At 43.1% G+C, this 72,089-nt stretch overlaps 1 long non-coding RNA gene across 1 annotated transcript; it reads right to left on the bottom strand.

Moving 5' to 3' along the window:
• Positions 1 to 30,283: 30,283 nt before the first annotated feature.
• On the bottom strand, positions 30,284 to 68,740 carry LOC139080115 (uncharacterized). Its single transcript, XR_011534293.1, has 3 exons — positions 67,566 to 68,740; positions 37,534 to 40,534; positions 30,284 to 37,174 (listed from the first exon to the last, which is right to left on the bottom strand). It is a non-coding gene; the product is annotated as an uncharacterized lncRNA (long non-coding RNA).
• Between the last annotated feature and the right edge of the window lie 3,349 nt (positions 68,741 to 72,089).

Genomic DNA, 72,089 nt, shown 5'->3' with positions numbered 1-72,089 from the left:
GCAGTTATTCTTTTGTATGATGGAGGTAATTATAGATAAGAGTTTGAAAAGTACTCTGATATCCTCAGATAAAAGAGGCTCAAAGAGGATAAAGTATAATTATTATTAGCAGCTCGGTGGTTCTTAGGTTTTTCCATATGCAGCTTCCTCCAGGGAAGCTAAATCCATCAAAATAAAACCAGTTTGAGGGAAAAGGTACAATACAAAACTATTTAAACAAGGAAAATGATTTCAAAAAGATGAGCCAGACAAAACACAAAAGTGAAATAAAAAATTAAAATGATGACATGCTTCTAAAGAAATCTCTGCATTATTGTCAAGAATGAAATTATCACACACAAGTTGTGGTAGTAAAAATGACATCTCGCGTTTGTGTAATGTCTTTCCCATAACCATAAAGCTCTTTAGTAACATAACATGATACTTATTAAATCTTCAAGATGCTAGCAGTCTCATTTTCAGGTGAGATAATTGAAGGCTGATCCACTTCATATACTGATCCATTAGAAAAGTGAGAATTAGAATCAAGTCTTCCCAATTTACAATACAGAAGAAAGGATCCGGAGTATCTACTATCTCATGGCATCCATCAAAACTCTCTCTTTTGAATCTAGTCAGCTAAAAGGTACAGATGGAAATTTTGGTGTTTGTTCTGACTTTTGTCTTACCATTTAGCAGGTATTAAAAACAATTATTTATGAAGGTCCTCCTAGGCAGCTGATTTTTGCTAAGAGAATAGAGGAGAATTTTTTTAAAGTATATCCAGTGTCTAGCCACAAGAATATTATGGTGTAGATGAAGAGATAAAACATATACACAAAGCAATTCGTGAACAAAATGTTATTTTATATTTCAGTATAAAGTATTAAGTATTTAGTATAAAGACAGCATTAAATGCTGCCTTCTCTGAAGAGCTTTCTCTGATCACACTATGGATAAGTAATCTTTTTTTAACTTCTGTGGCACTCCTAGAACTGTGTTTCTTGTAATATTTGTAAAAGGCATATATAATGTCATGCCTTCTCTTCGGTATCAGACTTTAAGCTCATCAAAAGTAGAAACCGTGTTTTATTTTACATTAAATTTCATTTCATGCTTCACATTGTCCAGGACACAAAGTAAGGACTCCACAACATTTGTTGAATAACACAGTGATGTAATCATTGAAAAATATAGACAATTGACTATATCACAAGGACAATATGTGCAACACAATTGTTGAGCATGTTTTCATTCATAATTAAAATCCATTAGGCTCAAAAAAATCGGGAAATCGTCACTCCAGTCCTAATATTCTTTTACTGCCTTGATAGGATTTACAAATTAGTTAAAGTTGAAAAGTTATTTACCATTACTTTTCACTGTTCTTCAAAAGCATATGAACATAACTTAGTCATGCTTTCCTCAATAAACAGATGATATAAAAAATAAAGGGAGAAACTTGCGTTATCATCCTATCTGCAGGATTTCTTTGTTATCTCTGCAGCCCCTACCCCCTTTCTGTAGCAGGGATAAGGAGAGAGAGGAGAAACTAAAAGACAAAAGGACCCAGGAGTTCCAGAATGTATTTGGAAGGACAGCTAGTATTCTGCTTAATTTCTTCCCCACACAGCATGTTAGTAGAAAATGCAGCTGCCTCTGTGTCCCTGGAGTAAGCTCGGTTAGTGGTCTGGGATAGAACTGCAGGATAACTGGTCATTTCCATGTCATCAAATGAAAGGAGGGAAAATAATTGAGTGATAGTTTACTACCCTCTTTCTTCATTTCTTTCCTCCCATACTTTTTCTCTCATAGAAAAACAGGCCATCCTTTGCATGAACATCTGATATTATGTGTTTATGCAGAATTTTCCTAAATTAAACTAAATTTTCCATTCACTCATAGGTTATAAAATAATTTATATTTGCATATTAAATACTGACCGAGTCAGGGAGATATACATACACAGTTAATTATGTAACTCCCTTCCCTTCAAGATGCTCTCAGTCGTGGAAATGATGACTCAACAGGGACACATAGTGGCTTTCCCAGAGAACTACATAAACAATTAAACATTTGTAAATAGATCAGTACATTATTTACATCATGCATAAGCTTTGGACCAAACTTGCCATTTCGCTTATCTCACCACCCTCTTCCATTCTTCTGAGAGATGAAGAAAAGAACAGGAAAAGAAATAGGGAGTTTTGCTCCAAGGGTGATATGAAAATACGTACGCTGAGAGGTTCTTAATTTATTTTGGCTGTCTGGCACCACGACATTTGCAGACTACACTCCTCATTGTTTTCTGAACTGCATGGTTAACTTCCCAAGAGAAGCCATGATGTCCAGGCCACCCAGGGTCAGCCAAGGTCAACTCCTGTTCCCACTATAGGGAGTGAGACACTGGAGTATGCTTTTCCCAAAAATAGCCTGTGTCCATGTGGTGGAATTTGATCGATATCATCAAGCCCTGAACTTGGAGCTGGTCATGATGACCAGGGCAGGTGCCTCAGGAGGATGCCAAAGGGATGAAGGCACCACCTTTGTGAGAATATTTTCTTTCTACCAATCCTGAAGGGAGACCAAGTAACAAGATCTTGCATTTCTACTGGTATAGGGTCATTTGCCCCAAATTCCTATAATTCACCATAGTTTGTTATGGCATTTCCACCTTCCAGATCTTCCAAAAGGCTGATCATCTCAAAAACTTAATGCAAGTGATGACAAATTTGATTGCTAGGCCAAACCTCCACTATACAGATGGACTTTATACTTGTAACCTTCTCTGGCAGTTGAGTACATGCATCGAAATTGGGTAAATGAAATTTTAACTGTAGAAGAGATAAAATTCAGTTGACTACGTGTAGAATGCTTATTTTTATCCTTAACCGGTTCTCAGTAAAAACCCTATTTTTAAAAGACTTTTGCTAAACTCTTAGTCTGCCGTAAATAATCATTTATAAATTTTGCCTAATAAATCAATTCCTGGCTCACAGCTAAATATCAGTATTCCTTTTGTTTTTACAGATAGACAAAATGAAATTCATAGATTAAATTAATGAAAGGAAAGTGAACTACAAACCATGGTTACTTCAACTTTGGCAAAGTGAATTAATCATAAAAACTCTATTGCAGGATAACAGTGCCAAATGTAGCCCTCAGGATGATTTTTCTCAGCCTGTAGGCCCTGGGAGTAATTACAAAGTGGGTAACAATTAGTTTTGGTGTCTTCCCACTCCATATCTAGTGCTCTTCTCCCACCTACTTTTCTGGAACCAAGTATTTAGATGCCCTATCGAAGCTTATGGATTTACAGACTCTTCTCTGAAGAGTCTGTGTATAATTCATCTCTACCCTGCACTGAAGGGCCCCAAGGTCCATAGCTGTCACATTCATATGCATCATGCACACACATACACAGACAATATCAGAAGAAAGCTTTCTTGTTATGGGCTCAAGATCATTCCTACTAAGGTATGAATGATTAATATGTCTATGAATTTTAAGAGAAGTTTAATTGCAATGAACCTTTAAATGGATGTGATATGCTAGGGAGATAGTCTTTAGCTTCCTCATTCCCTTCTTTATGCCTTAATGTACCCATGCCCAACTCCCATCTTCCAAACAATACTGAGAAGAATTAGTTGGCAATTGGTGTTCTGCTTCTGAATGATTTCTTTATCCTTATTCTAGAAAATATAAACCTTGACACAGTCCCTGTAGACCTCAGGCAAACTTAAAACAATTTCCTATCATACAGTTAGAGGAAGTGCCAAGAACCCAACTCCCTGCTCCCTAACATGATGGGTGATGCAGTTTAGGAGTGCAGAAGAACAGCCCTTGGGTTCAGCTTTGGTTGTGTGAATTCTGGCTCTGCCACTTAGTAGCTCTGTGATCCTAGTCAATTTACTTAACCTCTTTGTAAATGGGGATACTAATAGCTATTATCTCATCAGAGGATTTTAAGGATTCATTGATACAATAAGTATATAGTGCAGTACCTGGCGTAAACTAAGTTCTCAGTCAATGTAAGCTATTATTATTACCACAGACACACCATTATTATACACTATAACACCATCTAACAGAGAATCCTCAGGTAGGAAGCTTCAGGGTTACCTGTGGTTACATACCTCTCTGGGCATCTTGGCTTTTAGAATTTCATCTAATTATTCTGCCTTCAGTTATTTATTTTGAAATATTGTGCATCATGCACTGTGCTAGGAGCTGGAAACTGCAGTGAGCTGTACAGATATGTCTGCTATCCTGATGAAGCTTTCATTTCATAACAGGGAGAACTGATTACAGAAGCGATTTTAATGATGATAAGCCCTGTGCAAAAAAAAGTGTTATAAAAGTATGTAAGGTTTGGTGGTGAAGAAGCTAACTACCAGGATCAGGAAAGAATCCATCTTAAAGGATGAGCAGGACTTAGATAGACCCAAGTAGGGGGTAGGGGAGAAGAAAATAAATAATGAGAAAATGGTGTGTTATGTAATAAATGTTTGTGTACCCCCCAAAATTCCTATGTTGAAGCCCTGACTCTCAATGTGATGGTATTAAGAGGCAGGGCCTCTGGGAGATGATTAAGATTAAATGAGATCATGAGAGTGGGGCCCCAGTGATGGCATTAGTGTCCTTAAAAGAAGATGAAGAGAAACCAGTGCTACCTCTGTCTCCAACCTGTGAGGGCACAGTGAGAATGTGACCATCTACAAGCCAGGAAGAAGGCTGTCACCAAGAACTGAATTAACTAGCACCTTGATCTTGGACTTCACAGCCTCTAGAACTGTGATAAATAAATGTCTGTATTGAAACATCCCAGTCTATGCTATTTTGTTATGGCAGCCTCAGCAGACCAAGACATGGTGGAAGAATGCATTTAAAAAGATGTAAGAAATCAGTATGGCTGGGGAAGAGGAGAGTAGTGGTGGTGGTTGGGAGGCATGGAGGGAGTGATACAGAATTAGGATGTACTCAAGGCAGGGTCTGGATAGATCAGTTGTTGCCAGTCAGGGGCAGATATTGGAGATATTTTTGGCTGTCACAACTAGGGGTAGGGAATTCTACTGGCATCTAGTAGGTAGAGGCCAAGAATGCTGCTAAACATCCTACAATGCAGAAGACAGCCCCTCACTAAGGAATTATTCAACTAAAAATATCAACAGAGCCAAGACTGAGAAACCCTGGGACAGATCCATCATCATGTAGGATCTTGAAGGGCAGGTTAAAAGTATTGTGTCTTATTATAAGAATAAGGGGGATAGACTTTAAAACAAAAACTGTAACAAGAGACAAAGAAGGGCACTACATAACCATTAAGGGAACAAGCCAACAAGAGGATATAACACTTGTAAATATCTATGCACCCAACACAGGAGCACCTAAATATATAAAGCAATTATTAACAGGCATAAAAGGAGAAACAGACAGTAACACAATAATAGTAGGGGACTTTAAGGCTCCATTTACACCAATGGATAGATCATCCAAACAGAAGATCAATAAGGAAACGTTGGCCTTAAATGACACATTAGACCACATGGACTTAGTAGATACACACAGAACATTCTATCCAAAACCACAGAATACACATTCTTTTCAAACATACATGGAACATTCTCCAGGATTATCACAGATTGAGCCACAAAATAAGTCTCAGTAAACTTAAGAAGATTGAAATAATGCCAAGCATCTTTTCTGACCACGACAGTATGAAACTAGAAATCAACTAGAGGAAGAAAATCAGAAAAGCCACAAATATGTGCAGATTAAACAAAATGCTACTGAACAACAACTGGGTCAAAGAAGAAATCAAAGGAGGAGTCAAAAAATACCTGGAGACAAATGAAAATGAAAACATGACATGCCAAAATTTATGGGATGCAGTAAAAGCACTACTAATAGGGAAGTTTATAGCATTACAGGCCTACCTCAACAAACAAGAAAAATCTCAAATATACAATCTAACAGTGAACCTAAAGGAACCAGAAAAATAAGAACAAACAAAGCCCCAGATCAGCAAAAGGAAGGAAATAATAAAAATCAAAGCAGAAATAAATGAAATAGAGAGTAAAAAAAAATAGAAAAAACCAATGAAACCAAGAGTTGGTTCTTTGAAAAGATAAACAAAATTGAAAAAAACTTTAGCTAGACTCACCCAGGAAAAAAAGAAAGAAGGCTCAAATAATAATATCAAAACGAAAGAGGAGAAATTACACTGGACACCTCAGAAATACAAAAGATTATAAGAGAATACTATGGAAAGCTATATGTCAAAAAATTGGATAATCTAGAAGAAATGGGCAAATCCTCAGAATCATAAACCTTCCAAAACTGAATCAAGAAGAAATAGAGAATTTGAATAGACCAATCAAACTTGGTCATCAAAAACCTCCCCAAAAATAAAAGTCCAGGACCAGACGGCTTCCCTGGTGAATTCTATCAAGTATTCAACATGACTTAATGCCTATCCTTCTCAAATGCTTCCAAAAAGTTGAAGAGGAGAGGAAGCTTCCCAACTCATTCTATGAAGCCAACATTACTCTGATACCAAAACCAGACAAGGACAGGAATTCTAATCGGGTGACGTCAGCGACATGGCAGTGTGAGCTCACCTGGGACTCTCTCCCCTCCAAACTACAACCAAAAGGGAACAACTGAATTTCAACTAATACAGAGATCATCAGAGACCCACAGCAGCAAAACAACGATGGAGGGTGGAGGCTGGAGCCCCCCTCAGAGGCACTGGAATGGGGTAAGAGAGAACTTCCACTCCCTCCCCTAGAGACTGGGATCACTGCTGCAGGTGAGCGAAGGAGCAGGGGAGGGGCCACATGGCCACGGGATCATCCAGGACTCCCACTGCCCATGCAGCGAAAACCCACTAACAGGGGAAAGCTTTCTCATGCAGGGACCCCATCAAGCCAGGGCCCTGGGGAAACCAGAGAGCGAGAGCTGATCGGAATCCAGGCCGGCATGCGAGAGAAAGTGCCCCTCATCACCCAACCTGCATTGCACGCCACCATCGTGGCTGAAGGCAGAGGGCTCAGAACACATGGCTCTCGGCTCTTGACCCCCCCCATCTAGTGGCGACAGGCTGTAACTGCAACCGAATAATACCATCATGTGCAAAAACCACTCCTCTACCATCCAGCAATTTATGAAAGCTCTAGACCAGAAGGAAAACAATAAAAACACAGAATTAAGTCCTGAGGACTTGGAAATAGGTAAACTAAGTGAAAATGAGTTCAGAGTAGCTATCATCAAAAAACTCAGTGAGGTAAAGGGAAATATGGAGAAACAAGTCAACGAGTTCTGGAGTTACTTCACAAAAGAGATTGAAATTATAAAGAAGAATCAATCAGAAATACTAGAGATGAAAAATACAATGGATCAGATAAAACAGAATATGGATTCCCTGAATGCCCATGTAGACACCATAGAGGAGTAAATTAGCATAATCAAAGACAGACAGGTTGAATGGCCCCAGACAGAGGAAGAAAGAGAATTAAGAATTTAAAAAACTGAAGAAAATCTCCAAGAATTAGCAGATTCAATGAGGAAATCCAATTTAAGATTATCAGAATCCCTGAGAGCGTGGAAAAGGAAAATGGAGCAGAAAGTGTGCTTAACAAAACTATAGAAGAGAACTTCCCAAATCTAGGGATTGAGAGAGAAATGTGTGTGGAGGACGCTTTCAGATCTCCTAGATTTGTCGATGTAAAAAGACCTACTGCAAGGCATATAGTAGTAAAAATGGCAAAAATGAATGACAAAGAAAGAATACTCAGGGCAGTAAGGCAGAAGAAAATAACCTACAAAGGAACTCCTATCAGACTTTCAGTGATTTCTCTACAGAAACCTTACAAGCTAGGAGAGAATGGAATGACATATTCAAAACTTTGAAAGATAAAATTATCTTAAGATAATACTCTATCCAGAAAAAAATCCTTCAGATATGAGGAAGAAATTAAATCTTTTCCATACAAACAAGTTAAGGGAATTTGTAACCAAAAGTCCTCCACTACAAGAAATCCTCAAGAAGGCTTTCATCCCTGAAAAAAGAAAAAAAGGGAGAAAGGGGTCACAAACCACAGAGTAGGGAGACAAATAGACAGAATCAGACTAGGATAGCAAATATTCAACTATAGCATTAGTATAAAAGGAAGGACACCACCAAAGTAAAGAGAATCTTATCACTCTAACCACAAACTCATAATACGAGTTGGAATAAGAGATGAAAATAATAATTTAGGAGGGGAGGAGGAAAGGGACTAAATCAGTCTAGGCCAAGTAAGTAAGAGACCACCAGAAAATGGACTACATTATACATGAGATTCTAAATACAAACTTCAGGGTAGCCACTAAACTAAAAAACAGAACTGAGACACAAAACACAAATAAGGAAAAATGTAAGAAACCCAGCATAAGAAATTGCAGAAGTCAATGGGTAGGCTAAAACCCACAGGATGAGAAACAAAGGTAACACAGGAAAACCAGATAATGAGCAACAGAATGACAGCATTAAGTCCTCATACATCAATAATCACCCCCATGTAAACGGATTGAAGTCTTGAATAAAAAGACACAGAGTGGCAAAATGGATTAAAGAACAAGATCCAACAATTAATTACAACAAATTAATTACAAGAAAAAAGCTGAGAAAGGCACAAGGATGTGGAGACTAAACAATATGCTGTTGAACAAGCAATGGATCATTGAAGAAATTAAAGAAGAAATCAAAAAATACCTGGAGACAAATGAAAAGGATAACATGCCATACCAACTCATATGGGATACAGCAAAAGCTGTATTAAGAGGAAAATTCATCGCAATACAGACACATCTTAACAAACAAGAAAAATCCCAAATAAGCAATCTTAAACTAGACCTAAGTGAATTAGACAAAGAAAAACAAACAAATCTCAGAGTCAGCAGAAGGAGAGAAATAATAAAAATCAGAGCAGAATTAAAGCTATTGAAATGAAAAAGGCAGTGGAAAGGATCAATGAAACAAAGAGCTGGTTCTTTGAGAAGATAAATAAAATTGACAAACCCCTAGGCAGAATTACAAAGAAAAAAATGGAGAAAGCTCAAATAAATAAAATCAGAAATGAAAGAGGAGAAATAACAACAGACTCTGCAGAAGTACAACGGATTATAAGAGAATACTATGAAAAACTATATGCCAACAAAATGGATAACCTAGAGGAAATGGATAAATTCCTGGGCTCCTACAATCTCCCAAAGCTCACTCAAGAAGAATCAGAGAATTTGAACAGACCAATCACAAGGAAAGAGATTGAAACAGCAATCAAATACATCCCAAAGAATAAAACCCCGGGACCAGATGGCTTTCCTGGGGAATTCTACCAAACTTTCAGAGAGGATTTAATACCTATCCTTTTCAAGCTATTCCACAAAATTAGGGAAGACGGAACACTTCCTAACACATTCTATGAGGCCAACATCATGCTGATACCAAAGCCTGACAAGGACAGCATGAAAAAAGAGAACTACAGGCCAATATCGCTGATGAACATAGATGCAAAAATTCTAAACCAAATTTTGGCAACCAGAATTCAGCAATTCATCAAAGGGATCACACACCATGATCAAGCGGGATTCATACCAGGAACACAGGGATGGTTCAACATCTGCAAATCAATCAACATGATACACCACATCAACAAACTGAGGAATAAAAACCACATGATCATCTCAATAGATGCAGAAAAAGCATTTGACAAGATCCAACAGCCATTTATGATAAAAACTCTGAACAAAATGGGCATAGAAGGGAACTACCTTAACATTATAAAGGCCATATATGACAAACCCACAGCCAACATCATACTCCATGGGCAAAAAGTGAGCGTCATCCCCCTGAAAACAGGAATGACACAAGGATACCTTCTATCACCACTCTTATTTAACATAGTACTGGAGGTCCTGGTCAGAGCAATCAGGCAAGAAAAAGGAATCCAAATAGGGAGGGAAGAAGTGAAACTCTTGCTGTTTGCAGATGACATGATCTTGTATATAGAAAACCTCAAAGAATCCATCAGAAAATTTTTAGAAGTAACCAACAACTACAGCAAAGTTGTAGGGTATAAAATCAATTTGCATAAATCAGTAGCATTTCTATATTCTAATAGCAAACTAACAGAAAAAAACTCAAGAACACAATACCATTCACAATCGCTACAAAAAGAATAAAATACCTTGGGGTGAATTTAACCAAGGAAGAGAAAGACCTATACAATGAAAATTACAAGGCCTTTCTGGAAGAAATGGATGATGACATAAAAAGATGGAAAGACATTCCATGTACATGGATTGGAAGAATAAACATAGTTAAAATGTCCATACTATCTAAAGCAATCTACAGATTCAACGCTATCTCAATCAGAATCCCCATGACATTCTTTACAGAATTAGAACAAAGAATCCTAAAATTCACATGGGGCAACAAATGACCCTGAATTGCTAAAGCAATCCTGAGAAAATAGAACAAAACTGGAGGCATCACAATCTCTGATTTCAAAACATACTACAAAGCTACAGTAATCAAAACAGCATGGTACTGGTACAAAACAGGTGCACAGATCAAGGGAACAGAACTGAAAGCCCAGAAATAAAACCACACATCTATGGACAGCTTATCTTTGACAAAGGAGCTGAGGGCATACAATGGAGAAAAGAAAGTCTCTTCAACAAATGGTGCTGGGAAAACTGGACAGCCACATGGAAAAGAATGAAAATTGACCATTCTTTCTCACCATTCACCAAAATAAACTCAAAATGGATCAAAGACCTAAAGGTGAGACCTGAAACCATAAGGCTTCTAGAAGAAAATGTAGGCAGTACATTCTTTGACATCAGTATTAAAAGGATCTTTTCAGACACCATGTCTTCTCAGAGAAGGGAAGCAATAGAAAGAATAAACAAATGGGACTTCATCAGACTAAAGAGCTTCTTCAAGGCAAATGAAAACAGGATTGAAACAAAAAAACAAACAACCCACTAACTGGGAAAAAATAATTGCAAGTCATACATCTGACAAAGGCTTAATATCCATAATATATAAAGAACTCACACAACTCAACAACAAAAAATCAAACAACCTGATCCAAAAATGGGCAGGAGACATGAAAAGACATTTCTCCCAGGAAGATATATGGATGGCCAATAGGCACATGAAAAGATGTTCATCATCGCTGATCATCAGGGAAATGCAAGTCAAAACTACACTAAGATATCACCTTACACCCATTAGAATGACAAAAATATCTAAAACTAATAGTAACAAATGTTGGAGAGGTTGTGGAGAAAAAGGAACCCTCATACACTGCTGGTGGGAATGCAAACTGGTGTAGTCACTATGGAAAACAGTATGGAGATTCCTCAAAAAATTAAAAATAGAGCTACCATACGACCCAGCTACCCTACTACTGGGTATCTATCCAAAGAGCTTGGGGTCAGCAATTCCAAAAGTCCTATGCACCCCAATGTTTCTTGCAGCATTATTTACAACAGCCAAGTTGTGGAAGCAACCTAAGTGCCCATCAACTGATGATTGGATAAAGAAGATGTGGTATATATATACAATGGAATACTACTCAGCTGTAAAAAAGAACAAAATCATCCCATTTGCAACAACATGGATGCACCTTGAGGGAATTATGTTAAGTGAAATAAGCCAGATAGAGAAAGACAATCTCTGTATGACTCCACTCATATGAGGAATTTAAAAATGTAGACAAAGAGAACAGATTAGTGGCTACCAGGGTAAAGGTGGGGTCAGGAGTGGGCACAAAGGGTGAAGGGGTGCACCTACAAGACTGACAAACAATAATGTACAACTGAAATTCCACAAGATTGTAACCTATCGTTAACTCAATAAAAATTAATTTAAACAAGATTTTAAAAATAAATAAATAAAAACAGACGAGGACAACACAAAAAAAAGAAAATTAACTGCCAATATCACTGATGAACATTGATGCAAAAATCCTCAACAAAATACTAGCAAATGGAAAACAACAATACATCAAAAAGATGTACACCATGATCAAGTGGGATTTATTCCAGGGATGCAGGGATGGTTCAACATCCAAAAATCAATCAACGTGATACACCACATTAACAAAATGAAGAATAAAAATCACAGGATAATCTCTATAGATACAGAGAAAGCATTTGACAACATACAGCATCCATTTATGATAAAAATTCTAAATAAAACAGGTATAGAAGGAAAATACCTCAACATGGTAAACGCCATATATGACAAACCCGCAGCAAATATCATTCTAAATGGTTAAAAACTGAGAGCTATCCCTGTAAGAACAGGAACCAGACAAGGATGCCCACTGTCACCAATCTTATTTAACATAGTATTGGAAGTCTTAGCCAGAGCAATCAGGCAAGAAAAAGAAATAAAAGGGATCCAAATGGGAAAGGAAGAAGTGAAACTGTCACTATTTGCAGATGTCATGATTTTATATATAGAAAACCCTAAAGAATCTATCCAAAAACTTTTAGAAATAATAAATGAATATGGCAAGGTTGCAGGATACAAAATCAACATACAAAAATTAGTTGTGTGTCCATACACTAACAACAAAGTAGCATAAAGAGAAATAAAGAATACAATCCCATTTACAATTGTAAGAAAAAGAATAAAATACCTAGGAATAAACTTAACCAAAGAGGTGAAAGATCTGTACACTGAAAACTAGAAAACATTGTTGGAAGAAATTGAAGACATGAGGAAAAGAAAAGATATTCCGTGCTCTTGGATTGGAAGAATTAACATAGTTAAAATGTCTCTACTTCCTAAAGCAATCTACAGATTCAATGTAATCCCTATGGAAGTTCCAACCACATTTTTCACAGAAATAGAACAAAGAATCCTAAAATTTATATGGAACAACAAAAGACCCCAAATAGCCAAAGGAATCCTCAGAAAAAAAAGAACAAAGCTGGAAGTATCACATTTCCCAATTTCAAAATATACTACAAAGCTACAGTAAGCAAAACAGCATAATACTGGCACAAAAACAAACAAACAGATCAAAGGAACAGAATCGAGAGTGCAGAAATAAACCCACACATGTATGGTCAGCTCATTTTCAACACGGGAGCCAAGAACATACCATGGAGAAAGGAGAGTCTCTTCAATAACCAGTGTTGGGAAAACCAGACAGCCACATGCAAAAGAATGAAAGTAGACCATTACCTTACACCATACATAAATATTAACTCAAAATGGAATAAAGACTTGAAAGTATGACCTGAAACCATGAAACTTCTGGAAGAAAACATAGGCAGTACGCTCTTTGACATTGGCCTTAGCAGCATATTTTCAAGTACCATGTCTGACTGGGCAAGGGAAACAATAGAAAAAATAAAAAAATAGGACTACATCATCAGAAACCTTCTGCACAGCAAAGGAAAGCATCAACAAAACGAAAAGACAATCTAACAATTGGGAGAAGATATTTGCAAACCGTATATCAGATAAGGGGTTAATATTCAAATTATATAAAAAATTCATACATCTCAACAACAAAAAACTAACAACCCAAGTAAAAATTGAGCAAAAGATCTGAACAGACATTTTTCCAAAGAAGATATACAGATGGCCAACAGGCACATGAAAAGATGTTCAACATCACTAACTTTCAGGGAAACACAAATCAAAGCTACAATGAGATATCATCTCACTCCCATCAGAATGACTCTAATTAACAAGACAGGAAACAAGTGTTGGAGTGCATGTGGAGAAAAGGGAACTCTCATACACTGCTGGTGTGAGTGCAAACTGGTGCAACCACTATGGAAAACAGTATGGAGATTCCTCAAAAAATTAAGAATAGAATGACCCAGCTATTCCACTGCTGGGTATTTATCCAAAGAACATGAAAACACAAATGCGTAAAGATATATGCACCCACTGCAGCATTGTTCACAATAGCCAAGACTCAGAAGCAACCCAGGTGCCCATGAAGGGATGAATGGATAAAGATGCGGTATATATACACAATGGAATACTACTCAGCCATAAGAAATTATGAAATCAGGCCATTTGTGACAACATGGATGGACCTTGAGGGTATTATGCTAAGCAAAATAAGTCAGAGGGAGAAAGTCAAATACCAAAGGACCTCACTCATAAGTAGAAGATAAAAACACCAACAAACAATCACATAGAAACAGAGATTGGTGGTTACCAGGGGGGAAGAGGGGATGGAGGAGGGCGAAAGGGGTGATTAGGCACATGTGTGTGGTGACAGATTGTAATTAGTCTTTAGGTGGTGGACGTAAACCACACAGAAATCGAAATATAATGATGCACACCTGACATTTATATGTTATTGTCGACGAAAATAATCCATAAGCAATCTATAAATGAAAATTTGGGTGAGTTTATTCTGAGCTTAAATCTGAGGATTATAAGCCGGGGCCTTTCTTCCTGAAGGAAGAAAGGGCACCAAAGAAGTGGGGCGCACAGACTGGTTATATACCCCCAGAGAGGATGTTTCACATAGGATTGAAATGTCCCTTTTACAATAGTCTGGAGACTGCTCTGTCAGCGATTGATGGAAATAGCAGGTAGGTCTTCTGTCTCAGTGAACACAGCAGGGTGGCAGTCTGTTGTCTCCAGCTGAGTGGTCACAGGTGAGCTGGGTGGTCAAAGGTGAGTGCAGCAATCAGTTCCTAGCCAAAGGAAAAATGCTTATCCCTAAGGAAATGCTAATGTGGGGGGAAGTTGCACCTTTATCTCAAGGGCCTTTGTTCTGGCCATAGGAAATGTCTAAGCAGATATGCAGTGCATGCTCAATGGCCACAGTCAGGCCCTTTTGGAAAAACAAAGTCAGGCCAAATTAGGTTTATACCAAATGGCTTCCTCATATACTCTAATATAGCCTATTGCTTGCCATTTTTATTTGTCATTATAAACCAATGTTACTGCAATAAGAAAGGAAGAAATGAAGGAAGGAAAGAAGGAAGAAATGCAGGAGGGAAGGAAGAAAGAAAGAATAAGGGGAATGAATTCATTGGAGGGTTTTACAAAAAGGTGTGATATGATCATGTTTGCTTTCTTAAAAGCTATCTCTGGCTGCTGTCGGGGAAAAGCAGCTGATACACCTTTGCAAAAGTCAGATGGGAGATGATGGTGGTTTGGACCTGGCTTGTCTTAAAATGTATATCCCAACATTTTCTAATCTTTGAACTAGGACGTGAAGTAACTAGATGTGGAGAAGTAGCAGAGAAAACAACTGCGCTCCAGAGAAAAGGAGCCATGCTTTTCTTCAGGGTTTTCTGGCTCTTAAAATAACACCTTCTCTTTTCCTTCCTAGTACACACAAGTCACTATTGATGCGGGGTCGGTGAGCTGAGGAGTCGAAAGAAAGATTTCTTAGACTCTTAAGATCTGGCAGTAGTGCTCTTTTATTTAGAGAATAGTGTGGAATAGCATGGGGACAGGACCCATGGGCAGTCAGAGCTTCTGCTGCCGCTTCTGCTGCCCCCGCTGGCATGGGGACAGGACCCACGGGCAGTCAGAGCTCCTGCTGCTGCCCCGAGTTGAGGGTTAGGGCTAATTTTATAAGGCATGGGTATGTGAGTCATCTCTTTACAAGACAAAGGAAAGAACATGAAAAAAAGTTAAAATGGTATCAGTGCAGGTGGGGTCTGGTCAGTGGGTGATCCCATGACTTTTAGACAAGAATCAAATCGGACTAAGTAAAGGTCAGAAGCCACCACCCTAAACCAGTTACATGAGATTGCCAGACAGCAACCAACTTAAGTTCTTGCCTTCCCCATTAAGAGCTTCTAGAGATAAGACCATTCCCCCTTCTTCCTGGCACAGAGAGGGAGGCATCTTCACAGATAGAGGTTTCCCTTAGAAATGTAAATGTTTCCCAACAAAGGGGCAAACAAATTCCACTCCTTGGAGCCTGAATCTCATCTGTAGTTTTAAAACTAACCAGCCTAAAAATCCTCATCATAAGCCATTTTAAAATTAAGCAGCCTAAAAATCCTCATCAACTATGACTCTGACCGGGTTGATAGTTACCACACAGGCCTCAGCACCTGATCCCTTCTCAACCTGCTTTTCTACTTTCGCTCTGCATGTTCTACTGAGAATTTTCTCTTATGGGCTCCTCTGCCCAGCTGGACTCATTCTAGAAGCAGATGTATGCTGATCATTGCTATATGAATTTCCAGAGTCCCCCACTGGCCCAGTGTGAAATCTTATGTGTATTAATCATGTCAAGTGCTTTGAAAATGGAACATCTGTCTCCTACCTCAAAACTGCATTTCTAACAAATTCCACAAAACAGCAGTCTCTCATACCTGACTTCTGCCTAGCATGCAGTATCAGTATGGCCAGGATTTTCTAAGATTATCCAGATTTTATGCTATTTGATGCTGTTAGAGAAAAACAATTCACCATGGATCTTACAACTGCATCTAATAGCTATTTTAAATCCTTTCTGGAAAAAAAGGCAAGGTGTTAATAAATCTAATTATGATTTGAACTTTAAATTTATAACATTTTTCTACTACCTAAATTCACACATCAGAAGAGACCTTGATTGTAGTGAAAATAAGGTTGCCATATCTATGAACCATATTCTCACTTAATAGGAACAACAGTGTAAAGAGCCTGGCACTCATATATGAAGGCATCCAAAGTTGGATGATCTAAGATGCACATATGAGCCAGATACAGACCAGAACAAGGTCTCTTGCATTGCGGACAGGAAGATCTGGAAAATAAACATGTCAAACAGCCAGATATAAGAGACTAGTTAGTGCTGGAATCTACTGGGAACTAGAGTAGATGTATCCACCTAAAGCTGTTTCTATTAAAAAGAAAATTAAGCAAGGTACTGCCAAACAAAACATGCTTACAATCATCAATTGGCCAATAACTGCTAGTTTGAAAATTCTGGTCAAGGGAAAAATAAAGTCAAAGGCTTCAAGACGTCCACTGGAAACTTCAAATGCAATTAAAGAGAAACTACTGCTAAAATATTGAAAGACAAAACGAAATGGATGTATGCTTGGGACATAGTGGACAATTATTTAAAAGTCTATCCTCTCTTCCACTTTCTGATGTATTATTTATGGTGATCGTATAAATACAAAATTATTTCTTTCACTCTCTCCCTCTCATCATCTCCTCACCACCTATCTCTTTCCTCCTTACACGCAAGACATCACCATAATATTAGCAGTGTGAGGTCAATCAGTGGAAGCAAGGATATTCACAATCTTTGCTGAACTGCTGTCCTTAATGTATACTGCAGCATCTGTAAGCTCAGAATAGTAGGTCATCAAAATATGAAGGGAAATATTAACTGTAACGCCTGGTGCATGATAAGAGCACATTAAAGGTGGACTTCCAGCCTTAACTCTTAATCTCTTTTCCAAATTTGGTAGATTTAAAAATCCGCTATTCTGAGCACAGCGTTATGCTTCCCAGGGCTACAGCAGTGCATTGCTTTGTCTCTTGGGAGGAGATGTTTTTGCACAAGTCTAAGGAAATGCAACACACGGGAAATGCCATTTTAACACATTTCAAGGGAGGGGAGAGAAGCGCTCTTCTTCCTTTTGGCACAATAGAATTTTGCTGGAGTGGCAATGTTGCATAGATTTAAAACAGATAAATAATGAAATTTTCAATGTAAGGAAACTTGAGTATTTTAACATTTATATAGTGTCATTTATTCCTAGTGCCATTTATTCCAGAAACCTTCACACATATTACGCACTATCCTTAACCCAAAGTTTACTTTTTGGGAATGTCCAGACCACTTTCCTTTTTTCTCAGCTTTGCTTTGTTAGACAGATGGAAATAGGGAGAGAGAATCAAAATGGAGGGAAGGAACTGGGGCTTTTTCGGTGGTAACAGATGGCTTTTGCAATGAATAAAAGACGATGAAAGTATATGCGTTGTGGCTCCTTTGTGTATGTCCCAGAAACTTCCTGTAAGATTCAGATCCACTGAACCCTTATTGGGTTCGCAAAATCCTACATTCAACAGACATTGATGAAATCCAGACGCTGTTCTAAATACTGTAAACAAGGTGGTAACCGAGACAGACAAGGTCTCTGTTCTCATGGAGCTGACATTAAAGAGTGGGAGACAGTCAATAAACAAAGAAACCAGAAAAATGACATATATAGCATGCAGAGTATTAGCTGAAGGCCTGGATGTCTCCTTAGATTATATGATCAAAGAAGATGACACACAGGTTAAGACAAGAGTGACCAAGAGGAGCCAGCCCTGGAAAGATTCCAGGGATGGGGCACTCCAGGTACTGGGAACAGCTGGTGGAAAGGCCCTCAGGTGAGTGTATTAGTTTCCTATGGCTGCTGTAACAAATTACCACAAACCTAGTGGCTTAAAACCACACAAGTTTATCGCCTTATAGTTCTAGAGGTCAGAAGCCCAACATGAATTCCACTGGAATAAGATTAAGTTGTCGTCACTTCTGCTTTTCTTTCAGAAGCTATAGGGAAGAACCTCTTCCCTTGCCTTTTCCAGCTTCTAGAGGCCACCCGCATTCCTCAGCTCACGGTTGGTCCCCTCTTCTGTCTTCAAGCCAGCAAAGTAACATCCTCGAATCTCTCTGAAATTGACTCCCCTGCCTCCCTCTTTCACTTCTCAGAACCCTTGTGATTACATATTTGGCCCATCCAGATAATCCAGAATAATCTGCCCATCTAAGATCCTTAAGTTAGTCACATCTGCAAAGGATGTTTTGCCATGTAAGATAACATATTCACAGGTTCTGAGGATGTGGACATCTTTGAGGAGCCATTCCTCTGTCTACTGTGGTGGGAAGGAGCCCTTCTGTGTTCTAGGTACAGACAGAACCAGGCTGGTAGGATTGGAGGAGTGAAATAGAAGTGAGGGAGTGAGGCCCAGTTCTGACCTCCCAGTGGTGGTAAAGATGTCCTTACCATACTCACTAGCTAACTGGACATCCCAAAGATCTGATACTGCTATGGGAGCATGAGGACATTCAGGCTTTGGGGTTTCTGACCTTGGTTGATTAAAAGTAAACCAGGATTGCAATTCCTTACTCTAATGCTCTAGTTTTAACTACCACAAAACTTTAGCATTTATTATATACATCTTATATTCTGCTTCACAAATCATAGAATTTCATATCTCAAGAAAATTTGAAATATTTCCTCATTGGGTTGTTAATTTTTACAAGGAAGGACATTGAGATCTAAAGAAGTTAAATGTCTTTCCTAAGAAGATGGACCTGAGACCAGAAGCTGACTGTGCAGCATCCCCATGCATTTCTCTTGTGCACGACAACAGTTTAGATGTGTCTTACCTTTCTAATTGCAATGGCTTCTGTGGGCACAGGGTGTTACGTTGCTCTGGATGTTCCCCAGGTAACCAAGCATGCACTACTTTGCATGCACAGAACAGTAGGTGGTGAATAATACTTGTTGATTGAAAGGTTGATTCGGTCCATTGCTCTTTCTTTTCACCCATAATAGATATGGTGACACAGAAACCTCCTGATTTAGAGGATGCCTTAGGCACTTATATCATTTGCAAAATACTCTAAATGGACATCATGCCAATCAGACAAGACAAACCAATCATATGAGGGTTTTCTTGAGACTTTCCTAATTACTTAACACTCTTGAATGAGGGTGCTAAACAAAACTTGCTACCCAAACATTAATTATTTGAAATCCACTAGTTATTCAGATTAATTTATTTTGGGGGTTCTCTTATGGCTGCAATAGATTTTTTACATAAATGTCTTTATAGTTCAGAGAAATTTGAGAGTTTCCAACTCTCCCTATCAACCAATCTCCTCCAAATTTTACCTGTGGCAAAGGATATGTAGATAGAACAGTTAGCAAAGGACTTGAGGAAACTCAAAATATCCTGGAAAAAAAAGAAATAGCCTCAATGATTAATAAAAATTTGGGAGTCTGGCCTGGTGGTGCAGTGGTTAAGTTTGCACGTTCAGCTTCAGTGGCCCGGGGTTCGCTGGTTCGGATCCCAGGTGTGGACATGGCACCACTTGGCAAGCCATGGTGTGGTAGGTGTCCCACATATAAAGTGGAGAAAGATGGGTGTGGATGTTAGCTTAGGGCCAGTCTTCGTCAGGAAAAAGAGGAGGAGTGGCAGCAGATGTTAGCTCAGGGTTAATCTTCCTCAAAAAAAAAAAATAGAAATTTGGTTCTATAGATTAGAAAATTGACTGACTTCAGAGGTAAATTTTACACTTTAGCTTTTTACTCTGAGCTTTGTAGATAATTCAGTAACTACCAGCAACTTCCAACTTTCTTACAATTTTTTTTAAAAAATAACCTATTAAAGCAACTTCTGAAAAAAGCCTCTTACAGCCTGTCCTGGGTAAGAAAGCTGGTTTGGGCGGATCACAGAGGCAGGACTTCTTGGGTGTGGAACAAACCGTAAAGTTCAGGGAAGAAGGTTTGCTAATTTCTAAGCAGGTGGGTGGAAGGTGATCTACATTCTGGACTTTATATGTCACTGCCCCTTAACTTTCCCAAGATCTCCACAGTGCAAATGAAGTTTCTAGATCCTTCTTCAAACTGTGTAATGTAGTTATCACTTCAAATTATTCAGCAATATCTTACCGAAGGTAATTTATAATCTTGCATGTGCTGCGTAAATCAGTTTACTGAACCAAAAGCAAACCTCAGGTTATTTATATAGAGGGCCAGCTTCCAGAATGTTCAGTTGATTTATTTCATTTCAGTGACAAGTTAAGAGGAAAACATGTATAAGGAATATTTTCTATGTTAATCACAGGGCTTTTGGCTTTGTTAAAACAAACACTGAAGTGTGTTTCCAGCACACTTTAATTCCAGGTCTAGAAAGTTCTTAGAACATGTGAACCCATATATCAGGTATTTTAAAAAGTAGTTTATTAGAGCCATTATATTGCAATGTTATATTTTCTATGGTAACTGTATTAGAGAATTTTAACTTATTCAAAATTAAGAGCTTGTAGCATGCTGACTGACTGAAAATTATAAAATATGGTCCTAGAGCCTAAGAAGCTCAAGAAGTGCAAACTCTCTGAACAGGTTCAAATTCAACAAATATTTACTGCTCGTTTATTGAAGGCTAACACCTACAGAAACCCATAAGGTTTGGCTTTTTTATTCAAGGAATTTAAGATCATGTTTGTGCCATGCAAAATAGTATATGATCACATATGAAAAACATGAAGAAAATAAATCTACAGATTTGAACTGGGAGTGAAAAGTTTTCAAAGCAAACTTGAGTACGAAACTGTTGATTGATGAGTAAGATTTAAAAGATGATGAGAGTGGAGAAGACATTGAATACTAATTATAAAGATGACATAATAACAGATTATTGAGCGTCTCCTGCATGCCAGCTAGAAGGCCAAGTTCTTCATGTATGTTTTCAAGCCTCAACGTTGCATTACATTAAACATGCAAAGAATCATTATCCCCACTTTAAAGATGAAGCACCCGATTAGCACAGCTAGCTAATGACAGAACCAGGACTCAAACACAGATCCAGTCAGCTCCAAAGACTATATTTTCCACCATAAAAGAGCATAAGCACAGAAATAAATATGTTGTGATGAGGTGGCTTGAGGGGAAGGTACATTATGCATGATAATGGGCCATAAATTTGGATGGGTCTTATGGAGGTAAATTGTGAAGGGATTTGAATGCCAGGATAAAAAGTTTAGACAGGCTCCATGATGCAGTAGGGAGCAACTCTTGGTTCTTGGCTAAATCTCTAATTCTAATAAACACTATATGTTCTCTTTAGATTTCTGGTTCAGCTTTCTGTCCCCAGGTAGAAATATACATATAACCTCTTAGCCTAACACAGTGCCTGCCATATTGTATGTGCTTAATAAATAGCAAGTTTCCTTTGTTTCTGGGACTCTGGACTCCTTCTTTATTCTCTCCCTTTAAAAGAGGCCTCTGCAGATTAGGTAGATCAACAGCCCAGCTTTTTCTCTTCACTCCTCTCCCCACCAGAACAACAACCCAAAACTCAGATTTTTGTTGCCTTCTTTGCATCTTTATGGAGTATGGATATCCTTATAAGATGAAGCCTGAACTAAAGGACTGTTGCTGCTACAACATGGATGGACAGATCACAGGTAAAGCACTGTCTATCAGCAATGAAGGGGAAACTTAATCCTACATTTTAAAAGATGAAAAACTATTTCAAGAGCTATGCCAGTAAAATAAGTGCTTCAAGTACTTGAAGTCAGGAAAGGATGAACTAAAAGGAAACAGAGCCATCATATACCTTTACATAGACCTCGGAAATGGAAGAAATAACTGGGAAAGGGAGCCGATAGTTTAAAAGTAAGGATAGGAGAAGCTGCTTGAAGGAGATAAGGGATGAAGTAGCTAGAGATGAGGAAACATACATGAGGTTTGGAACTTTCATATCAAATAGTTTTGGAGTGCTATTTAGGAACAGGGCAAGAAAATAAAAGGTGATAACCAGTAACTAGGCATTCATGCATGCACTGGTATTGAGAACCAGCAACTGGATGAACATCATAAAAGATATGTTATTCTTTTCTCCATGCAGAGCAACTCTCCTTAGATAATCAAAGGCAGTTAACCTTAATTTATGCCAAAGAAATGCAAAATTAGCACCAAGAAGAAATTGTGGGTGGAAATTAGGGAGCTGTGGAGTTGATTGATTATGTCAAGCAATAACTAATTGATCTAACTTTGTACTCTAACTAAATAGTTTAATACTAGGCAAAATTTACCACTACTTTTTTGTTTTTTCTTATAGTATCAGTATATTTTCCTATAAAGAAGAAATCAGAACATGATGAGAGGAAAGGGGATTTTTCAGGAAATTACAGGAGAGATTGGTGTGATGGCTCAGAGAAAGCAAAACAGAAGCATCCTTCTTGGAGAAAGTTCTCTCCCTCTTTTCATCCCCTTCCTGCTCTCAGTGTGGCCATGCCTTTGTCCTTGCCAATTTTCTTTTCTTCACTTCTTTCCTTCAACTTTCAGTCTAGAAACCAGTGAATCATTTTACAGATGAAAATATTGATGACAGAAAGTGAAAGTGAATGTGCCTATCACTCAGGCAGTTGGTAACGATCCTGGTACAGAGGCTTGTCCTCATGGGCCAATCCTGTCCAGTGCTCCTTCTAATCTACAGCAAAATTACTGCCTGCCCTCATCTCTTCTCTCCTGTTTCCATGTATGTAAGTGTATGCACATGTGTGCACGCATGTGTGTGCATGGGGAGAAGAAATGAAGAATATAGGCAGAAAGAGTTGCCATTATATAGAAGTTTCATAAAATATTGAACTCTTTAGTTCATAAATTCTCAATTATTGGTCAGGAACTAGGAACTAAATGGGGTAATTATGTTTGCTTCACTGAATTCATCTTTACCTACAAAGAGGAAAAAACAAATTCAATAAACTCTCATCGTTAAACTTGGACTACTATAGTGGGCATAAAATCAGACTGATTTTGTCTTGTATCTTATAGCTGTCAGCTATGTAAGCTACACTAACTTTTGCTTGTACCTTGTTAAGCCTTCCTTCCTGGAGAAGGTGGTAAGATTCTGGGATTGAGAGGCAGGTAGAGTTGTGCGGAGAGGATATAAAGCAAGGTTCAATTACCATGTTCTGCTTGGGGTGATTGGTGTTTTGTTTTTGGTAATTGGGATTGAATTTGAAGGCCATGTCTGGAGCCCAGGCTGTCCTCAGTGGGCTGCCAAAGCATCCAACTTCATTGCTTTCAGGGCAAAGGTAATTAGGTGTTCTTGAGGAGTGCTACTATTTTTCAGATTGAGTAAATCCCAAACAGACGCAGCCCTAACCCAGAGCCTTGGGAAGAGCAGTTGGAGGGCCAGGCACAGTGTTGGCTTGCTCCAAGAGGAAAGCACTGAGCAAAGAGAAAGCTGCAGGAGGGAGCAAGCCCAGGAGTCCAAAGTGCAGTGTTTCAGTAACAAAAATATGCTGACATGGGAACAGTGAAATTCCTCCCACCCTGCTGTAAAGGGGGGTGGCCCATGGAAAGCCAAGTCCAGAAAATGAGATATATATGTGTTGCCCGCAGCCAGCCGCAAAGGGCAAGGAATGACAGGTACCGCCAAGGCTACTTGGTGGTTTAAGCAATCAAAGTTTATTGATAGAGGGAAACAGAACAAGGAGCAGGGATAAAAGGGGAACAGCAAATCGGTAGAACAACAAACCGGGGAAGTCCCAATGGTTTGTGTGGCAGGTGGGAGTGCCAATTGTCCGGGTCTGAGGCAAAGCGTCCTTTCCTCAGCGAGACTTCCCGGGCTGATTGTGGTGTGGATGTTGTAAGTACCGATTTGTTGTTCCCCCTTTATCCCTGCTCCTTGTTCTGTTTCCCTTTATCAATAAACTGTGATTGCTTAAACCACCAAGTAGCCTTGGTGGTACCTGTCATTCCTTGCCCTTTGCGGCTGCGGGCAACAATTTTGGTCCTGTGAGCAGGATAAAGCCCACACTTGATTTGCCCCATTGTGGGATGGGGAATTGCTTGCTTATTCAAAATTTGGCAAATTGATTTGAGACACTCTGGAGCTGATCACGCGTTACAGGTAACCCACGCTGCTGTGCCCACCTGGAAGTGATTTTGGCTCCCAAGTGACTGCTTTTCTGGTGAACCCATCGGGCTAGTTCTGAAGAAGCAGCTGTTGTAAGTACTGATGCAGTCTTAGCCAGATGATCCACGTGCTAATTATATAGGTGTTCTGTAGAGGTAGGCAACACATGAGCATCAACATGGAATACAGTAATAATCATCGAGGAACTCCACAGCCAGATGTCTTGCCATAATGGCTTTCCCGAAATTTCTCGGTTACCAAGCATCCATTCATGTTTAGCCCATTTTGGCATCCAGACTGCTAACCCATTAGCTACTGACCATGAGTCAGTGTATAGATAACATTGTCCTCCTAACTGTTTGATGGCCTGATAAACCACATACAATTCTTCATACTGGCTACTCATTCCTTTCCCCTGGGTCTCCAAGGTTTTTTGAGATATAGGGTTATAGGTGACCGCCTTCCTGCAACGGGCTCTGGCTATCACCCCAGCTGAGCCATCTGTGAACCAAGCAGGCTGTTTTTGTTCTGCCATTAGCTGCTAAAAAGGCAGTCCCCACCGTATGGGAGATTTTTGCTCATGCTGGTTTTCTTTATTAATTTCTAAAGAACCTGGAAGTGTGGGATCAAATACTTGTTCATGCAACAATGCTTGCCCTTTGGACCCTGGCTTCATTCTGTCCTGAATATACTATTTCCATTTAATTATACTGGCTTCTTGAGCATGTCCAATTCCGTGAGACACAGGTGTCCCCTGTACCCAGGTTAAAATAGGTATATGGGGATGTAGTATAACCTCGTGCCCCACACTTGAAGCCTCACTTTCTAAGAGAGCCCAATAACACGATAATAACTGTTGTTCAAAGGGAGTGTAATTACCGGCAGCCTCTGGGAGCTTCCACCAGAGAGGCACTTTCTTCCCATCCTGTTTTTGCCAAGTGCTCCAATTTGCATATCCATTTGCCACACGAATCTGCAACTCAATTGGCCCATCCCTTAGGGGCCACAGGTGCAGGGCTGTTTGTATAGCCTGTTTAGCATTTTCAAAAGCATTTTTCTCTGGTTTACCCCACTGAAACTGATACTTTTTCTGAGTGGCTCGATATAAGGGGGCCAGGATTTGACTTAAATGTGGAATGTGTTGCCGCAAGAATCCAAAGACAATAAATTTTTGTGCCTCCTTTTTATTTCGAGGAGGGGCAAAACTCAAAATCTTTTGTTTTGCTTTTGGCAAGATTTCTCATTGTCCTTTATTCCAAATTACGCCTAATAATGTGACAGTTTGTGCTGGCTCCTGGATTTTGGTGGGATTTATTTTTATCCTTCATCCTGTAAGGTTTCTAAAACTGCTTGTAAAGCACAATTTACCTCTTCCTGATTTAATCCCTGAATTAAGATGTCATCCATGTAATGGATTGGCTGTGTACTAGAACTCACAAAAGCATGAGATAACATTTCCACCACCTCTCTATGACAGATAGTTGGACTATGTATATATCTATGTGGCAATCTAATGAAAGTATACTGTCTCCCAGCCAGGTGAAAGCAAATTGGGATTGAACTGTTTGTTTTTTTTAAAGATCTTATTTTATTTCCTTTTTCTCCCCAAAGCCCCCCCATACATGGTTGTATATTCTTCGTTGTGGGTCCTTCTAGTTGTGGCATGTGGGACGCTGCCTCAGCGTGGTTTAGACGAGCAGTGCCATGTCCACGCTCAAGATTCGAACCAACGAAACACTGGGCCGCCTGCAGCGGAGCGCGCGAACTTAACCACTCGGCCACGGGGCCAGCCCCGGGATTGAACTGTTTTAACAATGGGTATAGAGAAGAAAGCATTAGCCACATCAATCACAGCATACCAAACACCAGTGTATCAGGATCCCAATCAGGACCAGTCTATGCAATTGCCATATGAACCTTTATACATTCACCTGCCCCCAGTGGTGGCGGTATTTATATTTTGCCACACACACAGCCGCCTTTTCAGCAACATGCTGGTAGGTCCTAGCCTGATCTCCCAACACATAATTCTGGCACTGCACCATAGCTAGCGGAGACTGGCAATCAGACAGTTCCTTCTCTAATAACACCTTCTCCTTTAACATGTGATCCCGGTCTTCTATGGCCTTCTGGTAAGCATGTAACAAACACCATCCTCTTCTAGCCAAGAAGGCAACATCATCTTTTCCTTTTACTGTCTGCAATGCATTCATTACATGAATGGGCTCCCACATAGGGAGCTTATTATTCCATGCCTCACACAATCCTGATCTACAACTCCATTCCTGGGCCAACACAGAAAACTGAGGGTGCTCCCATCCTGGGATCTCAATAGGAGCTTCAGTGGTCTTTGATTTCTTAAACAAGAAGGCCATAGATGCAGATCCTGCTCAGAGTGCCAAAATTGGTGCCCGCAGCCACAAGGGCAAGGAATGACAGGTACCACCAAGGCTACTTTATGGTTTAAGCAATCACAGTTTATTGATAAAGGGAAACAGAACAAGGAGCAGGGATAAAGGGGGAACAACAAATCGGTACTTAGAATATCCACACCACAATCAGCCCGGGAAGTCTCGCTGAGGAAAGGACGCTTTGCCTCAGACCCGGACAATTGGCACTCCCACCTGCCACACAAACCATTGGGACTTCCCCGGTTTGTTGTTCTACCGATTTGCTGTTCGCCTTTTATCCCTGCTCCTTGTTCTGTTTCCCTCTATCAATAAACTTTGATTGCTTAAACCACCAAGTAGCCTTGGCGGTACCTGTCATTCCTTGCCCTTTGCCGTTGCGGGCAACAATAGGGTCTGTGGATGATCCAGGAATGACACAGACCATAAAAGCTGGGGACTCAATGTGTCTGAAGGATTTATCTTTGTTTTTAATTTCCCTTCTCTTCTTATAAATATTCCAAATCCAGATACCAGGAAACATGTCTAGGCTGCATCTTGTGGTGATGGCAGGCTTGCCAAAATACAGTAGGCATGAGGGAGGGCAATGTGCACAGAGAAGCCCAGATCTGCTCCAGTGATGAGTTTGCAAACTATGCGTTTGAGCAAGTTAAGGGATATTTTTCTTATCGTTAAATGTATGGGTCCTTTGTACATTTTAATACAAGCCCTTCCTCAGATATGTGTCTTGCAAGTATTTCTCACAGTCTTGGGTTGGTCTCTTCCTTCTCTTAGTAATTTTCAAAGAGTAGAAATTTACTATCCACTACCTCATTTTATTCAGTTTATAACCATTATGAGATAAGCAACATTTCCAGTTTGAACATAAGCTCATATTTAGCTTTTAAATAGACATCTGTATGAAATTCTGTGACTCCAGTGAAGAAAGCAGTAGTGAAGAGATACATACCTTTGGGGACTGGGTGGGAGGCAGACAGCTAAGTTTCCACATCCCAGCCTTGCTCTCCTCCTAGTGCTTCCCCTGCTTCTCCTCCTCCCACTTTCTCTCCCCTTCAGTATTGCTGGAGCTTAATGGCTTGTCTTGCTGAACACATGCTTACACTGTTGCACATCTTACCCCTCACTGTGCAGTTGGGAAACTGTGGTCCAGAAAGAGGCAGGCAGTGGCCCAGACCACAGGAGGTAGTCAGAGTCCAGAAGATTAGAGAGAGCTCCAGCTTCCTCGGCCAAGGCTCTGCCCCTTCCCTTCAGGTTTCTTCTGGAAATGAGAGGCCTTCAGATTCTAGGGGAGCCCTGCCCACCCCCTCCCCATATGGGGTCATTTTCCTCTCTGCATCCTCACATGTTCACAGGCACACCCACTCACACTGACTTCTCATGTGGGGATCACGGAGGAACAGTCAAGAAAGAGCAGAGACCGGGGAAGTGACAAGGCAGGAGAGAGGGAGGCTGGAGACAGCTCTCCCACGGGGCAGTGGAATCCGTTCTCCTAGATATGTGCACTGGGGCCCAGAGATGGGCAGAGGGATCCCCAACATTCCCAGGTCTCTACCTGTTGCAGATCCATCCCTGGCCTAGCCTGGAGAGGACAGGACTGGAGTCCTGCAGTCCGTCACCGTGGACACCTGGGACAGTGATGAGCCCACCCATCCTCCCCTTGTGGATGAGAATTTGGGATAGGGAAGAACACGCCAGAGCACTGGACACTAACTTAGAGTCCAGGGACAAGAACAATCCTTGTTGGACCCTCGGGGTCCTTATGTTGACGAAAATAATCCATAACCAATCTGTAAATGAAAATTTGGGTGAGTTTATTCTGAGCTGAAATCTGAGGATTATAACCCGGAAGAGTCTTTCCACAAAGGAACAGAGCACTCCAAAGAAGTGGGGGTACATAGGGCAGTTATATACCCTCAAAGAGGGTGTTTCACATATGATTGAAATGTCCCTCCCACAATAGTCACAAGATTGCCCTGTCGGCACAGCACTTGATGGACACAGCAGGTAGTGGGTCTGCTATCTTGGTGGGCGTAGCAGGAGGCAAGTCTATTGTCTCCAGCTGGGCGGTCACAGGTGAGCACAGCAATCAGCTTCTAGCCTAAGGAAAGATACTTAATCCTTAAGGAGACGCCAACATTGGGACGCCAACGTTGGGAGGGGGAGGGAAGTTGCACCTTTACCTGAAGGGCCTTTGTTCTTGCCATAGGGAAAATCTAAAGCAGATATACAATGCATGCTCAAGGGCCCCAGTCAGGCCCTTTTGGAAAGACAAGGTCAGGCTGAATTAGGTTTATATCAAATGGCTTCCTCATATTCTCCAATATATCCTATTGCTTGCCATTTTTATTTGACACTTATCTGGAAGTAATGGGGAATTACTGTCCCGGCTGAGCTTAGGATGCCTAATGAGTGAAGAGGAACCCTCGGGGGTGGAGATAAAAAGGGGGTAAATGTATGCTCCTGAGGTTCCTTACACGCCCTGAAGCCTGTGGGTCTGGCTCCTTTACCCCTGGGACTCCGGAGAGCCTCTACCTTGAGGACACCCAAAGAAAGGCTCCTTTCTGCTTGGTGCACTTCCTGCCTGGGCTGCAGCCCTAGTGCTGGCAACCAGGGGGCAGACAGCCTCCGTGTCAGTGGTGCCCACTGAGATTGTTTTGGTTTTTGTTTTGTTTTATTGAAATATAATTGATATACAGCACAGTATATAAATAAACAATGAAAAATTATATTTGAAAGTTGCTTAGAGAGTAGATTCTAACACTTCATCACAAGGAAAAAACTTTTTTTTTTCTTTTTGGTGATGGATGTTAACTAAACTTATTGTAATCACTGATGCGGGGTGGGTGAGCCGAGGAGTCGAAAGAAAGATTTCTTAGACTCTCAAGATCTGGCAGTAGTGCTCTTTTATTTAGAGAATAGTATAGAATAGCATGGGGACAGGACCCATGGGCAGTCAGAGCTTCTGCTGCCACTGCTTCTGCTGCCCCCGCTGGCATAGGGACAGGTCCCATGGGCAGGCAGAGCTGGTGCGTGGGGACAGGACCCACGGGCAGTCAGAGCTCCTGCTGCTGCCCCGAGTTGAGGGTTAGGGCTAAATTTAAGGCATGGGTATGTGAGTCATCTCTTTACAAGACAAAGGAAAAAAAGTTAAAATGGTACCAGTGCTGGTAGGGTCCCATTGGGCGGTCCCACAACTTTTAGATAAGAATCAAACCGGATTGAGTAAATGGCAGAAGTCGCCGCTCAAATATTATCTTCAGCTAAAGACAAAGGAGGATTTTGGGGTGGGGGGTCAGTTACATGAGGTTGCCAGACAGTAAACAACTTAAGTTCTTGCCTTCCCCATTAAGAGTTTCCAGAGATAAGGCCATCCCCCCTTCCTCCTGGCGCAGAGAGGGAGGCATGGAGATTTCCTTCACAAATGCAACTGTCTCTGATCAAAGGGCAAACAAATTCCACTCCTCGGAGCCTGCTTCTTATCTGTAGTTTTAAAAGTAACCAGCCTAAAAATCCTCGTCATAAACCATTTTAAAATTAAGCAGCCTAAAAATCCTCATCAATCATTACGTAATTTATGTATATCAAATCATCATGCTGTAAACCTAAAATTTCCACAGTGCCCACTGAACTTTGCTTGGGCTCCTGGGGCAGCAAAGAGTTATGCAACAGTCTTTCTGCCTCAGAAACAACTTGCACCTCCGATTACTAGCGCTCATCTCCACAATCAAAGTGGGTCAGAAGCAGGATGAGGGGTGCAAGATCTTCCCATTGCTTCACTCAGCAGCTGTGTACCGAGCACTCCCCCTGTGTCAGGTGCCCAGGGGGCCTCAGTGTGGGCAGAAAATGGCCAAGTGGTCCCTGCCTGCCAGGAGCTCTGCAGGGAAAATGGACAACAGCAAAGACATGAGAAAGAAAAGAGCAGGTGCTGCAGTAAACACAGCAGGGGACTGTGCGGGAGGGCTGGGTGTCACTGGGAGGGAGGGTCTGCAAGGCCTCACTGGAGTGACATTTGCTGGGACCAGGATGACAAGAGGGAGCCAGCCCTGCACGAGTCAGGAGCAGTGTGTCAGGGAGAAGGCACCACAGGGGCAGGGTCTCGCAGGCAGAAGTGAGTTTGGCCGCGGGAGGTTACAAAGGTGGTGGTGTGGCTGGAGGAAGCCTGGGAGGAGAGAACGGGAGATGGGGTCGAATGCAGGGCCAGGGCCTGCGGCCTGGTAGGCTGTGTTAGTTATCTTTTCCTCTCTAACTACATTGCCCCAAAACTTTGCATTTTAAACTATAAACATTTAATATCTCAAGTTGTGTGGATGAGCAATCAGGCACATTTTTGCTGGGTGCCTCTTCCTCAATGTGTTTAACAGGTTGGGGCTGAGGCCTCAACTGAGGCTCAACTCGCAGAGGATTTGCTCCAAGTTCACTCCCAGCTTTCAGGATTCAGTCTGGACTGAAAGCCTGATTCCCACTCCATCTGTTGGCCTGGGGACTGCCTCCACTCTCTGCTATCTGGGCCTCTACATAGGGCAGCTCCTAGCATCTGCACTTGATTCCCCAGTTCAAGGAATATGACCTAGAGAGACAGAGACAGAGACAGGGACAGAGAGAGAGACACAGAGAGGTAGAATACCAGAGAAGGAATAAGAAGGAAGTAGACGACTTTTTGTAATTAAAATTTAGACAATGCATCCCATCACTTTAGCTGTATTCTGGTCAGAAGCTAGTTTCTAACCACTTAGTGGTTACACGGAGATGTATGTATGATGAGTGGGGACCACTGGGGACCACTATGGAGGCTTCCCATATCATAGACTGAGAGGATGTACTTGAGTCTCATTCTAAATATAACAGTAAACAATTGAATGGTTTTAGGGCAGAGGATGATAACATCTGAATTTCCATTAATTTCAACCCCCTCGTGATGCTGACATGAAAATGAGGCCAAGTTGGAAGTGACTCTTTCAATATCACATTGCTGGAACCCAAGCCCTTTTCGAGTGATGTCCCATGATACATCCCACCTCTTCTTGTAATTCTTCCATCTCTAAGTTTGTGCCTTAGATACACATGACATCATCCCTCTGGTATTATAGATATTATTTCATATACACCTGGTGGTGTCCTTAGAAAGTAGATTCTAGCCTGATCCCCATTGTGTAGGTTTGGAGACTGAGAAGGACCTGAGAGGCGTAATGACATTCCCAGGACACACAACTGGTAAGAGAAAGCAGATCTGAATTCAACTCCGTCTCCTCAAAGCTAGGACCCTAGTTGCATTTCCAGGGAGCTGTAGCTAGGGTTGTGTTTTCTCATTGTGTACAGTTAAGAAGATGACATGGGAGAGGACGGTGAGCTGTAACAGCCAGCGGGACAGGAGACCTCTAGATAAGTCTGACTGAAGGAAGCTGCCCAATCTTAAAAATATGACTTCACTTCCTTGGTGCTAGGCCACAATGGGTCTTAGAACTCTGGTCACCAGGTACCCACAGTCCCGTCCAGCTCACTTCACTGGAGATGCTGAAAAGAACGAGATGCTTTCCTGCTGCATCCTGACTTTCAGAGGCTCTGGGTTCAGGAACGCCCAGAGAGAGAATCTTTTCTATTGCTGTAGACATTAGCTCAGCCTTCATCCCAGATGCCTAAGGCCATTTGGCAGAAGGAACCCAAAGGCAACATGGGGCAGTTCAGAGCAGACCAGTGCAGGCCAGGACACAGCTGTGATTCCACCTGAGCAGCCCCACCCGTTCCCCTCCTCGTGTGTGTGTGTGTGTGTATGTATTGAGAGGGGAAGGCAGGGGATGAGGGGCATGCTCTTCTTGGACAGGAGCAGGTTGTTAGGTGTCAGAAGCCTGGTGGGCCTGTCATGTTCATACCCCAGGTCATGGCTGGCAGCATGAGAAGGTGAGCTCCTCTACTCATATGTTGCCTGAGCCCTAGGGTTTTCTTCTTCCCTCCCTGACTAGAGTTCTTTGCAGATGCCCCTCTGTGCCTGAACTGAGGACAGAATTTCTCACGGGAGTGTCCCCTTATGATAATGTCCAGGCAGGCCCCTGATGCCTCCTGGACTGGTTCCTGAGTATATCTTTGCAGAACTCCATTCAAGAGATCACTGAGGAGCTGGCCGATGGGTTCAGCTACTCCACTTCTCTAGACAAGAGGCAAGTGCACCAGGCCGTGCACGCCATCCAGTGCTGGTCTGAGGTGAGAGCAGGGTCTTCGCACTTAGGACGTCTAGATAACTGGGGTGGGACTAGAACCCAGATTCAAATCTGGGGATGCCCCTGGGGCCCTCCCAGGACTTTCCCACGTGAGTGTCCCACAGGCGGGTTCCCAAAGAAATCTGGGCGTCCACATGTAACCCACCTGTTGTGTGGTAGGGTAGAAAGACATTCTTCACATATTTGTTGCAATAGTAGAGAAATGTTTAATGTCATTTTCACTTTTCATGAGGCCATGTGTATCTTAGCATTTTGTCACTGTTTCAATTGTTTTAACGGACCCACCCCAGGTATCCCATGGAGCAGTCAGTTCAACTGTCCTTGCAGACTTTCTCCAAGCCTTATACATCATTGCACTTAATAGGGTGATTTATACATAAAGGAGGGGTGTGGGATTACTTGAGTCTATGCGCTTCTCTGCAACTTGTCATCTCACAGAACCCATCAAATCATTGTAGGCCTGCCAAGTCAGGAGCTGTGGCCTTATGTGACTTCTTAATATCCCATAAAGGAAGTCATTTGCCACAGCAATTCAGCCTTTCAATGTTGTTGGACCTTGATGTGATTCAACTCTGTTGCCACTTCAGCAGTGCTGCAGGGAACATCGTGTGTCCTCATAGACTGTGTTTGTTTGCTGGGTCTGCCATAACATAGGACCACCAATTGGGTGGATGGCCCCTGATGCTTACTGGCCCAGTACCGGTCTCTGCATTTGTAGAGCTCCACCCAGGACATCACTGAGCTGGCTGACGGGTTCAACTGCTCCATCTCCCTAGACAAGGGGCAGATGCATCTGACTACCAACAATGGCCAACACTGGTCTGGGGTAAGGGTGGGCACATCTTGGTCTCCACACCCAGAACCCCAAGATGACTAGAGCAGACCCAGAACCCAGATTGGAATCTGGTGACTTCCCTTGGGTGTTCCCAGGAATATAGTTTCCTCAGAGCCTTCCCCTCCACGTCAGGAGCGGAACAAGCCTCAGGTACTTTAGCAGGAATGTCATACAGCCCATGCTATGGACAGTTCTCAGTTCTGACCTGTGTGATCTTGAGCAAGCACTTGAAATCCCTAACCCTCTATTTCCCAATATCTACAGTGAGGGAGTTTGTTGATGACTCACTGGAATAATGCTCTTAACACAGGCTATTAATACAGGAAGTGCTATTGTTTCTTAGCTAACAAAATGCCTTGAAGGTACTAGTTGCTTATCATTCCCGCCAAAATTAAATTATACTTTCAAAACCTAGAACCTTTTTCTGTGTAGGCACACACGTCCCTTCTCTTGCCCAAGTTCCTGAGGTGATGGGAGTCTTTAGTCTGAGCTCCAGACCTTTATCCTCCTGGTGGCTCATGTGATGCCTCTGACTATATGTCCCTCCTTGTCCACCCAGTGTGAAAAGAAGTCAACCCTGTCCCTGGATGAGGACTGCACAATCCTGACTCCCAACACAGGCACAACAGAGAAGCTGGTAAATAGAGTCCCTGGCACCAGCCTTCACAGGTAGAAGCATCTTCTTTATCACCAACATCATCAACTTTCTGTAGAGCATGTAGGTCTTCAATACCACCCAACAGATTTGGGACCACCTGTTCCATAGGTGAGTGCTGCCCCCTTCACAGCACAGTGGTGAGTCTCTGGCCTACCAGCTGTGTGTCTAGGGAATGTCAACTCACCTCTTTGAGCTTCACTTTGCTGTCCTGAGAAGTGGAGTGGTAAGAGAATGAACTTCATAGGACTATTGCAGGAAATCATGGGATCAGCCATGGCAAGTGCTCGTGTGGAGCCTGGTTCTGCAGAAAGGGCTGCTGGACATGCTGTATGTCTTCATGTTTATTAATTCTCTCTTCCCCAGGAAGAAGTTCTGTCTCACCTCAAACTAGCCTGTTACCTTTCTTACTTTGAAAAAGCACATGAAAAGCAACCTGTTTTCCCTTTTGAAAAGGAGTTTTGAGATTCCATTCATCTGGTCCTGTCCTTGTCCTTTGTGTAGCCAAATCAGGGATCTCTGGGGGCAGGAGAGAAGCCCCAGCCCGACTCAGGTAACTGAAGGATCTTATTAGGGTTCATTCATTCAAAAATATATATTAAACACCTACTCCATGCAGGCACTTTTCTACACTCTAAGATAATTGAAGAAATGAAGCAGACTCATTATTGTTGGGGGTTTTTTTGTTGTTGTTGTTGTTTTTTGCATTAAGAACTGGTAAGTAAAGAAAAGGAGAAAAATCTCTTTGTGCACACATTCTTTTGAATCCTATATTTGACTTTCTTTGTTTTGTCAAAGGTTGCAAAACTCCCTCAAGTTTCCAATAGCAAACGGCTGTGGCCAGCATCCAGCAGGTCACCTCTGCTTCCCAACAGCTAGGACCTGTAGACATGCCACCATCTGGGAAGTTCCCACATAGACTTTTCAGTGAACTTCACATTTCCCAGGTTGAGTGCTCTTGGTTTTCATCTTGAGAAAGTAGAATTTTAATTACTAGAGAATCTCTTTTGATTTTCATAATCCAGAAAATAATTAACTTTGGGGAAAAGCTTTGATATCCTTAGACTAGCAGGAAAAAGACTTCTTCAATCTCCGTGTCAAATACACTGAAGGAGCTCATTTCTAGCATCATTCCTTTAGCCAATAATCTTAGGTGTGTCCTACAAGCTGAAGCCACCACACTGTGGATATGTGGTGGGAAATGCAGACATAAAACAGAATCCACTTGTAGTGACCTTGGGTCCAGCGGTGTAAGTCCTCCTGGGGACAGCGATGACTGACCTTCCTAACAGAGGAAACATCAGGCTCTTACCATTTTATTTACCACTACAAAATGTGGCCATATAAAAGCAGCGCTTTAAAATATTTTATTTTGTTCAAAATCACACTGGCATGTAGATTTCAAGAAACCAAATAGTATCAAAAGCTGAACACTGCCACCACCACCAGTCCCTAGTTGTCAACCCTGGCCTTTTTCCCAGAGACATCCAGTTTTAGCCTAAAAGCAACAATGGTTTAGTTTTCTACTTTTGTTTGGTTAGAAACCAGAAGTTATATTTTGATACGTCATATTTTCACAAAAGCATTCCTGCTAATTAAGTTTCTAAACCCCCCTCCTTATCCCCAAGGATGTTTAATTTGCCATGTCACTTGATCTGTGTTTTCTAGGCAATGTGTATTTTCTAGCTGTTTTGGTTCAGGCTTCTCCACAGCCTGTGACCCTCACTCAGGTGACAGCAGCCAGGTAGCTCGTCCAGATGATCCCCACAGGGACCATGACAGTGTGGGTGGTCCAGCAGAAGCTCATGCAGCAGCAACTTGTGATGACAACAGTGGCCCAGCTGCAGACCCCTGCTGTTCCCAACCAGCGCAGGTGCCAGCCAGCTCTGATAGTCCAAACCAGCAGCCTAACTTACAAATGAGAGTCCCTGATGTCAGGTTAACGATGCCCACTAAACCTCCCTGTGCCTAGTCAGGGAAGTGGGATGGCCTCAGCATGGGCCATCCATTCATTCCACCATCTAGCCAAAATCGGGTAGATTTTATTTATTGTTGAACCTTGGTACAGAGTTATGTGAGATGTTCATCACTTGGAAAGCTATAATTGAAACAAAGTAGTATAAGTGTAACTGCCAAAGGGGGTCTTCTACTGACCACAAGACAAGCCAATAGTCAGGAGGCAAGGTGGTAGACAGAAAGGGTCTTTTTATTACAGCTTGCCAGCAAGGGGGAGGATGGTGGACTCATGTCGTAAAGAACCATCTTAAAACTCCAAAATTTTGAAGCAGTTATGTAAGGCAAATGGGCTAAAAAGGGGGGTCTTGGGATGTTGACCATCTGGAGTTGTAGTCCTTGAGACTACAGTGTCCCTTTCTCTCTTCACTGGCAACAGTTATCAGCAGAGGTTTATTCCTGAAGGTTGTTACATCCCTGGAAATGCTGAAAGAACAACGTTATTGCCTTATCGGAATAATAAGGTCTAGGTACAAGCCGAGGCTACAAAAATAGCAGAGCAAGCAGATGTGTACTTCTCTACGCTGCGCAATCTAGAGCATTACTAACAAGGGAAAGGGGGTGTCTTGTTATAGTCCCAACATAATTCCCTTCTATAAGATGGCTTACCTTATGCTAACCTGTATTAACCATTGGCTGTACTTAGCTATTTAGGCGGCGTGAACATAATCATCCTATTACAATGCATCCTACACTGTGGGAGCAGTGATTCTCATTGAACACCCCCTTTTCTGACTGACTGACTGAAAAATTGACAGTGGCAATTGTTTTCTCAATAACGTTACCTTTTAATTTCTCTTCCAGAGCAACAGTGCTGGGTCTTGAAAGCCATGTCGAATCCCGCTGTTAGTGTACAGTGTGTTGCACTTCACAGGAGCCCTCTGGAAGGTGCAGTGAGTCATAAAACAGGCTTTGTGAAGCTAGAACATAAGAGGCCTTTGACGGAGCCTGCGTCTGCTTGGCTCTTTATACCTGACTGGAAAGGCATCACGGCCCTGAGAGGGGAGAGAGACTGACTAAGGTGGGTCATTTCAGATCAGAGGAAGCCAATGTGTTTTTTCTTTCCCTCCTAAAATGTGACTTGTTTGAACTGTGAAAGAGAATGTTTAGTACTGACTCCCATTGAAGCACATTTGTGACACGTTCCAGCTTGTGCTGTAGGGAAACGATCTCTGATTGAATTTTCATCCCAAAGAGCAGCCAGGGCGTGTGACTTGCTTCCATGCAAACACAGCCTTCGGGACTGCTCCTCATCCCAGCACACCCGCGGTATTTCCCAGCTTTTGGATGAAGCTCGTGTTTGGACTCAGCGTACTGAAGCAGCTCCGGTGAACTTGTGAGGCTCCCGTCTCGGGTGGTGTGGGGCCCAGAGCACCACACAAATGTTGTTCTGTTGTAGACGTCACTGCTGAGTGCAGGGTGAGGGAAGGAATTAGGGCAGAGGCTTGTCATTCCTCCCTTGTTCTCATGCCCTCCCCAGGGTGATCTGTAGAGATGAGAGACCTCCTTGTACAGGGTGGTTTATTTATGAACCTACAAGTATTACCCACAGAAATGGGCATGGTGAACTCTTCATTGCAGACCTGTAATGCCGAATTTCTGAGCCGGGGTCTCATACATGAGCAGAAGCGCTCACTCATGATTCTGCCTAAAGCCGGGAACTCTCCAAGCTGTTTGGGGAGGCACAGTTGAGTGGCAAAGAGGAGGCTGCATGTTTGCTAGTTTTTATTTTTTCACTGCAGCAAAATAATAGAGTGACTGCAGTGAGCTTGATTGGCTGATGATGTCTCCTTACCCAGAAGTTTTCCCCCAAGCAAGAGGTACATGCCCCATGACACCCTCTCCACTCTGGCTCCATGCCGCTCTTACATTACTCAGTTCAGGAAATCAGGTTGAATTAGGTCTGTGTGTACTAAGGATCAGTTAGGGCCTACTGAGAGATTTTTAATTTTATTTTTATTTAACCTGTTCCCTCTCCATGGTATCAGTTTCACACAAAGGAAAGCCTTCTGTCATGTAGTTTTTTGTTTCCCATCAACTTACGTGGACAACAAGATGGTGACAGTTAGTGCAGCCAACTGGGCAGCTCATTGCTGACCTCTTGATTGGAAATTTGGAAAAAGTAGAAATCAAATGTTGAAAAAAGGGGAGAGATTTAACATTTTAGTTAATTGAACATATCAAAACAGAGCCCTATAATCTATTTTCTTATAACCAAACTTGCTCATTCTGGCTTGGCACGTGCTGCCGTGAACACGCACGGCGGGTGTGCAGCACAGCTCTCTGTGCACGCCTGGTGTCTGGTTCCTGAGGAAAGTGCCTGCTCTGTTTATCCTGAAGCATGCAGAACCAGCAGAGATAGGAATCCCTTTGTTCAGCTTATTTTAATTTCTGCATCCTGTTCATTTTCCACTTGTCCTTCAAGGGGGGTTGGCGGCCTCTTTTTAGATGATGATAAAATGTTGAGTGCACATACTTTAGAGTATCCCAGACATAGCTGCCAGAATAGAAGTTCCCATTAATCTAGAGACTGGAAGAGAATTTAGAAACATCTCTCAGAAGCTTTCTAGGGGAACAGAACTGGGGTTCTGAATATTTGCTGTGTGGAAATCCTGCCCTATCTTATTATGTGAGTGACAGTGTCTCTCATCCCTGAAGTGCGTTTTCTTCAGCGAGTCCCTAATGCACAATATGGAACAGAAAAGAGTTTTACTTGTATCACTCGATTTAGCAACATCTAGTTGTCACCAGACCTACAGTCTTTAAAAGTCATTTAAGTAAAAATTCTCCTTCAGGGATAGTGTTTTTCAGCCTTCTGTTTTAAAGGTTAAACTTTCCATATTTGAGAATTAAAATGTGTGTAGGTAATTGTCAGCTAGGCTTTCTCAGATTGTCATTGTTAGCAGAATCCTGCATGACTTTGTGAACCAGGGGTCCTACCAGCACAATATGTAATGACTGAAGGAAATCTTAGAACATAAGTGATAGAGACAGCAGCCAGAACACTGTTAAACTCCAATTGGCCACCACGGAAAGCAGTTGTCCTTTCAATCTGTTCTGTTAAGGCCAGGCTCTTTCTCAAGCCTCCCCCAGGAAGCAGGAGGTCAGATCTGAGCCCTCCTTCAGATTTGCTGCCTAGTGAGGCAGAGGCTTTCCTCTTTGCAGTGTTTGTGATTTTTTGTTAACTGTTGTAACCAAAGAGCTGTTGTGTTTTAAAACATAAAGGAAGAAGATTGGAATTGTAAATACTTTGTAAACATAACCGTTTGTACTTGAATAGTAGTGTTTTAAAGGGCACTGATATCTCACCAAACAAAAAGTATAATAAATGATCTTTTTATATGCTTGTTTTGTCTTTTATAGAAAACTAGTATTCAAGTTAAATAAGATGCTAATTGTGTTTATTTCACTTGTATGAAGAAAAAAACTAAACAAAACAAAAGAGGAACAAGCGGTGATGGAGGCAGAGTTTTCTTCTCTCCCTCTCCCCCAGGCTGTGGGAGGAACTAGAAGGAACGGAGCCTGCGCAGAGGTCATGAGTGAAAATCACCGTTTACCTCTGCAGGGGCCGCTGCACCCCAAAGCCACAAGTGGAGGGAAGGCTGCTGCCCTGTCTCTGGTGACCTGCTGCACACAGCACCTGGTCTCCTGGAGGCTGGGTCGACCCAGGGCAGTTTCAGACCTGGAACCTTCCTGCTCTCAGACGCTCCACCCGACACTCCACTAACCAGGCGGCCCACAGGTGCTTCTTCCTTTATCTTCTCTTTCACTTTCAGACTCCTTTTCCTTTTGTAAAACAAAAGTTTCTGATTACAGAGAAAATTACCTACTTTTTATTAAAAATGTATACTTTATACAAAGTTAAGAAGTGCTCTAAAAAAATCTGTGGTTAGTTTTGGTATCTTCTCTTTCACCACAGAAATGGAGGCACAGGGGCCACATGGGCCTGCAGCTTCAGGCTCCCCTTTCATATCCTCCCCACCCTGAGCCAAGTGCTCGGGCTCTTGTGAGCACCAGCTGCACCTGGAGACCTGGCTGGGGGCAGGTGCAGGGGCCTCACTTAGGACCCTTTGCCAAGCGCCCACCAGGCGCTTTGTGTTGGGAAGACAGGGTGCTTGGGACCCCGGTGCTCCACGGATCAGTGGGTCAGGACTCAGGAGCCTGCCTAGCCACGTAATGGGGGCCAGTGACTTCACCCCTCAGTGCCTCAGTTTCCTCCTATGTATCCCCCCCCCCAAGGCAGTTGTGACATTCAGAAAGCACTCAACCTCTGGCGCCTGCGTGCAGTCATTGATTCTTTTGCTGTGATTATTTTCAGTGGAAAAAACTGTGTGCTTTCAGAGCCATCACTCCATCACTGTGACCCTACAATGTCATCTCAGCCAATGGTACAGATCGCAGCAGGCCCAGGGTGGGCTGATCTGGACATGAGGCTGTCTTTCTGTGTGTATCTAGTGGGGGCTGGGCTCACTCAGGTGAAGTGATTCTGCATCTAGCCACAGTGGGTAGTGATGTGGATTAAGGCTGCCCCAGCTAGAGAAGCCCAAGGCGACCTGGCCTACATGTCAAACTATATGACCCAGTGAGTTATTTTATGGTATGAATTAGGGCTGCCCCAGGGAGAGAAGCCGAGGGCATCCTCACCTACATGCCGATCTATATGGCCAGGTTCGTATCTAAAAGTTATATGACCGCACAATAACCAGACCCCATCTGCACTGAAATCATTTAATGACTTTTTACATCATTTTTTCTTTTTCCAGTAAAAATAAGTCACGTACCCATGCCTTATAAAATTAGCCCTAACCCTCAACTCAGGGCAGCAGCAGGAGCTCTGACTGCCCATGGGTCCTGTCCCCATGCTATTCCATACTATTCGCTAAATAAAAGAGCACTACTGCCAGACCTTGAGAGTCCAAGAAATCTTTCTTTCGACTCCTCAGCTCACCGACCCCGCATCAGGTAGCACCTCTGAACCCATGAGTCTTTTGCCACCACCTCCAATACGTACGAGTACCTAAATTCAGGTTAACATAAAACACACCCTGTAGGCTACCCCACAGGCCACCCAACTATGCCAGCTGTAGAGGTCTCACTTAGGTCTTTCTCTTGACTCTAACCTATCTTCCTCTCAGATGTTCAGATCCCGTGTCAGCGCCCTCTCCACTCTGGCAGCTATGATTCAGGGGCCCTCGGGAGAGATGGGGGAGCCCCTGCCACAGACTCTGGGCAGCAATTCTCCCCTGCTCTGCCCTCGGCCCCCATCACCCAGGGGCCCTCGGGAGAGAAGGGGGACCCCCTGCCACAGGCTCAGGCAGTTCTTCCCTGCTCTGACCTTGGCCCGCATCATCCACACCCTAAGGTAAACTAATCTTTCAAAGTTTCCATTTTACTGGATAAATTTTGTACGTACATTCAGTGGAACAGACTGCAGCTATTAAGAACAAAGTTAGAGTTACATATTCTGGAATGGAAAGGTCTCTCTAAGGTGTAGTAAGTAAAAATGTGCAGAATTGTGCACGGAGTGTGCTACCAGAGAGGAACTACTTGTATGCCTGCACGTAGAGTAACCTGGAAACATGCTGTGTTAACAGCGGCTGCCTCTTGGAGGGAGATGAGGGCATGCTCAGGGATAAAGGGTGCTTACCTCGTACTATTTGGCATAGTCTCTTATTGTTTGAATAATTTTGCCGTGTGCATGAATTATTTATTTTTTAAATACAACCCTAAAAATAGCCTGTTCATCAGAGGCTCCCCAGCTCAGGAAACTTAATTGTTTATGGGGGCAGGTTCCAGCTTCCTTTACTGATCCCTTGTAGCTACCTTGACTCTCAAGAGCTTTCAGCCTATCATTCTGCTCCCTGGATAGCCTTCATTCTCTCCCCGACTTTCAATGCTGTGTTTTTTTCTGTTCTTCTCTGTTGCAAACTATTTCTCCTTTCCTCCTTCTCTGAGGACCAGCCCACATAGCAAAGCGTGCACTCATTCATCCATTCTCTCCATAATGTTGTTTTCCAGTAGTATCTTATATTAGACAGTAGCATTTCTCATTTCCCCAGCTGCAATGCCGTTTTAGTTTATCCCTATTTAATGAGCATTTATTAAAGCATATTCTATGCCAACTTTTATCACTAGTGGCAGAAATTTAAAAAAAATCAACACCAGGCTCTTTCCTTCAAGAGATTCAAAGCTAATGAGAGAGATATAAATTATTGGTTTGTTCAGTTGATGTTCATGGAGTGCATAGTATGTAGCAGTTCATTGTTTAGGCCCTGGAGCTATCGTTGTGAGCAAAATGGAAGGGAAGTTACATTCCAGCAGGCCAGAGGGATGATAAAATAATTCAAAAGGGGATAAGCACTATGAAGAAACAGAAGTAAGATCATGACGGCCGTCTGCGCCCAGAGCCGAGTCCCGTCCTTCCTCACGGAGAGCTGGCCCGCCGCGTGAGCGGGCCTGGGAGCGCTCCGAGGTCGAGCGTGTCACTGCCTTGAATCTCAAGGTACTCTGGGAAACCTTGATTTCCCAAAGTAGTTTTTTTTGTTTCTTGGAATGAGGAGTAAAGTTATTTAAATATAACAAAATCCACCTTCATAAGAATTCGAACAATGTAGAAAAAGAATTCTTCTGTCCTCTGCCCTCCTTAGTCCTATTGACGCCCCTCCCCCTTTTTCTTCACTTAGCAATATGTCTCCAACATCTATTCAAGTCCGGAAATAGATAATTATTCCTTTCATGGCTGCGTAATTGTCCGTAATGAGGACGTGCCATACTTGCTCAGTCGTTCCCCATCGATGGGTTTTCCCACAAGTCGTACTGAGAAGAGCGCTCTGGTACATGGGTTCTGCTCCTTCACCTCCACTGTCTTGATTCCCATTGGTGGAAACTAAATTGGGATAGTGGGCCAAAGGATACGCGTATCTAAAATCTTAATTTTCATCGGTATTCACACAGTATTGCATAGAATATTATGGCAGTTTACACTCCATAAGGGCAAGGGAGGCCCTTGACTTCCTGTCTGAAGTTACTGCCGGTTGAACGGGTGCAGCGGCATCCTGCCATGAATTTATGCTGCTTTTCCGCGCTTGGCTGTTGCCGGTGGGGTGGCCTCTTCCGTAAAGGGCTCTTGTATTCTTCGCCATCTCTTTGGTGAATTTTTTTTTTTTTTTTTACTAATTTATAGGAACTGTGTGTATATTAGGGATATTTATCCTTTGCAGCCATAAACAAAATGTTGCATATATTTCCCCCTTGATTATTTATTGTCTTTTTGTTAGAACATCTTTATGTAGTTATTTTTTCATTTAAGACATCTGGGTTTCCTGCCATGTTTATTAAGAGAGTTTTCACCTTCTCAGGATTGTAGAAATATTCTCAATTTTATTCTAATAAAGTTTCTCTAACCCTCCTCTCCTTCTTTTTCTTTCTTTTGAGGAAGATAACGTTGAACTCTTCCATCTGAAGTGGTGTGGGTAAGGAACTAGTGTTTCCTTTTTCTAGATGCCACTACCATTTCTTCACTAAAGGATTCTTTTTCATTCAAAGTAAACACCACTGTCTTTACATTTTTGGTTAGGACTCTGTATTCTTTCCCTTTCCTCTATTTTTTTTGGGGGGGGGGGGTCGGTCTATTTCTGTGCCAGGACAACACTGATTTTTTATTATGGAAGCTCTAGAATAAATATTAATATTTTGTAAGTCAAGAACCGCTTCTTTATTCTTTATTCTTCTCAAAAGAGTGTTGCCTCTTTTCAGGCATGTGCTTTTTCATATGAGATTTAAACTCTTTTTTTCTATTTCTAAAGCAAAACAAAAGCAAACTCATTGTAATTTGTAATTCTCCTTGGAATTGCATTATATGTATATGTTTTCTTCTGTGTTTTCTTCTGGGAATTTTTAGTTTTAGGTTTTATATTTATGTCTATGATCCACTGAAAATTTTTGTGTCTACCGTACAACGAATAGATCAAAGTTCGTTTTTTTGCATATGGATATCCAGTTGTTTCAGCATCATTTTTTAAAACACTATCCTTTTCAAATTGTCTTTGCACCTTTGTTAAAAACTGATTAACCGTAAATGTATGAATCTATTCTGGTCTCTCTATTCTGCACCGTTGATCTATTTCCATGCTGTCTTGATTGCTGTAGCTTTATATTAAGTGCTAAAGTCGGGTAATCTAAGTTTTCCAGTGTCTTTTTCAAAATTTTGGCTCTTCCCGGTCCTTTGCATTTCCTTGGAGATTTTAGAATCTGCTTCTCAGTTTCTATAAGGAGCCTACTGGGATTTTGATTGACATTGCTTTAAATTTTTAGATCAGTTTTGGGAGAATTAGCAATATTGAGTCTTCTGATCCATGAACATTTATTTACATCTTTTAAAATATCTCTTGGCAATGTCTTGTCATTTTAGTGTACAGGTCTTACACATCTGTTATCAGGTTTATTACTGATTATTTAATATGTTTTGATGTTATCATAACTTTTAAAATTTTAATTTCTGATTCTTGTCAATTTATAGAAATATAACTTTTGTATATTGAGCTTACATCTTGCTAAATTCACTTATTAGTTCTAGGAGTCTTTTTGTGGATTCATAGGATTTTCTATATAGATAGTTATTTTGCCTGAGTATGAAGGATTTTAATTCTTCCTTTACAATCTATATGCCTTTTATCTATTTTTCTTGACTGATGGCACTGGCTAGTGGTGAGAGTGGACATCCTTGCCTTCTTTCTGAGTTTAGAGGGAAAGCATTCAGTCTTTTACCATTGAGTATGAGTTAGCTGTAGGTTATCCGTAGATGCCCTTTATCAGGTTGAGGGAGTTTTCTTCTAGTCCTAGATTTCTGTGTAGAACCAGATTTCCATCTTAAATCTGGTAGGAAAAGTCTCTAGCTTTCACCAGATTCTAAGAAGCATCAACAGGGTTAAGAATCACAGGTCTAATCTGGCTGTTGTAGGGCTTTCCCATGATCCCACATGTGCTTATGTGTGCTGGTGACAGTTGGGGCGGGAGGGGCAAGTCCTGTGGTAGAAATGGTTTAGATGGTTGCAGCAGGGGTGAACACCAAGGGCCTCTTGATCTATGTCAGGGGTTCTCAACCCTATGAACCTATCTGGTTCACATTTGGGGCCAGATGATTCTGTATTGTGAGGCTGTCCTATGCATTGTAGGGTGGTTAGCACCAGCCAGGCCTCTACCCACCAGATGCCAATAGCAGCCCATCCCCTCTGCAGACAACCAATTGTCACTAAACATTGCCTAATGTCCCCTAGGGACGTACTCACCCGCAGTTGAGAACCGCTGATCTATTTATCTTAGGAAGAGACTATACTTGTCATATTTCCACAGGGAAAGGTGTTCTGAGTTAGAAATAACATACAAATAAAATTTTGAATTTTATCTTCTTTGCATCTTTTAAGAAGTTATTTTACCAAGTTCAGAGTAGTGCAAAATTTTGCCTATGTGGTAGTTTACTTACTAAGAAAAAGAAAGTTTTAAAAAGAAACATTTTCTTTCCTGAATATTAAAAAAATACCAATTATAGAACATTTAGAAAGTGCATAAAAGTGTAAAAAGAATCATTATAATCCACCTAACACAGCAACAACCACCTGTTGACACATTTGAATCTTTTTATTAAATCTTTAAAAATTCCATAATTTTGTGTCTTGAATTTTTCCGTTTGAAATATAACATAAAATTTTTATTTCTTGGGGCCAGCCCTGTTGCCGAGTGGTTAAGTTCGCATGCTCCACTTCAGCGGCCCGGGGTTTCTCCAGTTTGGATCCCGGGTGCAGACATGGCACCACTCATCAGGCCATACTGAGGTGGCATCCCACATGCCACAACTAGAAGGACTCACAAATAAAATATGCAACTATGTACTGGGGGGCTTTGGGGAGAAAAAGGAAAAATAAAATCTTTAAAAAATTTTTATTTCTTAAACTTTCTTTATAGTAATTTTATTAACTATGTACTGTGTCATCCTATGACTGACCCAACATTCCCTTCTATTTGGTGTTTAGTTTACATCCATTTTTTATATGAAATGCTGTCATAAACATCTTAGAGCATCAAGCCTTGGGAAAGGCAGCTGCAAAAGTTGGTGGTATTATTGCAACTTTTAAATGTTTCCCCTGAAATTATGTTGTATTATGATGGGAAAAAATGAGATCTGAGCTGTCTTATAAAATGTATTTGTCTATAATACATATACTTTATTCAAAAATATTCGGCAGTGGGGAATCTCCCGTGTCCTGGGCTTTAGTCCCAGGTCATGACAGTGCAGGACCTGGAGGTCGGCCCACAAGGAGCTTCAGGTCCCCTCTGTGCCATGTGTCCAGCCTGTCTCAGGAATGGCTACTTTGGAAACTGTCTGTCTACTTCCATTCACTGTTTTCCACCAAGATAGCTAGTCACTAAGCAGTAATCACTGAGTCCCCCTAGGACTTAGTTTCTATAGGGTAGATGTGAAAAACTGTCAGCTGAGTGTTCAGTCTTCACACAGGCTCAAATCCAAAGACCTGGTGCTCCAGCACTGGGGTTAATGAGCAATATCCAAATCCAGATTCAGGCCAAGGCCAAGTTTGGGTCGGACCTATCCAAGTGCTCGGCTCAGTGGTGGGCACGTGGCCTCCAGCTGGAGAGCCTGGGGCTGAAGACGCCTACTGCCTCTCAGCTTGGGCAGGTGTTCCCCTTTCGTGGCCTCAGTTTCCTCTGTGTAAAATGGGATGATGGTGGAATTAGCCTGGTGGCTTTCTCGTGAGCAGTCAGTGAGGTGAGGGATGGAAAGCCTTTAGCACCTGCCTGGAGCACAGAGGGCTTCTCTCAGTAAGTGTTGACCACTGCCCTTAGTCTCCTCTCGCTCCTCCGTGTCACTGTCCTCAGGACCATCAGCTCAGAAGCCACTAGCTGGTAGAACTGAATTAAGTAGACCCTTTGGTTCCTGAAAAATGGGATGTAAGAAAGTGTTAACATCTCCTGCTGAGCAGCTCTTTTAGTCTGAAATTACGCCACTGTAAGGGGTTTTCCCACCTAAAGTAATCAGTTTGTGCCTGTTATTAACCATGGCAGCCGGCCCACGTATTCTTAAAGCAGGTAATAAGGGTATGTGTTTTGATGCAGTAATCAGACTTTCTAAATGCCTATGTGCAGCACTCAGAGGACTAGAAATAAAATTTGCCTCACTGAATCTCATCTTTTCTGCATTTGTTTAGGAGTTATTTCACAAAGAAGTGATAATGCACCATGCCAGCAGCCCTCAGGATGTCCAGCACCAGCTGCAGAGGTTGAGAGCCTTCACAGGCAGCGAAGGAGGGGAGCAGCAGGCCCATGCAAATCCACCCCAGTCTCCCACCACGTCCTTCACGTCATCAGTGAGCCCATTCACACCCTAGTCACCCAGTTCCCAAGTTCAGCAGCTGGTGAACAGGAGTCCCGCGGCTGGGCAGAATGTGAGCACCACCCTTCAGAACGTTGGACCAGGGGTGGGAGGAAGCCCATGGATCACTCTCACCGCTATGTCACTCCCCAGCCCCACTTCTCCAGGTTTTCAGTTCAGTGCCCAGCAAAGGCAGTTTGAGCTTGGATCTGTGTCATACATCCAGGTTATTACCTCATCGCTGTCCCAACAAGTGCAGATCCAGAGCCCCACCCAGCCCAGCCCTGGGCTGGAGCTGGGCCTGCGGAGCATGCGGGCGGGTGACCCTGACCCTGGCCTGGGCCTTTGCAGCAGCAGCAGTCCCACCTGGTGAGGCAGATCAGCTGGAGCCCATCCAGTGGGGATAATCTGTTTCAGGAAGGCTACAGCCTTGCCCAGATGGCTTGGGGGCCCTGGTTCAGCTGCAGCACACAGGGACTCCCACCGCGGCCAGAAAATGGAGACTGTACAGCCCGACACATGGTCCAGGAAGACTATCCAGCACCTGAGACCCCAGAGCCCTGAGGCCATACACAGGGCATCCTGTAGCCCCTGGCCAGCCCTGCCACATCACCACCATGAGTTCACCACCGCAGATCAACAGCATCCAGGGGCTGGCGATCCAGCAGAAGCAGGCGCTGCAGGGGCCACTGCTGACTAGACTTCTGTAACCTGGGGTCAGGGTCAAGGTTGGGGGGACTTCAGCTTTTTGGATGACATGCCCATCCCCCCACCAGCCCTTTCAGGACCATGGTGCCCCTGGGCCTCTCCAGTCTTCCTCTCATGTCTGCAGGGAGTGTGGAGGTGAGAAAGGCTCCCAAGAAGTTGGAGGAGATCCTCCGGCCTCCCAGGAGCTGGCTGGAATGAGCAGGTAGTGCCTGGACCATCACTAAGAGAGATGGAGGCACTGAAGGAGACCTTCAAGGAGTGTTTCATTAAACTGGTTTTCTTGCAACAACTTCAGGGGAACATGATGGGTTTCTTAGCTTCTAAGAAGGAACATTATGTCCTATCACAAGCTCATCTTAGAATGATTTGGACCTTAAGGAAGAGGAGGAGGAGGAGCACTCTTAAGTTATTAACAATGAGCTAAAAACGCTCATGTTTAATTACTTGTCATGGAAATGGATATCATGGCTTATACCACCACAAGTCAAATTCAGAGCTACAGCATCTTAGAGCAGGTGTTCTAGACATTTTACTTTTACACCAAAACACTGTTATAGTGACTTGACAGCTGTCTCAGAGATGTGCTGAGGCCTCCCCGTTCATGAAGGATGGTTTGGGGACCCTGCACATAGCTGAGTCTGCTAGCACCTGCCTGTCAGCCGCTTACCCCTGCAAGAGTCCCTCCAGGCCTTCCCATCGCTGTTCCAGGCTGTGCTGCTCAGAGTGGTGGTGCCCGCAGCCCCCCTGCCGTGCCCAGCCAGCAGGACTGGCCAGTATCTGAAGCTGAGAATCCTGAACATGCACGTCTTGGTGTTAGAGTCTCTGTGTAAGTTATAGGTCTAACTTAGATCAAAATATGTAAGGCACAATTGACAGAATTTAAGGGAGAAATTCTGAAATCCACAATTATATGATGAGATTTTAACATTTCTCTCAGGAAATAATCAGGAAATAAAATAATTATAAGGATATAGAACATGTGATGCACACAAATTAACATAAATTATCCTGTTTGACTACATATATGTGTACATATATAACATACGTACACATGTATGGGTGTGTGTAAAAAACTTTCACTCAACAAAGAGATCTGGTGTTTTCTAGCAGAATCCAGATATTTTCTAAAAGTCCATCCTTTGTAGTTAAAAGATACATATTGTGACTTTATGAAGAATCAAAGTTTTAATGCATGAATTACATTATTTTTTCCTCCTGTTGTTGAAATGAAGAAGTGTTTGTCTCTGGTTCACTGGCTTACATCTATTAACTTTACAGCTTGAAACTTTTTTATTTTTATTTGCTTTTCTGATACATCTGCTTTTTTATGCTTTTTGTATGTTTGTGGCCTCTTTGTGATAGATTTTTCTCCTCTCTCTTCACCCTTTCTTTGTCTGCTTTTTACAAAAGAAGTAAAATTTCCAAATTACTTCTTTCCTAGGGTAAGTTTATTTTGTTCTTTAGACATATTTCAGGTGATGAGTAGCAAAGAACAATGATTCTAGATTTCTCAATATAACAAAGTGCCTGGAAACTACAACTCCATTACTATGTTCCTGTATACTTAAATTTTTTTTAACTGTGGTAAAAACACATAACCTAAAACTTACCATCTTATCGATTTTTAAGCATACATTCAGAGGTATTAAGTACATTCACATTGTTGTAAATCCATCACCACCATCCATCTCCAGGACTTTTTCATCTTCCCCAAACTGAAACTCTGTCTCCATTAAACACTAACTCCCCATTCCCCACTTCCCCCAGCTCCTGGCACCCACCGTTCTCCAGGGACCACCCAGAAGTGAAATCATACAGTATTTGTTTTTTGTGACTGGCTGATTTCACTCAGCACAATGTCCTCAAGCTTCATCCATACTGTAGTATGTGTGAGAATTTCCTTCCTTGCACAGGCTGAATAATATTCCACCCATGCATATCTCACATCTTGGTAATCCATTTATCTGTCAGTAGACACTTGGGATGCTTCCACATTTTAGCTATTGTGACTAATGCTGCTGTGAACATGAGTGTACAAATATCTCTTCTAGATCCTGTTTTCAGTTCTTTGGGATACATATGCAGAAGTGGAATTATTGGATCATATGGTGATTCTTTGTTTAATTTTGTGAGTAACCACCATACTATCTTCCAGAGTGGCTATACCATTTTTCATTCCCACCAACAATTACAGGGGTTCCAATTTCTCCACATCTTTGCCAACACTTTCTTTTCTTTTTTTTTAAATAGTAACCATCTTAATGGGTGTGCTGTATACTTTTATAGTGTAATAGAAAAATATGTACATAAAGCTGAAGACATTCACAGTTTTAATATTCCATCAGCTAGCACCATTGAAGATACAGAACTGACTAGTGAGGGAGGGCACATTTACAACACAGCTTTACTTTAAAGTGACAGATGTGGTAGTGGCAGCACAGGCAGAATCCCAGAGGAAGGGTCCCCCTGGAGGAATCAGAAGGACAGGGGGCTCTTGTGAGCAGAGGTGGGGCTATCTGGATGGAAAGGTGCTCTCCATCTGTGCCTGGGGGCGCTGGGACCACACATGGACTGAGAGTTGCTCAGCTCCCTTCTCACACCCATGTTCTTAACAACTGAAACTGAGTTCAGTGTGTCTCAAACCCACTGCCTGTGGAGAATGTGAATTTTCTTTAATTTTTGTAAATCAGTAATTATCTCTGGAAGCATTTAGGAAGCCCCAGTTTTCGCCTTAACAAATATTTTGTCACCACCTCTTTAGGGATCTACATTGTAGCATACAAAAGAACTAAGATTCCAAAGTTTCTGCCCTTGAGTCTTCTTGGAATATAATTTAGAAAATACTGGAAACAGTACAGGACATTGCATAGTGATGCGTGAAACTGCTTTCAGCAAAGTGCCAAAATGTGTGGAATATTCATTAGGTGCTGACATTGGCCAGGAGTATGAAATATAACTCATGTTTGTGATGATCTCTTTATGGACTGTAGCTAAAATATTATAGGCTTGTGTGAAACAATTTGACTTATTTACATATATCTACATGTATACACAATTTTTGTAGACAGCACTTCTAAAATTTTTATTTCAACTTTAAATTGATATTATTGTGTAGTCAAACTTTCTATAACTGTTTCATTTCATATGCTAGAGCGCTATGAACATTTTCCCCAAATTATTTTGAAAAATTTCAAACACAGAAAATGTAGAAAGAATGTACTATTCGTTCAATGAATACTAATAGACCTTTCACCTGGACTCACATTTGCCACATTTATGTGTTCTCTGTGTGTCTGTCTGCTTGACTCTTTCTATCCATTATCTCTCTTTCCATCTATCTATCATCTATGTATCTATTATCTATCCATCATCTATTTATCATGTCTTTCTATTATCTATCAATTGTCTATTATCTATCTATCATCAACTGTTTATTTTCTATCTATAATAACATATTTTTTCCAAATCGTCTTAAAGTTAGATCATAGTGGTTCTTTCCTGAATACTTTATCATGTATCTCCTAATAAGGTCGTTTTCCTGCATAACCATAATGCTATGTCACACCCATTAACTCTGATGCAACTATAGTCAAAACTTCCCCTTTGTCTGAGAATATCCTCTGTAGCCAGGTTGTTTTTGGCCCAGGATTCAGATGAGGGCCGTGTGATGCCTTTAGCTGCCATGTCTGCCTAGTCTACCCTCATCTAGAACGGTGTTTGTTTTTTCCTTCTTTCTCACAACACTTACAATTTTGAAGAGCCCAGGGCAGTCACTCTTAGAGTTGCCACAAGTTGGATTTTTCTGAGTTTCCTCAATATTAGGTTAAGGTTAAACACTTTTGCCAAGACTATTGTATACACGATGGTTGCACAAACATTACTTTAAAATCTAGGCTGGTGGATTGTCAAGGAGAGGCAGACTTGCGGGCCCCTGGAGATGCAGATGCCGGCTGGCTGGGTGGTGCTGGAACGCTGCTGGATTGGTGCTCCAGCTGGCCAGTGCTGGCATGTGGCTCATGTCCTTGCACTGTCTGCTGGGATCCCTTGAGGAGGCGTGCTCTCTTTTACTAGCTGGGGCTTGGCCTCAAACCCACGGCTTAGCAGTTGTCCATTTCTTTATAACTCCTTGCTCCTTCTATTCAGAATTCCTCTTCCTAAGGTCCTCTGTCTTGCTGTCGACCCCCATCAGAGCCCTTTCCTGGACGAAAGCCAGCAGTAGGAACTCGACATCAAGCATTGAGCTTTCTCAAGAGGCTGCCTGAGCAGGGGGAAGACTCGGTGGGCTGGGATGCCTGCCCCGGCACCTGAGGGCTACAGGGGTGGCTGTGGTTTGTCCTTCCGTTCTTTGCTGGGGTGAATTTGGCCCCTCCAGCTTGCCTTACACAGCATAGTATATATTGACACATTTTCGAATTCTCTTTGGACTCACACGAGAACAATTTTTTTAACACTTTAACTGAGTCCAAAAAGCACAAGTATTTAATTTTACAGGCAAAGTATTTTTTAAAGTATCTTTTTGAGCTTTGTTAGCATTTCTAAAGCTCAGCTGGTTGCAGCATTCTGGGGTATATGTGACATGGTCCTGCACGCTGGTTTTCATCATAAACCTGCATAAATCTCCATTCTAGATTGCTCTCCGAAACTGAACTTTCTGCTTGAGGAAGGATCTCAATTGGGAGATTAAAACAAATTTTTTTTTTTAAACATTGGCGCCTGAGCTAACATCTGTTGCCAATCTTTTTTTTCTTCTTCCCAAAGCCCCCCACTATCTAGTTGTGTATTCTAGTTGTAGGTCCTTTTGGTTGTGGCATGTGGGACGCCACCTAACATGGCTTGATGAGCGGCACCACATCCACGCCCAGGATCTGAACCGGCGAAACCCTGGGCGGCCGAAGCAGAGTGCGCAAACTTACCCATTCGGCCACGGGGCCAGCCCCAAATGTTATTTTATATTACAATAATGCCCTAGGATCAATACATATACACTTCATATCTCAGAAATAGTCACCTATATATTTATGAAGGTGCCCTAGATCACTTTGATGCAGTTGAAGATGAAGAAGTCTCTGTGTAGGGAGTCAGGGAGAAGTGCGCCAGGAGTGACTGTGGGAGCATACAGAATGCAGCCCGCCCTCAAAGGAGGCAAAGACTGAGGGTGTGCACTTGGAAGACAAAGGTTCATTGTGCCTTATCCCAAGTATAAAAATATAAAAATAAAGCCAAATACTTTTAGTACATTTCAGATTCTCCTATGCTGTACCCCCTTGTAGTGTTCTACATGATTTTGTCCTTATTTTAGTTGAGTTGGTCTTACAAAAGATATTTTTATATATGGTAGATTTATAAAACCCAAATCTCTGTACTTTCTACTCAGTAAATGTTTAGACTCATGATTTTCCTTCTTGTATTATTCACTGATTATTATGATTTTGTTTGCATGTGAAGTTCTTGCTTTGCCATAAGATCCACCCACACTTTAAGTTTTTTGTTAAAGCATGTTAAAGACTACAGATTTTTTCCAAAAACATTATTAACATTATCATTTTTTACTTTAGTTTACGCAACTGTTTTTCTAAGCACTAGACTTTGTTATTTTTTGTTGTTGCTGTTGTTGGTTTTTTTGAGGAAGACTAGCCCTGAGCTAACATCTGTTGCCAATCCTCCTATTTTTGCTGAGGAAGACTGGCCCTGAGCTATATCCGTGCCCATCTTTCTCTATCTTATATGTGGGACGCCTGCCACAGCATGGCTTCCCAAGCAGTGCCATGTCGCACCCTGGATTCGAACCAGCCAACCCTGGGCAGCTGAAGTGGAACGTGTGCACTTAACTGCTGCGCCACTGGGCCGGCCCCTAGACTTTAACATTAACATCTTTGATATTTTTATTCTAACTTACACTTTTTGTTAATGTGCTAAGTGCATTTCTTACCCAGATGCTGCTTCTGAAGCCTAGTTCTATTGCACTATCTTTAGCTTGTGATAAACAGAAAAGTATGAAGCAAATGATAATAGTTTTTTTTTTCCTTTTTGTCAAGTTCAAAGGCTAGTCTGGAGTTTTTAGTTGTTGTTGTTGTTGTTTGGTGAGGAAGATTGTCCCTGAGCTAACATCTGTGACAGTCGTCTTCTATTTTGTATGTGGGACACTGCCACAGCATGGCTTGATGAGTGGTGCATAAATCTGCACCCAGGATCTGAACCCAAACCCCAGGCTGCTGAAGCGGAGTGTGCAAATTTAACCACTACACCACCGGGCCGGCCCCTAATCTGAGTTTTTTGGAATTTATAATCATTGGCTGACAGAGCTAAGCTGTGAAATTTTGTTCTTTTTTTGTTGTAGAAACTCAAGAGACAGTGGGGAGATATTTCTTTGAAAATCAATATAATATGTTAATGCACATTTACCTTCTGAAATGTTTGACTTTTAATAGTACATACACACAGGGACTCCACTACCTAGAAATATAAATTCCATAAAAATGGAAGCATGTAAGAGACTGCAAACACTGAAGCCAGGAGATATGCAGCAATTAATCAGCATTAAGCAAACAAACAAAATGAAAATTGCCAGGCACCTTTAGCCCATTATTTCATAACTTTTTATCATTTTAATCAATCAACAAGTTTGTAATCAATGGATTCTATGGGCTCAGTAAAGTGACTGTACCTTATTTCAGTGATCATCAGACCTGTTTGTTCTTATTTAGAAGGAACTAATTTAACATGCTGTTGGCCATTTTGGCCAGTTAGTGCACTGCAGTGGGACGTGTGGTGAGGATGTCCTCTCACGTGGGAGGTCATATCAGCACACAGGGAGTGGCGGTACCTGGGTCAGCCAGGGGCTCCGGGACAAGGCTCGCAGCTCAGGGTTTGTCAGTGCACTCACTAACCACACATGAAAGACTAGGTCACCCCGTTTAACATCAGGATCCTTGGGGAGTTGAATTATTCAACAGCAGGTTTGGAATCAGAACAAAGTGAGATGGATGATCTCAAAAGATGTAGTTTACCCAGTCCTTGAAAGGTCTAGCTTAACTGAGGTTACCTCTCTAGTGACTGTCATATAAATGTATGTGTTCTGCTCCCTTGAGCTATAACTCTGTGACATCACGGTAGCCTGCATTTCTGATGAAAGCAGGTATAGTGCAGCATGAACTCTGAAGACGGAGCCTGGCTCACTGTCCTGTGCTGTGATTGGAGTTTGATGTCACAGATTCTCCTAAGAGCCCTCGACTGGAGGTGGGCCACACTAGGATGGCTTCCAGCACCCAGGGGTGATCAGGAGTCCCTCACCAGCTGCTGCTGCTGACAGCACAAGGCATCTGTGTCGAGACACCTGGCAGGTGCTGGTCCTGGAGCGCGGGCAGTGGCACTGGGGATCCACCTGGCATTTGGGGACCACTGCAGACTCTGCCATATGTAAATAGTTTTTTGGCCGATTGTGCCTTTGTGCCTATTTTGTTTCCTCAGCCATTTGTACAAGCTAATGGTGTTTGCACAGGCTTAGAAATCATCCTCAAATGTGCTGAACACTTACTGCACTTGCATGTAGTCAGAAGGATGTTTAAATTTTACTTTCAATTCCAGAGCCATCTGTTATCTTTCAGGCTTTGCAGGACTTGTAGCCGTAGACAATGGATAAATGAGCAGGTGGGCTGTGTCCCAACAAAACTATTTATCAAAGCAGGCAGCAAGCTGGATTTGGCCACAGGCTGTAGCTTGTCCATCCTTGCAATGGAGAAAAAGAGGAGAGATTGATTCTGGAAAGAGGAACAAGGAAAGCTTCTTGGAGGAGGTGGCGATTGAGCTAGGCTTTAGAAGAGTGGGGTTTGGGCAATGGGAGGCAGAGGGGGCACCTTCCAGGGCTGGGGATCCTGTAGGCAAAGGCAGAGATGGGAAGAGACAGGCAGGTGTAGACAGGTTTGAGCCTCTGGTTTGAGTAGCACCTGAAGTGGGACTAAAGAAGGACAGCATGATGGTGGAGAAAAGAAATGCGAAGCGAACGGTTTCTGTGGATCCTTAACAGTGCAAGTGGGTCCCTGCGTGTGAGGAAGACTGCCCTTTAGAGGGTGAGGGACTGACAGGGGAGGGAGGGAGGTGGCTGGGGAATGGGCAGACATGGCAGAGCTTTGGGGCAGACCCCATGGGAAGCGACGGGGGCTGGGTTCCTGGCCATGGGCAGAGAATAGCCACCTCTGGATTCTAGAAATTACCTTTTTGTTGTTGTTGTTCTAAAAGGTAAAAGAAAACTTTTAAATTGGCTACTTTGAGAACTTTTAGAACACGCACAACTGCTGTAATCGTGATTTAAAAAAAAAACTGTGATCATGTGTTATAACACAAAACAATTCGAGGTGTTTCTTTTTTTTACCATTTGTAAATGTAGAGATCAGTGGCATTAAGCACATTCTCCTTGTTGTGCAACCATCAGCACCATCCATCTCCAGACCTTTCATCTTCCCAAACTGAAACTCTGCACCCTCAAAACACTAACTCCCCATTCCTCCCTCCAGCCCTTGGCTCCCGCCATTCTGCTTTCTGTCTCTATGAGTTGGACGACTCTAGGGACCTCATGTAAGTGGAATCCTACAATATTTGTCCTTTTGTGTCTGGCTTATTTCATTTAGCACAGTGTCCTCAAGGTTCACCCTGTTGTAGCATGTGTCAGAATTTCCTTCCTTTTTAAAGCTGAATAATATTCCAGTTTTTGTATATACTATATTTGGTTCATCTGTTCATCCACCTGTGGACATTTGGGGAGTAACGAAGCTTGGGGAGCAGAAAAGTCCTTCAGTGTCTCCAGGTCAGTTTCCATCATGCTTTGAAATGTTGAGGGTTTGGGTTTGGTTTCTCATGCTTACAAGAGTAATGCCTCCACTGCTGAGGCCACTCAGCTTGCTGGACAGAAGCAAAGCTAGCAGCAGTAAGACCCCTCCACGGGGTCTGGGTGCAGAGCCACCAGCTTGCACACTCCTCCTGCAGCTCCCCAGCAGGCTGCTCCTGCCCCTCCCCACTGCCATGTCTCTGCAGCTCCCACAGCAGCTCATGCCAGGGCTGCTGGCACAGTGCCAAGGTCCAGGAAAGACCCAACCACTGGCCATGCCCCTTGAGTCCCTGCTGCCGGGCCAGCTCTCAGGGCCCCAGCAACCTGTGCAGCCAGCACTCCATGTCCAGGCCCAGGGCAGGCTGTGTCCCAGGTATTCAGTGGGAGCTCTCCCTACATCCCTGGGCAGACCAGTCCTTGCCAGGCCCCACATGCCATCAGGCCAGAGTGTCCTCTGGTTGTGCTATTAAAGATTTGTGTTTATGTGCATTCCCAGTAAATTCAAAGGGGTAGTTCTCATTTGTGAAATGTTTTTCACTATTAAGCACTTAAAATTAAATGGTTAGGGTCATAGGACAACATCTTGCTAAAGGTTCTAGTGGAATAGAAAATGTAATGAGCTATCTGAGCTGCAGAGTCTGCTGGCCTTGTGAGTAACTAGCTGTTTCCTGGACAGACTGTGGCACCAACACGGCCATCATCAGACGCTGCCCAGTGGCATCTGGTGGCACACTGCCTGCTTGGTCTCCTCCAGCCGTGGCGCCCCATCCATCTGTCCTGTGCAGACAGACAGCACCCCCCACCTCCCAGCAAGCAACAAATTGATGTCTCTGTAGTATCCAGACCTGCAGGCCTAGCTGTGGCCTCAGTCCCCAGGGCTCAGGACACAGCCTACACTGCAGTGGTCCATCCACTGGACAGCCTCCAGGACAAAATTGCAGAGCAGATACAGCTAGTAAGAGAGTTTAGTTCTCAGTGGGATGAGTAGTTTTTTACTAAGCCACTTAGAGAAATGCGGAAATTGAAGTGTCTGCATATACTTTTCAATATGGCAGACTTCAATGGAAGAGTTCTTTTGAAAATTAGTCCTCTCCGTGTATCTCGTGCTGCTTTGGCTAGCCCGCTCAGAGTTAAGAGCCAGGCAGGATCAAAGATCTAAACAGTGCGTGAAGCACTGCAGAGCTCCCTCAAGCACCCTGCCTGCGTGGTCTACATCTGTCCCTCTTCCCGACCTTGCCAGCATCCCCCTTGTTCTGTTAGCCCACCTTTCCTCTCCTTTCCTGCTCCTTTCCTTGTCATTCTTTATTTCTGCTTGGTGCCGGGCCGCACTGCTTGTGTCGTCATGTTTAAGCCCGGGCGCAGGGGTGAGACGGGAGGGGACACAGAGGCTTCAGGTGCTCGGGGTGATTTTGGTGCCCGGCCAGCAAAGATGGTATGAGTTTTACCTTTGAGGTTTATTTCTTCAATATTGCCCTATGTTTAGAATAAATACTAATTGTAGAGGTAACTCTGGTTGGTTAGGAAACAGCTGATCCCAAACTTGGAGTACTTACTTAGTATACTTTAGTTGGGGTAGCATGCTGATGATTAGAAGATAGGTAATAAAAATTAACTTAGTCCTTAAGGAAAATAATATAAAAATGCAGCAGACACAAGCACATTGTTCTGTAAAATAAATGGGTAACCCAGGTGCTGCCTGCAAACGGAGAGCCCAGCAGCAGTTCTACAAGCGCAGACAGGGCAGAATCACTTAAGAGGTTTAATCAGAGAATAAATTTAGGTGGTTAGAATCTTCAAATTTTCGAAATAATGCTTAAAATTAAGATTGTCTTATGATCCCTTTATTGAACAAATTGAAAACCACATACAGAGTTTTGACTGATTTGTCAAGGTCACATGGATAGTTGGAGCAAAAGCCAGAATTTAAACCTAAATATCACCCCAGTCAGGGTGTGAACCACAATATCACCTGAGTCCAAATCTGAACCTACTATCACTCCAGTCAGAAGGTGACCCTAAGTATTGTTACTAGCAAGAGCCTGCTGCCCGATGCACATAAAACCCGTACTGTGGCACTGGCTTTTGAGAAAAGAAAGAGCTTTATTGTGAGGTCAACCAGCAAGGAAATAGGAGGCAAGGCTCTCAAATCTGTCTCCTTGATCCATGGTTCGGGGTGAAATTGAAGGAGTTAGGGACTGCTAAACTGCATTTGACCCATTTAAGTGGATTGGCTCATCTCGAATCAGTCCCTAAATGGTAATCAAGCCACTTGGGGGGCTAGAAGCCAGATGTGCCTTACTGAAGGACTTCTCACTCTGTAAAGGGCTCAGGTGGCAACATTTCCAAAGACTTTTGCTTCTGGGGTCATCCTGGGGCTGTGGGTTCTCACCTGGCACATGCACAATGCTGTCTCTGCTGTTGAACACCAGGTCTGATTAATCGACAGCCTGTGTTAAGCAAGCAAAACTAGTTTAAGCTGGTCAATGTTTTATGTGCTGTTTCAATATCACCCCAGTCAAGGTACGACCCTAAATGTCACCCCAGTCAGGAGGTGACGCTAAACATCACCCCAGTCAGGAGGTGACGCTAAACATCACCCCAGTCAGGAGGTGATGCTAAATATCACCCCAGTCAAGGTGTGACCCTAAATACCACCACAGTCAGGAGGTGACGCTAAATATCACCGCAGTCAGGAGCTGACCCTAAATATCACCCCAGTCAGGAGGTGACCCTAAACATCACCCCCGTCAGGTGGTGACCCTAAATACCACCGCAGTCAGGAGGTGATGCTAAATATCACCCCAGTCAGGAGCTGACCCTAAACATCACCCCCGTCAGGAGGTGACCCTAAATATCAGCCCTGTCAGAGTGTGACTCTAAATATCACCCACCATCTGGTCATCTGCTGGTGTGAAATAATCTTATTGTCCTTTGGCAGCTAAGGAAGCTAGTTATGCGAGAGAGAGAGACAGAGAGAGAGAGACAGAGAGAGAGACAGAGAGAGAGACAGAGAGAGGCAGAGAGAGATAGAGACAGAGAGAGACAGAGAGAGAGACAGAGAGAGAGCGTGAGAAAGCAAGGGAGGGCGGGCGGGGGAGAGGGGGAGAGGGGGAGAGAGAGAAAGAGTGTGTAATGAATTCTATGCTCAACAAGTTTAAATCTTATTATCTGAATAAATTTACATGTCCTTTTATATGTTTTTTAAAGTTGAAATATCCACACATCAATTTTATAGTATTCTAAACACAGCTAAAGAAAAGATTTTATAGTCCTTCCAATGGAATATTGCAGCACTACTGTTACATATGCACAATATAAGCTTATATTGATTAGCTTGGTGGAATACTACTGAATAGAAGTTTCTTTTATTAACATTTCAATCTAAGAAAAAATATATTTGGCAGGATAATCTGGGATTTTACATTCTAAGAGGCTTTGTACATCTCTTGAACATGTTGAAGTATAATTCTGTCAATATGTTTATAATGATATTTTACATATGATCTCATCATTTTTATATAGAGAAAATGTTTAATATGTCAGTTTTGTCAAAAGTTTTGCATGCTTTAAATGTTTTATTTAATATTTATTTTCAAACATTTAGAGAGTTTTCCAGATATCTATCCTTTATTCCATTATGATCAAAACATACTTTGTATGAGTTCAATTTTTAAAAATTTGCGGGCCCAGCCCCAAGGTGTAGTAGTTGAGTTTGGTGCACTCCACTTCGGCAGCCTGAGTTCACAGGTTCGTATCCTGGGTGTGGACCTACACCACTCATCAGTCATACTGTGGTGGCAACCCACATACAAAGTGGAAGAAGATTGGCACAAATGTTAGCACAGGGCTAATCTTCCTCAGCAAAAAAAAAAAAAATTTAAGTATTTTGCTAAAGGTTTTCTTTTGCCGAGGAATATTGTCTGTCATAGTGAGTATTCCATATGTGCTTTAAAAGAATGTGTATTCCCTTGCAGGACATTTAGTCCTGTCCAAATGTCCATAACACAGTTGGTCCATAAGATATTTGGTTCATGTCAGAACGGCCTTGGCATTTGATCTTGTCCAAAACATCCATGAGCATATTTAGTCCACACCTAAAGGTCCTTGATATCTGGGCATATTTGGTCCGGTCCAAAATGTCCATGGAGACATTGGGTCCAACTAATATTGGCAGGACCGTTTGGTCCTGTCCAAAACGTCCATCAGACATTTGGTCCTGTTCAAAACCATTTGGCATGGACCAAATATACTCATGGATGTTTTGGACAGGACCAAGTGTCTGCTAATCCTTTAATCCATTTTGAGTTGAGTTTTGTGTATAATGTAAGATAGGGGTCCAGTTTCATTCTTTTGCATGTGACTGTCCCGCACCGTTTATTGAAGAGGCTATCCTTTCTTCATTATACATTCTTGGCTCTTTTGTCATAAATTAACTGACCATACATGCATGGGTTTACTTCTGGGCTCTTGATTCTGTTCTATTGATCTATGTATCAGTTTTCATGTCTAAACCACACTATTTTGTTTACAACAGATTTGTAATGTAGTTTGAAGTCAGGAAGTAGGATGCCTCCAGCTTTGTTCTTTCTCAAGGTTGCTTTGACTATTCACCATCTTTCGTGGTTCTTTACAAAATTTAGGATTGTTTTTTCTATTTCTTTGAAAAAAAACAGCCATGGGAATTTTGATAGGGATTGCACTGAATCTGGAGATTGCATTGGATGGTATGGACATTTTACCAATATTAATTATTTTAATCCATAAGGACACAATATCTTTCCATTTATTTTGTGAACATTTGGTACATAAATCTTTGCCAGCAACTCCTATTATTTTCTTCATGTAAATTCCGAGAAGTAGAATTACTAGGTCAAATGCGATAAACATTTTACAGTTTCTTAGTGCATATTACCAAACCATGCTGCAGAAGAATGGTACCATCTACATGTTCCCAAGAGTACCATGAAAGAGTGCCGGTCTCACTGCATCCTCACTACCTTGACTACTGCAATTCTTCTAACTCCTTGCTAATTAGATATACAGAGCATAATATGTTACTTTTGAATCTGGATGCAGTGCCCATGGAGATTCTGACTAATGGGGAATAAAGGAGGAGAATTCTAAGGGTTTAGATGGGATTTTACTCAGTTGCAGATGTTTTCTTCCCCACAGTATTATCTTGGGGGTTGAATACAAGTATCTGCCTGTATTGACTTTCCTCCTGCAGTTTGAAGCCTCCACCTGACTCCCTCTTGCTTCCATTCAGTACTTTATTACTGTTCTCCCATTCCCTGCCCTGTTACCATCTGTCTCCAGAGAGCCTCAGAATTAGTCATGGATTTCCACCAGCAATTTGCCAGCAAGTCTAATGAAAAGCACCAATTGGCCCATAATTTTCAGCTGGTCCCTGAATTATAAATTACTTAATACAATTTGTCTGATGGACAAACTCTTATAAAAACATGAACTCAGGGTTCACTGCTTATCAAGCCATGCTGTGGCAGGCGTCCCACATGTAAAATAGAGGAAGATGGGCACAGATGTTAGCTCAGGGCCAATCTTCCTCAGACAAAAAAGAGGAAGCTTGGCGGCAGATGTTACCTCAGGTCTAATCTTCCTCAAGTAAAAAAAAAAAGTGTGGAATGCAGTGAAAGCAGTACCTAGAGGAAAACCTGGGGCAGTGAATGCACAGATCTGAGAAAAGAAAGATCCGAAACAATAATCCAAGATAGAAAAAGAACAATGTAAGCCTAAAACAAACAGAAGAAAGAAAATAATATAAACTACAGCAGAAATTAATGACATTAAAAATGGGAAGTCAATAGAGAAATCAATAAAACCAAAACTAGTTTTGGTCTTTGAAAAGACCAAAAAAATAAAATGGATAAACCTCTAGCCAGGCTAAGGAAAAGAGAGAGAAACACAAATTACTAATATCAGAAATAAGAGAATGGCTATGACTACTGATTGCACGAACATTCAAAAGATAATCAAGATATCTGAACAGGGGAATGACGTTCCCTGATGGGTTCTTGTGGATCTACAGCAAATCTTGAAATAAACTAATTCAACTCTTTCGCTAACCCTTTCACATCTGGCTTTTAATTTCTATAGGCAAAATACTGATGAAGATATGATTTAATGTCTAAATAATTTCCAAATATTAAGACTCTATTATGAATAAACTAGACATTACTAAAATGCAAAACTTTTGAGATTCCAAGGACAGAATTAAGAATGTGAAAAGACAATCCACAATATAGAGAAAACTTTGCAACTCATATATCTAATAATATATCAGAATATATCAAGAATATATAAAAAACCCTGACAACCCAGTTATAAAAAGACAACCCAATTAAAAAATGGGCCAAGGAGCTGAAAAGACATTTCTCCAAAGATATACAAATGGTCATGAAGCAAATAAAAAGATGTGCAACGTCATTAGCCATCAGAGAAATAGAAATCAAAACCACGGTGAGATATTATTTCACACTCACAGGATGGCTATAATCAAAATGACAGATGATAAGTGTTGGTGAGCAAGAGGAGACACTGGAACCCTTACACACTACTGAGGAATGTAAAATGGTGCAGTCGCTTTGGAAAAAAGTCCTTCAGGTATTCAAATAGTGAAACAGAGAGATACCATAAGACCCAGCAATTTCACTCCTAAGTATACACTCAAAAGAAACAAAGCAGATGTTCATGCAAAAACTTGTACATGAATGTTCATAGCAGCAATGTTCATAACAGCCAAAAAGTTGAAAGAACCAAAACGCCCGTCAACTGAAGAATGGATAAACACACCATGCTACAGCCATACAACGAAATATTATTCAGCAATCAAAAAGAAATAAAGTACTGATGCATGCTACAACATGGATGGACCTTGAAAACACGCTGAGTGAAAGAAGCCAGATACAAAAGGTAACACATCATGTGATTCCATTTATATGAAATGTCCAAAGTAGCCCAGTCCATAGAAACAGAAAGTGAATTTTTGTTTGCCTAGCCCTTAGGAATTAGGGGAAACAGGACTGCCACCTAATGAGTAAGCTATTTCTTCTGGAGGGATGACGGAAAGCTTCTAAAGTCGATCGTGGTGATGTTGCACAATTCTGTGAGTATACTAAAAAACACTGAATTGCACACTTTAGAGTGTGACTTGTATGTGAACCACATCTCACTAAAGCTGTGAGGCTGATTAAAAGACTGCTTGATGGGCCAGCCCCGGTGCCCTAGCACTTGGGTTCAGCATGCTTTGCTTCGGCGGCCCAAGTTTAGTTCCTGGGCACAGACCTACACCACTCGTCAGGAACCATGCTGTGGCAGCGACCCACATACAAACTAGAGGAAGACTAGCAACAGATGTTAGCTTGGGGCAAATATTCCTCAGTGGGGAAAAAGAAAGAAAAGACTGCTTGAAGCATCGTCTACGTAGAAAGTAACCCCTAGAGGAGAACAGAATCTTGTTTGCTCACTTTAAACGATCTGAACTAGGGCAATGAAAACCCAGAGGAATTCTATTAGCTAATATTCCAGGTACTAGGACATCCTGAAATATTCATAAAGATTTCCGTGTTTTAATTTTTTTAAAAAGGCACCTAAAGTCTAAAAAACCATATTCACCAGTGTCAGGAAAGCCTCATCATCACTCAGGGGGAGGGGAGCACAGGGCAGTCACCCAATGCGAAGGAGGCACCAGAGTTTGAGTCACACGGATCTACACCCTGAACATGAAAGCGGATCCATATTTATTACTGTCCCGCCCCCAAAGATGATGCCAAAAGTCAAACAGCCCAATTAACAATACTTTGTCAAAAGCAGCAGTTCGTGAAAAAGCAAAATATTAAGACATAAATAGGGCCTGCCCAGTGGCGCAGTGGTTAAGTTCGCACGTTCCGCTTCAGCGGCCCGGGGTTTGCCAGTTGGGATTCTGGGTGTGGACACGGCATGCTTAGTGAGCCATGCTGTGGTAGGTGTTCCACATACAGAGTAAAGGAAGATGGGCACGGATGTTAGCTCGGGGCCGGTCTTCTTCAGCAAAAAGAGGAGGATTGGCAGCAGATGTTAGCTCAGGGGTAATCTTCCTCAAAAAAAAAAAAAGATTAAAAAAAGTAAAAAGCTAATGGAGAAATAAATTTTTTGCAATCATGAAGAACTGAATCTTCCAGGTTCTCAGTTTTATAACTAAAAACTTCTGAAGATTCTATTTTATAGGCTTTGGAGTAACTCCCCTCCTCCTGGTCGGAGTGGATTCCAGAAGTGACAGATGCCTTAAGGATAAAACTGAGAAGAATCCAATAGTATTTTTAAAAGGCTGCGTGTCAGCCATGAACCTAATCCTAAACTATATATACGAGATAAAAGACATAAAGGCAAATTATCGTAACCTGCAGGCAAAGGAACAAAGGATCAGAAAAGATTCAACACTCTCACAGTGAGATTTCAAGGACAGGTGTCCACTAAAATGCATCAGGCTTTAATGTACCTTTCATAAGCGATCAAAATCAAAACACAAAAACATCCCGGATTTGTTAAACAGGTGCGTACCTGTTCCTGATACCAATCTCTGCACTACCTTCAGTTCACACGACCATCACTGACCTCGTACGCTTCCCTGGGCGCACACTGCTCACCAGGGCCAAGCTGCCTGAGGCGCTGCTCAGCCAGGGGACACCTCCAACCTGAGCCTACCCCACTCCTGTCTTGGGCGGGTTACAAGGACCCCCACCTCACCCCAGCCCAGGGGCTCCTAGATGGCTGTCGTTGCCTAGTTTTAACAACGTTGGGGGGCATAGGGTCACCAAGCACAAATGCATAAAGAAGCTACTCTCTACATGCATTACGACCCTATCAAGGAACACTAAAAAGGAAGGATGTTATTTCCAGAATAAAGGAAACAGCATTTGCCAACCCTCCCCTGTCATCTGTGTGTACACAAAACATAAATCGAATTCACCCACACCTTTCTGAGGCGTTTCTTCCTCTCTAAAGATGATAATAAACCTCCCTCCCCGGAGTGTGGTGAGGATGAAGCACAGGGAAAGCACTGAATCTGGTCCCCAGCACATAGTAAGAGCGAAGAAGTGTCAGCTACCTCATTCTCACACACGTCTCCCCGTCCTCGATCTTCTCACGCCCCTCCATCAGGGAAGACTGTCACAGGCCAGCATGGAGCAGAGGCTGGCCATGGGAACCAGGCCTTGGAGAGGCCCTGGTGGAGACACCAGGTAACGAGGCAGGGGCCGCAGGGCTTCATTAGTACAATGCAGCTCGAGTCCACTCTGCACACGCACCTGAGCACTGACCTACTTCATATCAAGCACAGCGCTGGGTGGCCACTGTCAGCAGCAAGACAGCTCCTGCCACTCAGGAACTGCAAACCAGGGAAAGGAGATAAATGACGTCCTCAGATAACCAATGATCATTGATTCTAGTGCTTCTTACATAGGTTTAAACAAAGACAAAAAGAAGCAGAGCTGAAACATATTCAACAGAAACTGGGAAAGAAACCATAAAAATGAAATCACCTAGCTCAGTGAGCATGGGGAATCATTTGCTTGCGGAGATTTTGGCAGTGTGCTCGTGACCCATGAAGGCTGCTGGCTGAGCGTGCAGTCGAGGAAGTGGAACAGAGCCACTCTGCAGGGCTAACCAAGCACACTGGCAGGAAACCTCCAAGAGCAAGGGCTGTCATTACCTGTCCCCACAGTAACTGTTGTAGAATCTGACCCTCACCCAACATCTCCCCTGAGGGGTCATCTTGTTAACAGAGACCCATGCGAGCACAGCTTGCTTCCAGCTCTGCAACAGCAGGATGTCAGCTGGCCCACACATCTCAGGACCCAGCCTTGGTCCTGCTACCCAGCAGGTGCCCTCCTGCCAACTAGCGAGCCCACCTTGATCTGCCCGAAGCCAACGGTGTGAGCAGAAGGGGAGGTGACACCTGTAATGATAGGCAGGAGGTGAAGTCCAGAAGGAACCAGGCGACCAGAAGGAAACACTGAGTCAGTCCCAGCTCTGGCCAGTCCCAAAGAACACTGATGGTCATGGCTGAAAGAAGTGGTGTCAGCAGGATCGGGGTTAAGGACTGGTGGGCAACATGCCCTATTTGGGCTCCTCCGGAGAACGGGAAAGGGAGGCCAGGGTCTGAGACTATGGGCACTTCTCCAAGCGTCCTGGCCTCTAAGCAGAATCGGGTAGGGCTGAGGGCACACACGCACGCACGTGCACACATACACAAGGCCCTTGAGACACCAAGAGGGAAATGCGGAGGGCAGGGACATCCCCAGGAGACAGGCGATGAATTCCATCTTCAGACACTGCACAGAACAGCTGGGCAGCCAGGCCAGGCAGCCTCCCCGGCAGGGCCGCAGGGGAGCAGCAGCGGGGCTGCTGGGCCACGCTGCTGCCTGAGTGCAGGGCCTGACCCCGGGCAACACCGACCAGCAGTGAGGGTCTGAGTTTGAGAGAGCCCAGCTACGGAGGTCCAGGGACATCAGGAGAGGCAGTCTGTCTCCCCTCCGGGGGGTCTGAGCCAGATGGGTTAAATCCCCTCCCTTCCCTTGCCGGTCTGAGAGGAGGCCTCCCCCAAAGCTGCCCCCGCTGCGCTCCCTGAATCCCACCTGCCCAGATACTAGGGGTCTTCTCTCCCTCCAGCAATGTTTGCCCGAAAAAATGAGACAAGCAATTTCTCAGTAAGCGTAAACACTAATTAGACTCAAGCTTTCTCCTCCTGGGAACATTTGTTTGCTTTTTTTCTTCCCTCTCAGGGAATTTAACGAGGAGCAGTGCAGAGGGAAGAGGGGCGGGGGCACGCGCCCCTGGCTGGCCTGGCGGGGTCGGTGGGAGCAGGTGGGGGGCGGGGGCCCGGAGGTTGTCCAAGTCGCACCTTGCGGCCTCCCCCACTAGGGGCGACTGAGCGCCGAGGGGGGGGGGTGTCTCCCATCCTGAGGCCGCGCCTCACCCCACTCCCTCTAGCGGCATTCGCACCCCGAGCGGGGCCCAGGTGCTGCTGGCTCTGGGAGAACGTTGAGGCTGCTCGATTAACTCAGGCTGTGCAGCGTCCTCCAGGAGCGCGGCGCCCCCGGCGCGCCAGCCCAGAACCCCGCCCACCACCGCCCGCGAGGCTGCTCTGGGCAGAGCCCGGCCCCCCCCCACCCCCGACGCCGCGCGCCCTGAACCCCGGGGTCTTAGGGAGGGGCCCCCACGCAGGTGGACGGTCCGCGGACCCCGGCGCCAGCAAGGCCGAGGGCAGCGGGGACCTGGGTTGGAAGGCGGTGAGAGGGCACCTGGGTCCCCGCAGGAGGCGCCCGCACCCTTGGACCCCGCGCCAGCCCTCGTGTCGGCCGCCCCCGGGCTACCCCGTCCAGGCAGCTCGTCCACCGCGCCCAGGGACAAGCCTCCCGCCACCGTGCAGACACACCTGGCGCCCTCGCAGCCGATGGCCTCCCAGTGTCGTCGCAGCCGGGTCCGCGGGAACCGCAAAGGGAGAACGAGCCCGGGGATGGAGTCCAGGCGTCAAGGGCGGGGCCTGGCGCGCACGGGGTCGCGGGGCGGGGTCGGACGGGCGCGGGGTCGCGGGGTCGCGGGGCGGGGCCTGCCGGGCACTGGGTCGCAGGCGGGGCTTGGGGGGAGCGTCTGCCGGGTGCGGGTCAGCTGGGCGCTACTGATGGCACCTGGGCTCTGTCGCCGCCTCAGGCGCGCTCGCAGACCGTAGTGCTGATCCTCGGTGACCCGCCGCCGCCACCCCGGCCACCGCCCTCCATGGCCATCTGTCGTCGCCCCCAGAAGCAGTCGCTCGCTTTTTCCCACCAGCAGTCGCTGCTGACCGCAGTGTGCACGGCAGCCCCCACTGCTGTTGTTTCCTCTCTCTGCTGACCCCAGACTCTTCCGGGCGGCTCCTTGGAGAGAGAGGCAGGGGCGGCCTCGCCCACCGCAGAGTCTGCAGGGGTCCGCCCCAGCGTTCAGCACCCAATCCTGGCCCCTCCACTCTGACCCTGCACCTCCAACCCGTGCTCAGAGCAGCCGGGGCTAGCACTGCGGGCCCCCAGCTCGGGAGACTGGGCGGCTTTCCAGAACTCTGGGATCTACGGAGCGCAGAGAGGATGCCAAAAGAGGAGCTGGTTCCCTAGTCCCTGGACACCAGTCCGGGTGTCCCCGGCTCTCATCTTCTCCCCAGCCTTTTTCAGACCCCGGAGTGCTGTGGCTCAGCTGTCCTTTGGCCTATGGGCACAGCCGTCCACGACCCACTCGCTGTCTCTCGGAACCCCATGCCCTCCCAGAAACCCCAAGTTCCTCCTGAGCCCCGCTGTTCACCAGACTTTCAGCTGATGGGGATGCTTCCAGAGGCAGCAGGGCCCCAAGTGATGGTGGCAGCAGAGGCAGCAGCAGTTACAGCCTTAGGAGAAAGGAGGGCTTCTGTGCCAGGACCCGTGGTGGTAGGCTGGCCGGTCTGTCTGGCCCAGGAGCCTGTCCTGCGGCACCTGCACAAATACAAATGTCCAGCCTGAATGCCAGTGATGCCGGGTCGGTGAGCTGAGGAGTCGAAAGAAAGATTTCTTAGACTCTTAAGATCTGGCAGTAGGGCTCTTTTATTTAGAGAGTAGAATAGCATGGGGACAGGACCCATGGGCAGGCAGAGCTGCTGCCGGCATGTTGCTGCTGCCGCTTCTGCTGCCTCTGCTGCTGCTGCTGCTGCAAAGTTGGGTGGAGAGTAAGGCTAAATTTAAGGCATAGGTGTGTGAGTTACCTCTTTACAAGACAAAGAATATGTAAAAAAGTTAAAATGGTATCAGTGCCCATATGGTCTGGCCATTTGGCGGTCCCACAACTTTTAGATAAGAATCAAACCCGATTGAGTAAATGGCAGAAGTCACCGCTTGAATTTTATCCTCAGCTAAAGACAAAGGAGGATTTGGGGGGGGGGGGGGAGTCAGTTACATGAGGTTGCCAGACAGTAACCAACTTAAGTTCTTGCCTCTGGCATTGATTAAGAGTTTCTAGAGATAAGACCATCCCCCTTCTTCCTGGCACAGAGAGGGAGGCATCTTCACAGATAGAGGTTTCCCTTAGAAATGTAAATGTTTCCCAACAAAGGGGCAAACAAATTCCACTCCTTGGAGCCTGAATCTCATCTGTAGTTTTAAAACTAACCAGCCTAAAAATCCTCATCATAAGCCATTTTAAAACTAAGCAGCCTAAAAATCCTTATCACCAGGACACAAAGTGCATGCTCAGGCAGCGAACTTGATCAGTAAATTCCTGCAAAGTAAAAAGTGGACACGTGAACATTGCAATAAATCATATCAGAGTTGTCAATGAAAATAATCCATAACCAGTCTGTAAATGAAAATTTGGGTGAGTTCATTCTGAGCTGAAATCTGGGGATTATAACCCGGGAGAGCCTTTCCACAAAGGAACAGAGCACTCCAAAGAAGTGGGGGTATACAGGGTGGTTATATACCCTCAAAGAGTATGTTTCACATATGATCGAAACGTCCCGTTTACAGTAGTCACGAGGCTGCTCTGTCAGCACAGCAATTGATGGAAACGACAGATAGGTCTGCTGTCTCAGTGAACACAGCAGGGTGGCAGGTGTGTTGCCTCAAGCTGGGTGGTCACAGGTGAGCGCTGCAACCAGTTCTTAGCCTAAGGAAAGATGCTTATCTTTAAGGAGATGCCACTGTTGGGAGGGGGAGTTGCGCCTTTATCTTAAGGCCATTTGTTCTTGCCATAGTAAATGTTTTAAGGCAGATATACAATGCGTGCTCAATAGCCACAGTCAGGCGCTTTTGGAAAAACAAAGTCAGGCCGAATTAGGTTTATACCAAATGACTTCCTCATATACTCCAATATATCCTATTGCTTGCCATTTTTGTTTGTCAGAGTGAATTGAAGAATGTTCAGATTCTTCCAAGAGTTTAGTATCTCTGGTTTGAAAACTGATGCAACTTTACAAAGTGAGTATCTACAAACTTAGAGGTAGTAAACTTAAAGATTACTGCAGTTGACAGAAAAGAACTTTTTTCATATGAAGTTTCAGAAGAACCATGTGTTGATGAGGAAGACAATTTTAAAATTAATATTCCATGTAAGTGAACATATAGTGGTAGAATAAATAAAAAGGCATTTTGAATTACATACAAATCCAGAGCCCACTTTTGCTTATTTATACAACCTCCGCAGGTTATGGGAAGTGTCAGAGAAAACATTAAAATACCAAAGTACAAATTTACATTTACAATTAAATTCAGATTACATGGAGTTGATTTGTTTGAAGAGGTAAATCTTTTTAGGAAATTCCACACAAATCATCAGCTCTAGGTGTAGTAAAATTTACTTTGAAGTAATTTATCAGAAATCCATCTAATGTTATCATAGCTGAGCAAATATTCTTAATGGCTCCATTGATGTTTGCACCA

This window comes from Equus przewalskii, chromosome 28 (genome assembly GCF_037783145.1).
Source record: "Equus przewalskii isolate Varuska chromosome 28, EquPr2, whole genome shotgun sequence".
Classification (NCBI taxonomy): Eukaryota; Metazoa; Chordata; class Mammalia; order Perissodactyla; family Equidae; genus Equus; species Equus przewalskii.
This window is presented reverse-complemented; position numbering and strand designations above follow the sequence as displayed.